Below are 72,089 nucleotides of genomic sequence, written 5' to 3'. Positions count from 1 at the left end.
AATTTTTTTAGAAAAATATACTTTCATGAATCCTGTATTTCAAATCCTCTTTTTTTTTTTTTTAATTTATATTTATTTGGATTTTTTCTTCCATGTACATTCATTCAGTTAAAATATTATTGAGTGTCCAATCACAATCGATGACTTTTCACCTCAATTTTAAATACAAGCAACTTTCATTTATTCATGAAATATTGTAGCTTTCGCTATTCAGTGATTTCAAATGTAGGAGGTCCTACATGTACAAAAGGGAAAAGGGATACCTTAAAACTAACCTATAAACTATATAAAGAGCGGATCAATGCAGCTGAAGACTGCAATGATTTTTGTCGAAATGCATCAATTATCTTATTGGACATAACATCCAAAGTGTCAACTTCGGCTAATTGATGAAGTTCACTGGTGCTGAACCAGGAGGAAGTTTCAGAATCATTTTCAGAATTTTGTTCTGAATCCTCTGAAGTTTTTCTTCCTGGTTAAGCAACAGCTTGTCCAGATCGGCACAGCATAAAGCATGGCAGGTCTGAAAATTTGTTTATAAATTAACAGTTTATTCTTGAGACAAAGTCTAGAATTCCTGTTTATAAGTGGATACAAACATTTAATATATTTGTTACATTTAACCTGGATACTTTCAATGTGATCCTTGTAAGTAAGGTTTTTGTCAAAAGCAAGTCCAAGATATTTCACTTTATCCTCCCACTTTAAATTTACCTCATTCATCTTTATAATGTGATGACTTTTTGGTTTAAGAAAATCAGCCCTTGGTTTGTGAGGGAAAATAATAAGTTGAGTTTTTGCAGCATTTGGAGTAATTTTCCATTCTTTCAAATAAGAATTGAAAATATCCAAGCTTTTTTGTAATCTTCTTGTGATGACACGAAGGTTTCTACCTTTGGCGGAGATGCTTGTATCATCAGCAAAAAGTGATTTCTGACATCCTGGGGGCAAATCAGGCAAGTCAGAAGTAAAAATATTGTATAAAATTGGACCCAAAATGCTTCCTTGAGGGACGCCGGCACGTACAGGTAGTTGATCAGATTTGCTATTCTGATAACATACCTGTAGAGTACGATCCGTCAAATAATTTTGAATAATTTTCACGATATAAATCGGAAAATTAAACCTTTTCAATTTCGCAATCAAACCTTTATGCCAAACACTGTCAAATGCTTTTTCTATGTCTAGAAGAGCAGCGCCAGTAGAATAGCCCTCAGATTTGTTGCTTCGAATTAAATTTGAAACTCTCAACAACTGATGAGTAGTTGAATGCCCAAGGCGAAATCCAAACTGCTCATCAGCGAAAATTGAATTTTAATTAATGTGCGTCATCATTCTATTAAGAATTATTCTTTCGAATAATTTACTAATAGATGAAAGCAAACTAATGGGCCGATAGCTTGAGGCTTCAGCAGGATTTTTATCCGGTTTCAAAATCGGAACTACTTTGGCATTTTTCCAACTACTGGGAAAGTATGCCAAATCAAAACATTTGTTGCAAATTTTGACCAAGCTACTTAAAGTTGCTTCAGGTAATTTTTTTAATTAAAATGTAAAAAAATGCCATCCTCACCAGGGGCTTTCATATTTTTAAATTTTTTGATAATAGATTTTATTTCATTCAGATCCGTATTAAAAACATCATCTGATGAAAACTCTTGTTCAACAATATTCTGAAATTCTATTGAAATTTGATTTTCAATAGGACTCAGAACATTTAAGTTGAAATTATGAGCACTCTCAAACTGCTGAGCAAGTTTTTGAGCTTTCTCCCCATTAGTTAATAGAATATTATCACCATCTTTTAAAGAAGGGATTGGTTTTGAGGTTTCTTAAGAACCTTTGAAAGTTTCCAAAAGGTTTGGAATAAGGTTTAATTTGTTCGACATCTCTTGCGAACTTTTCATTTCGCAGGAGAGTGAATCTGTGGTCAATAACCTTTTGCAAATCTTTTGAATTCGCTTCAGTGCAGGATCACGAGAACGTTGATACTGTCTTCGGCGAACATTTTCAGACGAATCAGAAGCTGAAGATCGTCATCAATAATGGGAGAATCAAATTTGACTTGGACTTTAGGAATAGCAATATTCCTAGCATCCAAAATTGCATTAGTTAAAGATTCCAAGGCTGAATCAATATCAGCTTTGGTTTCTAAAACAAAATCATGATTTAAATTATTCTCAATATGATGCTGATACCTGTCCCAATTAGCTTTGTGATAATTAAACACAGAACTATTGGGTCTGGTAACTGCTTCATGAGAAAGTGAAAAAGTTACTGGAAGATGATCAGAATCAAAATCAGCATGAGTCACTAAAGGACCACAATACTGACTTTGATTTGTCAAAACCAAATCAATTGTTGATGGATTTCTAACAGAAGAAAAGCAAGTTGGCCCATTCGGGTATAAAACCGAATAAAGACCAGAAGTGCAATCTCTGAATAGAATTTTACCATTGGAATTTACTTTTGAATTATTCCAAGATTGGTGTTTGGCATTAAAATCACCGATGATCAAAAATCGAGATCTATGCCGAGTAAGTTTATTCAAATCCCCTTTGAAATAATTTTTATTTTCACCAGTGCATTGGAAAGGCAAATATGCAGCTGCAATCATAATTTTTCCAAAAGAAGTTTCAAGTTCAATGCCCAAACTTTCAATAACTTTTAACTTAAAGTCACGTAACGTACTATAAGTCATACTACGGTGGATAACTATTGCAACTCCACCGCCATTTCGATTCATTCTGTTATTGGTTATAACTTTATAATCTGGATCACTTTTCAAATAAGTGCCAGTTTTTAAAAATGTTTCGGTTATAACAGCAACATGCACGTTATGAACTCGTAAAAAGTTGAAAAATTCATTTTCTTTCGCTTTTAAAGAGCGAGCATTAAAATTCATAATATTGATGGAATTACTTAGATCCATGATTAAACTTCAGGGTAAGAACAACATCATTCGCAAATTTTAATCCAATCTGGATGGCTTCCATCATGGATGTAGCATTACTCATTGTTTGAATCAAACCAAACAGTGAGTTTTGCAAAAAAGTCATTTTTTCAAACGTAACATCGCCGAGATCAGAAGATCCCAAAGCGTTGCCAGCAGAAAAATTTCCAAATGAAATTTGAGGTACCTGCCCAATTTGAAGATTGGTAGAGGATTTAAAATTCGTGGATGAACCCGAACCCGAAACGACGTTGGCATAAGAAATACCATTGCTGTTACCTAACTTTTCCATGGTAGGGGTATTGTTCGAGTGAGACAGCACGAACGTTTGATTTAAAGATGCAGGTACAACCTGACTTTGAGAAAATTTCGGTTTGGTTTTCGGCTGATGCTTAGCACGAGAATCCAAAACCTTTTTTCTGATGGGGCAATCCCAGAAATTTGATTTGTGATTTCCACCACAATTTGCACATTTAAATTGGGTGACTTCTTTCACGGGACAATTGTCCTTGTCGTGAGAAGAATCCCCGCAAACCATGCACTTTGGAACCATGGCGCAATGATCAGTACCGTGACCGAATGCCTGGCAACGCCGGCACTGGGTCAGATTCTTGCCATTACCGCCATGTTTCTTAAAATGCTCCCACTTTACCCGTACATGGAACAAAAACTGTACTTTGTCCAAAAGTTTCAAATTGTTGATTTCATTTCTGTTGAAATGAATCAGATAAAATTGTGAAGTCAAACCAATGCGAGAAATATTCCCGTTTGATTTTTTCTTCATTGGTATTACTTGGGATGGGGCAAAGCCAAGCAACACCTTAAGTTCGTTTTTGATCTCATCCACCGACAAGTCGTTGGAGAGACCTTTCAGGACCGCCTTGAATGGACGAGCATTCTTGGTCTCATACGTGTAGAAATTGTGTTTGTGGTTTTCAAATAACCAACAAAAGTTTGGTGATCTTGTAAAGATTCCGTCAACAAGCGACATTCTCCTCTTCGACCAAGCTGGAACGAAACCTTCAAATTGCAAGTTTCCTTGCAATTCTTCAGTTGCGTTCGAAAGCTGGCCAAATCGGAGACGGAAGTCACTACAATTGGCGGAGCCTTTACTCGTTTCTCGACGGCAGAAGGCTCAGTACGAGGAGAAGGATCCTTGTCAACAGTTTCGGATAAAACACCGAAACCGTTTGCCAATGGAATTGGAGGATTGACCTCACTTTCAGAATCAGAATCAGACCTCGGATGAGGCTGTTTTCTTTTTCTGTTTCCGTTAGCCGATTTAGCGTTCAAACGCTTCACCGACGTAACGACCAAATCTTCAGAAGATTTGCGTTTACCTTTGTTTTGACGCATTTTGCAATCAAAGTTCTCTTAAAAAGATGGCTTCGTTTGTAAAATACAACAAAATTTCAGGTGGGGTTAGTCTTGAAAAGACTGTTTAGAATTTTGGAATGTAACTCAGGTAGTCTTTAAAAAGACTGTGAATTTTGTTTGAAATAACGCTGAGCTTAGGTAGTAAAAAATACCGCAGCTCTAGTGTCCGTTCACCTCGAAGGTTCGCAAGACACTGAATTTCAAATCCTCAGAAATTGTGAATCTATGTCAATGTCTTTCTATATAATGCATCATTTACCAATTTACCTTATTTTTTACGAATTGGTTTTTGAATCAATCCAATATTTCAATTATTCTTTTTATTCCCATATTGTTTGGGTCACCGAGAAATTATGGTAATTCAATTATAATCGGACTATTTCGGTGAAAACTGACACAAATTTTAAACTTAGTTTTCCGTCGTTTATAACTTCTTCTATGAATCTTAGTCGACCTTTCCACCTAAAATTTTATCTTCTTTCTTCTAAAATTTGTGTTAGTTTTCACCGAAATAGTCCGATTAAAATTGAATTAACAATTCGTCGCCATCGTGCTAACTTGTCGTACGTGCATTTTGGGCCAAATTGAGTTAAGAACGCCATTTTGTGCAGCTCACAATGCCTCACCTTTTGACCTTCACAGATCCCCAAAATTCGATTTCAATCCTGAGATATTCAACAAAAACCGAAAAAACTCCGTGCATTTTTGTCACTTTACATATGAAAGTAGTTTCAATCTTGTCGTGCTATCTTGTCACTCCATGAAAATTGATGTAAGTGCGACAAAAAGCCAAAGGGATTTCAGGCCAGGAAAGTCAGGATGCGTTTGTCGCACGTACAAGCTAGACTACCGTAAACATTAGTAATTATAACTCGGGACTCCAGCAACCAACTTCAACCAAACTTTAGGACAATGCACAGAATGGTGAGCCAAACAAAACGTGTTTGTTATTGTTTACATTGCGTGCTCTCGTTTTTGAATATTCAAGGTCAAACATTAAAACGCGTTTTTCTCGGAACGTCAAAATGGCGGGTGCGACAAGATAGCACGTCGAAGTCGAATTATTCTTTTTGCAATTCCGTTGTGAAACTGTCATTTTTTCCTGTCCTTCTGGAGAAACGAAACGGCCTAGTTTTCCCTACCAAAAATAACAGAATGGAAAATTAATGCCTTTCAATACCAGTGCTGAAAAGTTCTACTTTCCAGCACTGTAATGGGTGCTGAAAAGTTGAACTTTTCATCACTAGTATCGAAAAGTAACATTTTTCAATATTTTTTGTTAGTTTTGTAAGCAACTCGTTGCTAAATTTGATTTTTTGACACTCGTCGTATTTACGCAACTCTTTTTTTATAAAATATAGTTTTATTAGTCGTGAAAAAATCAAATAGATGAATTAATCGCGTGATCTTCTACCAGTCGTCATATAGATGATTCCAGTGAGGATCCCAGGGCTTTTTTCTTCGCGATCTTCTCTTGGGTTTCACCGTTTTTGCTGTTTCGTTGTCGTCGTCGTCCTCTGGAGAAATATCCATTGTCTGAACTGATGGTGTTGTCTGGTTATTTTTGACCGAGGTCGATTGCAAGACTGTTGTTGTTGTTGGTGGTGCTTTTTCAGGCAGTGTTTTTTTCTGGTGCTATTTCTTTTTCTATTGCTGTTGTGCAGTTACAATTTGATCGTGAAGGACGGAGGGCGATTCTGAACACGGTAAGCAAAAAGTAGTCGGTGGGTAGGTCAAGACTGACACCATCTTGCAAGATTGGTTTTAGATCAAGTCGTAAAGATGGTTGCAGTGGTGACATGGCTTTTTTTAATCCTTCGGCAGTGTCGTACGTGTACATTCGTTGTATTGTTAATTTGAAAATCCACCGCGGTTAACCAAAATAAGATTAACAACTATTGTGTAAGGACACTTGTAGAAAACAAAAAAAAACACTTGACTGCCGGAGAATTGAAAAAACAAAATGTTGGATGATAGGTTCTTTCTAATGGAATACCCGATTCGAGTAGAGAGCCTGAAGCTTATTAGAGAACGGCCATCTCAAACCAAAAGTACCAATCGATGCAAGCTCCATGCTCTCTAGATTCGAGTGGTAGTTTGACAGTTCGCTCCATAAGAAATACATTGGTCACTACCAATCGCGTCGGGTACTCCATTGCAAATGTAGCTTACAAGTAAAAGCTGGAGCAACATTTGTAGGAGGCGGTAGGACATTGCTTTTAAGTCTTTCATTTCATGTATTTTTGTGGTAAGAAATACCGTAAGAGCAATCTTGAACCGTCTCTCTCAAATGTTGCTCCAAATGCCGTGTTTTTGATTAATTTGACCAAAACCACATTGGGGGAAGTAAAATTTAAAAGTGATTAAAATCGTGAATCGTGCATAAATCATGGGGTTTCAAATGTCTGAACCAATAAATGAAAAAGACGGATAAGCATTTTGATGACTGGAACTAATTTGCAAGTTCAGAGACAAAGAGCAATGTCGTACTGTCCCTTTCAAATGTTGCTCCAGAATGGTAACATTTTCACAAAACTTGAAATGTTGAACAATAGAGTTATCTATGTGCGCATGTATTGCGTGTACGTACACGAAAAAAAGTTAGGTTAAATTTTGTACCAGCCAGCAAAACAAATGGTGTGCTAGTGTGTGTGAGATCCGGCTTAGATAGCTCTATGGTAGTTGTACCGTTCGCTCCATAGAAAGTACATTTTCACTGTCAATCGTGCCGGGTAGGGGCAGGGGGGGCAGAATGGCCCGCCTAAGTAAAATGCGCCAAAAACCATAGAAAAACATGAAAACTTATGAATTCAGTGTAGTAGGCTTATGCTTTGGGATGTTCCCTTCAATGTTATATACTTGGTTGATGATTTTTTTAGCTTAAAACTGTTTTTGAGCCACCTTAAAAAAAAAGTTTTTTCGACTTTTTTCCAGGGTGCGGGGCAGAATGGGCCACCCTGTGGGGCAGAATGGGCCACCTTAGAAAATAAGCCATTTTGTCTAATACAACGTTGAAGGGAGATAAGAAATGACTTAAGGTACCTTTCTAACATAGTTTCCATGAAGTTAGACCACTTTAATAAAAATAATCACTTACCAAAACAAAGATTTTTGAAAATAGTGTTAATATGTTGAAAAAAGACACTATTTTTACAAATAATCATCAAAACAACTAAAAAATCAACTGATGTTGCATTAAACGTGATTTGTGAAGCTACCAGGAGTGAAATAATCCATTTAATCCAAATTTCATAACTTTTGATTGTTTTTATAAGGTAGGATAAGGGTGGTCCATTCTGCCCCCAAGTGGATTTTAATTTAACACTTCCACCACCAAGCCTCTAAATGATTTTAAGGTTCCGTTGTTGTGTGTATACCTTGGTAGTAACCTCTAGTAACGTTATAAGCATTGAGCAAACTTGTTCAAACAATCCAACTTTTCAGAAAGCTTATTTAAAAACCTCGAAATAAACAGCATTTGCGTGGTTTTGTCAATAAATTTACATTTTTGCTCATAATTCGAAAAATACAATGAATTCAAACGTCGATTTCGGTATGGGGATGCTATTTGACGTCCTTTATAAGACCCTTGCCTTACAATTGGTCTAAATCCATTCTAAAGCCCAAAACCAAGAGTGGCCCATTCTGCCCCCCCTGGTCCATTCTGCCCCCCTGCCCCTACTCCATTGTTAGTCTCCATAGTTTCCTTTTACCACTGCGGGTTTAATAAAATAATTACCTGTTGCCTTGGGTTTTCATAAATAGTGCAAGGCTTTCAAAATGCTTATGCGCCCACCTTAAATGTTGCTCCTGAGTTTAATTATCTACTTTTTCGGCACACAAAATTGTACAGAATTTGAACGGTGCGCGTCGCGGTCATCACGCAGGATTTTCGTTGCCGTTTCCGCCTTTGTTGTCACCCCGATTGTGTGTGTTTTTCGGTCCGGGCGGTTTCGCGTTTTCGCATTTTATTTGGTTTTATCTTTGCACAGCCGGCTGTCTAAGATTGAATCATTTATGCTAAACTCAACACCAAATAACCGGGGATAGTCTCATCCGGATACTCCGACTGTTTGCCTTGAGAATGCATAATAAATCACACCATTAAACAAAAAAATTGTTGATGATTGGGTCGCATCATCATCCTCTATGTTGAATCCTGGCCATTACCCTTACCCACTAACAAAATCCCAAGTAGAAGTAGTTTTCCGGCACACGTGGGGGTGTGGATATCGTATAGAACCCACCCTTTGTAGCAACCTGTGCTAACTAACATTCCCGTCCCAATCTCCCGAGATCTACAAACTGACATGGCGGGCGCCGTTGGTGGCCAACGACTGTTACCTATTTGCTCCAGATCTAGTTTTAATAATCTTGATGTTTTATCTTTTCAGCGCACACAGAAAAAAATAATGTAAATTTGGAAGCTGTAATTTTGGAAGGTTGAATATTACCTCTTTTATGATGTAATTTTACCTCAATTTAGACTGAAAAAGTGACATTACAACAGAAAAGTGGTAAAATTACACATTTCCAGAGGTAAAATTACACCTTTTTTCTGACATAAAAGATGTACCCCTTCCCAGATGTAATATTACCATGATTTTTTTTTCTGTGCATTCATACATGCTGTTGATAAGGGAAACACCATTAGATCGTTGAAGCGTATGACCGGTTGTATTGATAGGATATTACGGTCCTGTTCAGCAACGGAGAAGGACAACCATGGGTGGTCTCTCATGCTCATTTCTTTTTCTATTGCTGTTGCTGATGGTGTTGATGCTGGTGGTGATAATGCTGGTAGTGTTGGTGCTAGTAGTTGTGCTGCTGGTGGTGTTGTCGTTGTTGTTGTTGGGGTTAACGCTGAATTTTCGTCACATTTCTTCCCGTGGTGAAGTGGTTTCGCACAATGGCGGCAAGTTTTAACTTGCTGGTTGTACAAAATGTAGCAAACTTCTTCCTCTACCTTTATAAAGGAAGGAATTGGCTTCTCCAGAACCATCCGGACAACTCGAACTCTGTTCTGAATGCCTGGAAAATATTCTCGCCAGACTTCTCTCCTAATGGAGTTGACTTCCCCGTAGGCCTCGAGATGGGTGGCGATTATTTCGTTCGGCATGTGCGGTGGCAAATCGTGGACGCGGACTTGGATGGAATTGTCCTGCAGGAAAATAGGTATCCGGAACAATTTGCCTCTGCATCCTACCTTGTGTTTGACGTTATGGCGTTCGGCTAGGTCCGAAGCTTCCTCCGGCGATCACAGCTCGATGATGACGTGGTTTCGGGAATTGTTGAGTTGTAGGTTTTTAACTCGTTTCAAATCCAGTTGAAGGTCGTTGGAGATGAACTTCGAAACGGATTCGATGTCCGGTCTTACCGGCAAGACATTATAGTCGATTACGACCGCGTTCCGGCGATCGACATTTCGAACGGCATGGCCCCGACAGGGGAGAAAAAGAACAAAGGAGATAAGCACAGGCTAGTGTTTACGTCCGACCGCTGCAAGAGCAAGTTGTCATCTGACTCGGTAAACCTCGTTTGGATAAATGTACGACTCTTGCTGAAAAAATCTTCTTTTTGCATCTTGTTGCATAAACCACTATTTTGCAATTCCGCCGTGAAAATACCTACTTTTCCTGTCATTTTCGAATGACGAGAGAGCCTGCTATTCAAAACAAAAAAAAAAAAACTAGGGTGCGGAAAAGTACACTAGATTTATAGGCGTCAGTTTTTAGGTTTTGTTTTTAGAACGTAAAAACCGACGCCTTTTTTCAACGTTTTTTTGTGACCTGAAATTAAGACGCATCAAAAACTTGTGACAGGAAAGAGTAGTTTATGCAACAAGTTGCAAAAAAGGGCTTTTTTCAGCACGAGTCGTACATTTATCCAACGAGGTTCACCGAGTTGGATAATTCAGACGAGTGATGAAAAAATCAACGGCAACGAGTTCCATACAACGTTTTTAGCAATTCCGAAAAACACCCTTTGAACAGAATTATAGGACAAATGTAATGAATAATGACAAATGCATTGTGTCAATGAATCGTTTAAATTTTTAAAAAAATGTTGAAAATTATAACTTTTCCAAACAATTGCTGAAAAGTTCAACTTTTCAGCATCCTGAAAAGTAGAATTTTTCAGCATTTGTTTTGAAAAGGATTACTATTCGATTCTGATATTTTTGGTACAGAAAAATAGGCCGTTTCGTCGTTCAAGAAAGGAAAAGTAAGTAGTTTCACGACGGAATTGCAAAAACATTATTGCAATATTCAGTGACTACTAGGTTGGAACACAGTCGTTGAATAGACTATACGCATGGAAAACAAACATATTTCTTTCACTTTAAAACCAATTCAAAGGGTGATTTCGGGATTGCAAAAAATGTTGTATGAAGCTCGGTGCAAAATTTGATTTCTTCAGCACTCGTCGCGTTTATCCAACTCGGCAGAGCATCGTGTACGACTCGTGCTGTATAAATTTACTTTTTGCCCCTTATTGCATAAACTACTATTTGCGTTTCTTTTTGTTCCCGCCATGATCAACAACGATAAACTTTTTCAAAACTTTTTTTTTCGTAGAATCGCAATAACTCGTGATGATTACATGCAAACCCCTACCCCTAACTACATTAACATTTTTGTAATTGCCTGCTCTACAACTTTGTTGAAAACTGTTACAATCTTTTTTTTATTTTTCTAAAATATTATTGCAGATTCCAAAAGTACATTAAATTTCCCAAAAAATATTTTTTTTTAACAGTTCAGTAATGAAAAAATGCAGAATTTTAAAACTAGTTTTTTGCATTTTGTAAAGTAGCACTAGATCCCCGATGAAATATTTCAATTAACCCCGCAAAAGACGGAAAAGTATGTTTCGTTCACGGTTCGAAATATTATACCTGCCCACCTGATTTTTGCTTGATCTTAGGACGAAACACGAGGGCCTCGTGGCGCGGTGGTTAGCGGCTTCGGCTGCCGATCCCTAAGTTGCTATGGGGCGCGGGTTCGATTCCCGCCTTATCCTCCTGGCCTTCTATCGGATGGGGAAGTAAAACGTCGGTCCATTTGCGTAAAAGAGGTTTTGAGTGACTCACCACACATAACTTTCGGACGCCTAGAAATGAGTAGAAACTTGCAACAGAGACCACAAAAGACCCGAGGGTCGTTAAAGTGGATTGCTTTGCTTTTTTTAGGACGAAACACAACGTACTACACTCTAAAGGTTACTTGCAAAGTTACAAATAAAAAATCAATTAACTTTTTGCCTTCCTCACTGAGGAAAGGCTATAAAATCACTCGAAAATTGAACTTCTTAAATACACCTCCTAGATATACCTTCAAGTGTACATATCGACTCAGAATCATTTTCTGAGCAAATGTCTGTGGGGATGTGTATAGACATGATTTTTTTCCCGCACGATTATTTCAGAACTGGCTGCATTGATTTTAACCGGGTTAGGCTTGTTCAGTCCGTTTTGGGTTCCAAAAAACGAAACTATTGGCACTACGCCCCCCGGGGCATGGCCTTCCTCTAACGTGGGATTTCTGCTCCAGCGCCTCTGACGAGACAGGAGAAACCGGGACCGACGTTTTACTTCACCATCCGATAGAAGCTCAGTGGATAAGGCGGGAATCGAACCCGCGTCTCATAGCATCATCGGGATCGGCAGCCGAAGCCGCTACCCCTGCGCCACGAGACCCACTTTTTGGGCACTTTTGGGTTTTGGGTTCCAATAAGACCCTATTAAAATTTATCAAATTTAGTGAAGTATTTTAAAAGTTTTGCTATGAAAAAGATTTTTGTAGATACAAAAAATGGTGAAAATTGCAAAAGTTCCGGCTGATGACGTAGGGCGGATGTTTCATCGCAGTGCTTTTTGAGATGATTCTTCAAATTTCAAAAAAAAAAAAAAAAATCAAACCATTCACTTTGACGACCCCCGGGTCTTTTCTGGTCTCTATTGCAAGTTTCTGCTCGAACCTAGAAGTCCGAAGGCTTGAATGGGGAGAGCATCCAAACCTCTTTCTACTCCAAGGAACCTTCCACCCCAGTGTTTGAACTGACGACCTTTGGATTGCGAGTCCAACCGCCGCCAGCGATTCCACCGGAGTAGGCTTGGTTTGGTGTGTTGTTTGTACTTATGGCATGGAGACGACTCCTACCCCTGGAATGACTTAACGGCCTAACAATCAAGGCCGGGACCGACATTTTACTTCCTCATCCGATGGAAGGTTGCAGCAGATGGGAATCGAACCCAGAATCATCCACTTACTAAGCGGACAGCGTAACCATTCGGCCACGCACTGCCTGCCAAATTAACAATAGGTGACAGCAAAAAGGTCGTTATCATTATCTTTTTTATGGCAGCAACGTAAGTAAGCTTTTATAGCATTTAGCTTGCATGTATTCATGCGCAAGGAGGAAAGCGCCAATTACTGAGGTGATTTAAGTAACGTTTGAATTGAAAATAACCTTTCCGGGGCATTGCAGATTCAAAATAGTAGTAGTACATTTATTCAACGATGCTCTGCTAAGTTGGTTAATTAAGTCGGGTGCTAAAAAAACGAGTTTTGCTACAAGTTGCATACAACATTGTTTGTTATTCCAAAACACACCAATTTTGTTTTCGGTGAAAAGTTTTTTTCTCAAAAACCAAAACACTGTCGCTAAATATTACTTTTTCAATACAAGTGCTGAAAAGTTTAAATGAGTGCAATAATAAGTTTCTTATATTTTATTGGTTTTACATCTAAAAACGCCTGCACCTTCATTAAGTTATTTTATAAGTGTTTTTAAAATATTTGTTTAGCACCAACACATTTGATATTTGTATCTTGGGTTTGTTTATTTATCAATGATAACAAAATTGTTAAAAAAAGAAGGACTTCAAAAGGAATTGCAAAAAATGCATTAAAATTATTTAAAAATGACAAGTTGAATGATTTTTTATAGATCAGTTCTAAATTGATAAGTAAGCGTTGAAACAATCATAAACTTTGGTCAACAAAAAAACTATGATATTTTTTAAATTGTGTACGCCATCAAATCAGGCGTGCAATTTAACATAACAGTTTCTTTGACATCAAAATTCTATCACAACATAGTTCCAAGTTAGAAATCATTAAAATCACCAAAAATTGTGAGGTCGTACAGCCCAACCATTCTTAGATACCGTAAAACGGGGTGACTTTGATAGCCGGGGTGACTTTGATAGGTTTGCGATGTTTCCGCAAAATGAAGAGTACAATTAAAAAATATACGGAATGGTTTAGATTCATACTGACCGTGGTAGAGAAGTGTTCAAAGTACCTCAAGAAGAACTTTTCATAAAATTTGGAAAGTTTAAAAAGTTAGTTAACTATAGTTAAGAAAATGTTGATGAAAGTCATTATTTTAAACTTCTCAAAGTGTCATGATTTTCTCAATGAACATGATTTTTAATTGGAAATCGAAATACATTTTCGGATTCTTTGGTCAATTTTCCACTAGGAGAAGGTTAAAAAAGTTTGTAAATAATAAATAATATGTGTTTTTGAACACAATTAAAAAAAATCTCCAAATTTATTGTCAATTTCAGTTGAACAAATTTCATGTAAAATGTAAAAACTTGTGATTTGTGCTTTGAATTCAGTATAAAATGCAATATAAAACGATAATTTTATAAATAAAACAGATTTTAACAATTTTCAGGCAAAATTCCGACTTTTTAGCTTTTTTACCTAAAATGTATATGTATTTTTTTGAAAAACTTATAAACTTAGTTCACTAAATATAAACATTGATTTTTTTTCTTAAAAACTATATCAGCTACTTTAGTGATGGTACATTTAACGTACAAATAAAGTTTGAACATATTAAATATGATTTTAACAAGAAAAACTATGTTGATAGTCAACCCCGGAATTTAAACTAAGAATTTTTAACGTAATTTTTTTTTTCTAAACACTATTGAAAAACGTTTTTTCCAAAATAGTGCATGGACTTTGTGTGGCATACCCCAGTACATGTTTAAAAAAAATATTTTTGAGTAAAACCTTACCCGTTGGAAAATATTCTAAAAACAAATTGAAATCCTATCAAAGTCACCCCGGTTTACGGTATTGAAAAATGGACTTTAGATTCATGATCAGGGACCAAAGCGAAGTTCCATAAAAATATAAGACATACACTGCCCCTGATCGCATAAATGTCCCATATGCATTTTCATCGATTTCGAGTTATTGATGCAGTTTGGTTCAAAATCTTGTGCTCTTTCAAAAGAGCCTATAACATCCAGTACTTTGTTCTAGAAATCAGGAGAAAATCCAGTTTTTTTGCGAAAACTTAACACGTAACCTTATGCGTGGGACAAACTTTAAATGCGTTTTTCTCAGCTTGCTGTTTTTGCTCTCATTTATGCGAACATGGGCAGTACAGTTAAATAAACTGTGTAAAATCGCATGCAAAAGCATGCACAACACCTTTGTGAGAACAATCATGTAATATTGTATGAGAAAACGAAAAAGCACGCACGGAAGAGAAACAAATTCACACCCCAAAAATAACATCAATCTGGTGAAAGTTATATTCAGATTACCAAGTCTGCGCCCTGGAGTTTTCCACATCGTCATCGTAACTTGACCACGTTGAAGAGCAATAGACGCAATAAAGATTGGACGTTAAATTGAACTAAAAAGTTTCTGATTTTTTTTATTAACAGTTGGAGGAAAATGTAAATGTGCATAGTAGAATTCCTTTGAAAGAAATAGTAATTATTCAAATTGATGCTAAAAAATAAAAGCATTTAGTAAATGGCTTTAAAATACAATATATCAAACGAAACAAAAATTGTCACAGCTTGATTCAATGAAAATTTAACTAACCCAACAAACATTCGAATCAATTGAGTCTCGTTAAACTCATCATCTCTGCTGCTGTTGCTGCAACCCCTGCCCTGTGAAAGCCTTCCAACAAATATCAATTTCTGACATAAATATTAATTTTCCAATTTGGATCCATCATAATATCTCGCACATTTTCACGATGTTTTCTTCCGCTCTCTGCTCTGCCGGGGGTGGATTCACCCTCTGACGACGATGACGAGGGCACAACATTAGATTAAATTGAATCTCATAACTGCCGACGAGTGCTGCTCTACACTACACTATGCTGCTGCCGCTGATGCTTCGTTGGCTGTCATTGCGAAGAAAATCAAATTTACATTTTTCGTCCCACAATGATGTTCGCCACCCCCTGCCACCCACCCACCACCATTCTTTGCTGACTGATGCTTTTGGGATGTTTGGGACAGAGAGAGAGAGAGTGTGCGATTGATGAAAAAATTCTATAAAAAAATCCAACAGCAACGAGAAAAAAAAAAGTTCGCTCAGACAAGAGAGACAACGAAATAAAAAAAATGAGAAAAATATGCGCTGTCGAAATCACTGTTGAGGCGAATATTTCATCTAACGAGTGTTTTTCACTCGTTGTCAACTGATTTTCGCATGTTTGAAATATTTGCACAAATGAGCTGACGATGGGGTGTGGGCGATCCCGCGTTCAAATTCTGCGGGGGTTGGGGGGAGGTGCAGCAGGACGAAAGGGAAATGATTTATTCACAATACAATATAATAACAAGGACGATGCGCGCCAGTGATGTCTTGATCAAGCTCGGCATACGGCCAGGAGTATGTTGGGGAGTGATTTTTTGTTCACTTTCAACTAGGATGTTGAAAAAAATCAAACATAATTGTGTCTCATGCATTATTCAATCCTTTAACGCGGTGTTGTTGAATCGTTGCATAATGGAAATAAAGGTCCATGCTGATGCAGCTTGAAGTTTGCTTTGAAGTTTTAAAAATATTTCCAGCTTTTAGTGTCCTTAATTTTTGATCATCAGGATTCAAAGAAATATTTTTGCTTGCCTTAAAAAAACTAAAAGTAATAATATTTTGTCCAAAATATCAAAATCACATAATTTGTTAAACACTCTGCAAAGTCCTAATATTAGAACTGGCTAAAGCGTTATTGTGTAATATTACTTGAATTTTCATCTTCATCTTCCAGTTAAGATAAATGTTTTTATTTCCGTCTGAATAATGTGTTGCAATCTTCACAAGAAATCCTATAGCTTCGATAATCATTCACATCCTTCACCCATCATTATTTCTATCACAAGAAAGGATGGTAAAGCTAAAAAAAAAAAATCTTTCAAAAACTGTTCAACCTCAATCATCTACACTGGGGAGAGAACAAGGGCGGTAAAAACCTGCACGGAATAGAAATATATCAAAACTCACCACCACGCTTTACGAGTTGCACTTTTACCCTTCAACACTCTCACCCATGCAAGAAACCAACCTGAAAGTCCTGTGAGAGGAAGGCTAAACCTGTCAGGCACAATAGAAGAAGAAAAAAATCGCCAAGCTGGAAGCTTTTCCCACCGGGGAGGAAAAGAACGAAAAATCTTTCGCCCGAAGAACAAACATAAAGCGAACCGGAAAAGGTATTGAATCCATTAAAATTGATTGGCTTTTCCCTTGGATGATGCCTGCTGCTGCTTCCGACTTCGGACTTTGGGAAAGGAAAACCTGCGTGCGTTTTATCTCTCTTTGCCACTGCCACTGCCATATAAAGCGATTTCGATTTGGGCAACGTCCTGCTGTTTCCTGTCCCGCTGCTTCCGCGATAACCGTCGACTGGGGTGAAGTTGGATGAAGATGAAACCACATCCTAGTTTAAGATGGAGAATATAAATAAGAATGACTTTTAAGGATAAATTTGCACATGTTTGGCGGGTCATAGGTTAAATGTAGAGCGTCTAATTTCCCGTCCCGGGAAAAAAATCCGGGAATTTCCGAAAAACTATATTTCCTGTTTCCCGGGAAATTTGTAAATTTCCCGGGATTTTCTTAACTTTTTGGAATTAACATTTTGAAAATGCTCTGAAAAAATATTAAATGAAAAAGCTCAATATTATCTTGTTCAATTATATTCATTGTTTAATTCGTTTATCAGATTATCAGAAATTTTAATACCAACATTTATTTCTGATGATATTTATTTCTGAAGCAACTAGAAAAATGATTTACTGCACTGTAGGTATGCTATTTTATAGAATTACTTTGTTATTTTGTTTGAAAAATAAATTAAACCCTTACTGCCAAAGTAATATATAGAGTTTGTTTTACATTTTTGTTTACCATGAAAAAACGTCATTAAAAAAACAACTTAATTTGGATTAAAAATAAAAATAAAATCAAGACCTAAAGTTAAACAAACACGAGAGCTATGGTTTTAAGGAAACAATAAAAAGCTGTATCATTTTGTTCAAGAGCTGAAACCAGTATGACTTGTTTTAGAAAAGATATTTGTCATGAAAAACATAATTCTGCATGTTTTTTTTTTCTTTCATTTCAAATGCATGAATCAAACCACAGTCACTCAAACTGGTCACAGAGGAACCTTTAAAGTCGCTTTCCTATACAATTTTATTGCATAATATTAATCAGAACCAAGTTCAGAACAATGTTCAATTTATTTGAAATTTCCCGGGAAATTGGTTGAAAATTACCCGTTTCCCGGGAAATTTGAAACACCCCGGGAAATTGGACGGAAATGAATTATTTAGTAAAACTTTTGACAGAACCATGCTTGCTCCCTTACTACTGTCATTTATAACTTGATTTAAGTTGAACCCACCCGAGCGGATCAATTGGCCGCGCACTGGACTCACAATCCAGAGGTCGTGGGTTCAAATCCCGCGGTGGGCGTTTGAGGAAATTTGAGGAAATTTTAAGTATTCTAATCGTCTTAATGTTGAGGTAGGTTTTGGACCAAAAAAGGACCTAACGAAAAATCCTCCTTTTAACCCTCTACTGCCCAATTATTTGTTCAGGAGGACATTTTGAGCAACTTTTGTTCTATGAAAAACTTTAATTCTCTTGTTTTATGTTTTTCTTGTTTAATTTTTAGTATTTTGATAAGCATTTATCTTGTTAAGTTTATGTTTGTTTTCGGTAGTATTTGGCCTATTCTACCACCTTCTATCATTACATTTTGCCTTTTAATTTTTTTCAAGTTTTTATAGCCACTTTTTCAATTTTTTTGCTTGTTGTTCACATTGTCTGCTATAAAATGGCACCATTATCATTTAAATTGCAAATAAATGCGTAGAGGGATAGTCTGGGACACTAGAAAAATTACTGCATACTTTTTTTACTTAAAATAAAGGAATGTTAGTAAAAAACACAGCCAAAGTTAACATCTAGAAAAAATACATTTTTGAAAACATTGGCACAGTCATATAAAACAAGAAAAACTTCCAACCCATAAATTTTCAAAAATTTTAAGAGATCTTCTTACCAATGCTTTTTTAAAATAAAAAATTGGTTGAAAAATGGATTTTTGGCGATTTTTTAAATCGAAGCCCGTCTGAAGGCGGGGTTGGATTGTTGAGGGTTAATATTTTTTTCTAAATTGCTCGAAGAGTACCTAAATATTTAAAAGTTTCAAAAAATTAAGCATGTCAATACGATTCTCTCAATCAAGTAACACTGGTGGAAGACTTGTGTTGACCTTATTTTGCATTTGAGCCTTATTTTTTACCCATAGCCACCCCGCTGACGATGATGATTAAGAATTTTGTTCAGAAAATACGGTGTACGGAAAAATCGAGATTTGTTTTACTTTTTATCATTAAAAGTTAAATTAAAAAATACGCATTTTTAAATTTTCGAAATATGTTTATATGATTTAGAGGACTGAAAAAGACTTCACATGCCCTAGAATTGAGGATTGTTCAAAATCTGGAATGAAAATCGAATTTTTGAAAAATATAAACATGATCTTTGGAAAAAAAAATAAAATATTTATAAAATTTTGAAAATCAATTGAAATTCAAATTTACAATCGTATCAAGGCATTTTAAGGTTAAATTTTTGAAAAATGTTTCAGAAACGGAAAAGGGTATGTTCATTTAAAATAAGAGCAGAAAATTTAACAAATGTTTCAAATTTAATATTGAACATCGAACCAACAGCTTCCGAGTTATCGCCAGTTTTAGATGAGGGCAAATAAGATGACACTACAATTTTGTCGAAGACACCAGATCGATCCGAAACCCCTTACTTAAGATACATGATGATTGTATGATCAATTTAAATTTTATTTAAAAAAAATCAAATAAGAAATGCGCAATTTCTTACCGTAATCTGGGGTGAATCGGGACAACAGTCTGAATAGGGACAGCCCTTTTTAGAGCACTTAAAGCTTTTAAATTTGGAAATGGATGTACACATTTTGTTGGCCTGAGTCTGTTCTAACCGGAACCAACCAGAAAAATCAAAATATTGTGCTCCAACTGCTGTCCCAATTCGCCCCATGTGTCCCGATTGACCCAAGGGTTTCCAGAAGCGTTTATTACTTGCCAGTCTGCCAATTAATTACTCAAATTTCTGGTCCAAAATGATTAATTACATAAATTACCTAATTACTTTTCATTGCGTAAAAAACATTTAATTTAAATTTAAGTATTCATTTCTAAGGTACTAAACTAAATTATTTATAAATAGCTCATTCGATAGCTCTTTCAAAAATTATGCTGTTTATTTTTTTGTACCAATCTGGATATTGTGAATTTTGCGTAATTTTTTTATTGAAAATAACTATAGGCGATCAAACGTCAAATATACCCCCACTAGAGGGCGCTGAAACTATGGGTTAATTGGTTTGAAATAAGGAATTGTTTTATTTTATTATAAAATTGACATTAGTATTTAATTATACCATTTTCATGTGAAAAATAAGTAGCTCAATTGATATGAACAGTAATATTTGCTTTAAGGCCAATTTAACCTTTTCATTATCTGATTCGAAATTCCATTATATTTCACGTTTCAGTCATCCGAACCCTTATCAATCAAGTTCAAAAGAAGATTATTTAAGTTGACTTACGTTTTTTGAAGTTGTGTTTGTCTTAAAAGCTCAAAAACTACTGTATTGTTTTATTTCAATATATGAATTTTAATATAATTAATTAATAATTTAAAATTGCTTTCAGTTTATTGCAATTCAAATGCCATTAAAATATAAAAGTTGTTTAAAAAAGGCCCCCCTGATTTTTCGTTCCAAACATAAACTTTGACAAATATTTGAAGCGGCTCTTCATGAAAATTGTGAAATTCATCAAAATAACGTTAAGCGGTTACATACATGTAGAACATCACAAAATTTCATATTACAGAAAATTGATTAAATCCTCTTGAAAGATGTATTTCAATAACTCCTGAAAGTTTAGTGAAGATATTTCATGATTTAACTGAGTTAGAGACGATATAAGCTCAGAATTTTGCCATGCGCATAGCAAACTGTTAAACTTTGTAAGCGTTTTTCTCTAAACACTCCCAAGACATATCCCGTGTGCATGACGAAGCCCGATTTTGAAATTTTGAATATTCAAAAAATACAAAAATCAAAACTGGTGTTTTTTTATATGACAATATAAAAAAAGAAAAAAAGATATATTTATCTCTTTTTAAAATAAACTATTTGAAAATCGGCCTTCGTCATGCACACGGCACCGGTTGAACGAATCCTCACAAAAATTTTGAGCCGATTTGGTCGAAGCAATGTTGAGATATCGTGGCACCTCACCAAGTACAACAAATTAATTTAATCCAATGATTACTGATAATGCTGTAGCTGCAAGGATCTCCATAACTCTACACTAGTTTATAAGTTAAAATAAAATGTATTATGCTTAGTACAAGAAATAAACATGAATTGAATTGAATTGAATTAATAAAAATGAATAGATTTCGGATTCACAAAACATTTTTCACTGGGTAATATATAATGGCGTTGCCTTTTGTTGTTAATCAGCTTCGATAAACAACATGATAAAAATAAATTTTAGGAAAGAACTATGGTGAATAAGGCCTTCTACATACAAAACCAGTATTTTTTAATCTTTTTGTTTCACTCTTATTTGAAATTAATAAAATAATTTTCTAATATTTTTTGTTAAATAAAAATCAATTGCTTTAATTACTCAAAAATTACTTTAATTACCAATTAATTACCTTAAATTACTCTAATTACCATGAATTACTAAGTAATTAAAAAATTACCTAATTACCAGTTAAAAATCAAAGTAATTATTAATTACTTGCCAGTCTGAGGCCTTGCTGGAAACCCTTGGATTGACCCCAGTTTACGGTATTTAACAACAATTCCTAAATTTAATCTCCCGCACACTGTTAAGTATTAGCAGTAAAAAACAAAACAAAAAATCGGATTCGAAATTTAAAAAAAATGTTTTCCAATGATTTGCAGTCTGAAACGGTGATAAGATAGAATTTTGGTGTCAAAGGGACTTAGGTCATCCTTGTGGCCCTGTTGGTTATCACATCAAATCAAATCAATCAAATCAAAGGGACTTTTATGTAAAATTGGACGCTCGATTTGATGGCGTACTCAAAATTATGAAAAAAACGTATTTTTCATCGAAAAAACGCTAAAAAAGTGTTAAAACCCTGCCATTTTTCGTTACTTAAGGGTGCACAGCAACCAAGGAAGTTGTTGTCTTCTTATACCAAAATTGCCAAACTTACGGACCCAATCCTGCAAGAATCTGATTGTAAAAATAGTTAAACTTTGTGGTAAATAACTACGAAGACAGTAATTTAGGGGATGAATAAAAAATTATATCGAAAGTTCTCGTAGTATTAAAAATACTAAAATGTCTGTAACAGAAATCTGGGTGCAAAAGCTATGGTTGATGTGTACCGTTAACTGTAAACAAATTTAAAACATGTCATTTTAAGGGAAATCTTATGTACTTTTTGAATCTACATTAACCCAGAAGGGTCATTTTTTCATTTAGATTTTTTTTTTAATTTCGTATTTTTTGTAACTTTGCAGAGTTATTTTTAAGAGTGTAACAATATTCTACAAAGTTGTACAGCAGATAATAACAAATACAAAAATTAATATATAAACATCAGGGGTTTGCTTGTAACCATCACGAGTTATCACGATTTTGCGAAAAAAAAAGTTTTGAAACTTGATGTATACTTCGAATCCCGAACACTTAAAGAAGCTGATTCGAAATCCGGGCACTTTTGCTTCGAATTCCGGACACTCGTTTTTTCTTACGAATCGCACAAATTTGGATAGAAATTTTAGTGATTGGCATTCTTTAGGTCTCAAATAAGCTGTAAACATCTAAACAATCGAAAATTTACTTGAGTTCAAAAAAATCAGAACCATAATTTTCTGCTTTGCCTTCCCGGTGCTTTGCACGCCTCTGAAATATTTCAGTAAAATGCTTCTCATTTCTTTAAAAATTTTTTTAATTGTTTTTCCATTGACTACAGCCTTTAAATCAATTTGAAATGAAAGTTATTGTTAGAATTGACCAAATAATACAGTTTTGACAATCATTATGCAAACTTATATTCAAATAATTGATAAAACAAGATGAGGTATCCGGGTTTCGAAGCGTCCGGGTTTCAAAGCGTCCGGGAATTCGAATCATGACGTTACATGGATAAAAATCCAGATTTTGTTTTATACTTTTTGTCATTAAAAGTTAAGTTAAAATATATGTATTTATAAATTTTCTATGTTTTTTTTAGATGTTTTAGGGGACTGAAAAAGACATCACATGCGCTAGAGTTGAGGATGGTTAAAAATCTGGAATAAAAATCGAAGTTTTAGGAAAAATAAATCAAAAATATTGATAAGGGACCATCCATAAACACCGTGGACATTTTATTTTAATCAAATTTTATTTTTGGTTTACTAACAAACATTTAATAAAACAATGCAAAAACTATACCAAATTTGATCCAAATTGGAGAACTTTTGATTCGAAAACTGGTTTTTGATGGACTCACTGTTACTATTGATTTTTTTCGATGTTGATTAAATTCATGTAATAGAAGAATTATAATTTTTCAATCAAAAGATTCCAAATTCTACAGGGCTAACATATTTCATGTGACAAATATTAAAAAAAAGTTTGTGGGACCAATTTAAAATATATTTTTCAATATTTCCAAATTTGTAAACTGCCTTAATTAATTTAAAAAAAAACTAGTAAAAGATATTGAAAACGATAGAAAAGCCCTCTATCGAAAAATCGATTATTTTGTCGTCTTTTATGCTAGTTTTGAAAACAACGAAATCGAAAAAAAATAATGTGTCCGAGAACATACAGTTATCGGATATGCTTACAAGATTTCTATCAGTGCAAAAAGTCATTATGAGCAACTTCTGATTTAAGCTAAACTTATCTTCTCTCATTTTAGTTTTTATTTTTCATAAATTTTCATCTTTATTTTTTGTCTCCATTGGTACTGTAAAGCCTTCTCTAAAGCCTCCATAAATAATGTTTTACCTATTCAATGTTTTTCATTAATTTTCAGCTACTTTTGCCTTTTTGTAATTCTTTTTTTACATTTTTTTAGTCTGCTCAAAATAATAACATCTCACGGTACCCATCGCGGCAAATTTAGCAGAAATTGAACTCTAGGAAACCAGGAAAAATCGCTTCCCCTTAGACCGCTTTCCGGCCAAAGAACCCGGATGAGGACTTCTTTGGTCGTCGTCGCCGTCGTCGTCGCAGTGTAGCAATTTCGGCAACTTTGGCGGCGATTTTCCAAACGCCGGAGAGAGATTGTGTGCTTTCGATTTTCATCCGCAACTGCCGCAGCAGATTTTCGATTCTCGGCCTGGTTTGGGCAATCGAATTAGGATCATATCACTCTCTGCCAAGGTACTGCTGGCTTCAGGTAAGGAAACGGACATCCTCGGCTAAAGATGCTGCCGCTTCTTGTCGGTGATTGAATCAATTTACTCAATCAAGATAATTTGATGACTTTTTGGGAAAGTGGGAGTGGGGGAGGTGCGGAAATTTGGGGCTGAATCAAGCAGCGGAGATCATTTGTGGTTTTTGGCCAGGTGCGAACTGATTTAGTTTGATTAAGGGGAAAAGGGGAGACGGAAGAGGTGGTGGTGTATAAAACAGCAAAAAATAAAAATGAAAAGAGTGTTTGTCAAACCGCAAAACCAGACTGAAAAAATAAAAATATCCTCTATGGCTGCAAAACTTGCAATCGATCGCTGCAACAGCTACATAGGATGGGAGCATGTTATCAGCAAAAATGCAAATCACTCGCTGTTGGATTCAAGTTTAAACGGCCACAAAAACCACGTTAGTTGTTTGAGCATTGATGCAGGAAATATAAAAAAAAGTATAAGCCTGGTGGATCGGAAAATATTTTATAAAAGGTATTTTCCCATGGAACATAAGTTTCAATATACCGTCAGCAGGGGAGGCATTGGATCTAGGGGTGAAATTGTGCAACACAAATTTAAGTAAATTTTGTAATGAATCTTGAGAAATCACGAATTCGTTTCTAACCCATATAATACTCATAAATAGAACCAAAGTTAATGACCATTAGGGACCATCCACAAACCACGTGGACACTTTATTGAATTCTCAAACCTCTCCACCTCTTTCGTGGACAATGGTCCATACATAAAAAATATTGTTTGTATGGAGCGCGGACAATCACTAACCCCTCCCCACGGAGCGACGGCGCCGAATACCCATATTTACACAAAGAATTTTAGTTTTAGCGCCCGCCGCGGGATTCGAACCGGCGACCTCTGGATTGGAGTCCAGTGCGCGGTCCGATTGATCCACACGGGCGGGATATATTATTCTATTGTTTTTAAATGCTTAACTTAAAAAGAATGCTACTACTCTCAATGTTTTGTTTTTTTTTTCTTTAAGGGTACACAGTAACCAAGGAAGTTGTTGTTTTCTTATTCAAAAATTGTTGAACTTACGGACCCAATCCTGAAATAATTTGATTATAAAAATTTTTAAACTTTGTTGTAAATTTTTATAGAAATAGTAGCTTAGGGGATGAATAAAAAATTATATCGATAGCTCCCGTTTTTTTGAAGATACTAAAATGTCTGTAACAAAAATCTCGGTGCAAAAACTCTGGTTGATGTCCCACCAGTACAAAAATTCAAAAAACTTTTTCAGATAAAATAAAAACTCAACAGTTTTATTTTGAAATCCCTTTCTATGTCCTTAATTTAAAAAGTTTAAAAAAAATGCAAAAACTCAACGATTTTTATCTGAAATTTATTTAAATCTGATTCCAAGGATCTACCCACATTTGAAACAAATTTAACCTCTCAGTGTAAATTAATATAATAATTTACAAAATCTAGAATCTATAGTGAAGCATAGAATGCAAAAGAAATTGATTTTTGATTAATATTCTATCTTTTTTATTGTCAAAGAACAGGTTATGTTGAAACAAATAAAATCAAAAGCTCACAGATAATACTGTTTTGAAACAGAAGCAATTAGTTCACAATTTGAATTCGATTTCGGAAAAATGCGAAAAAAAAAACACAGAACTAAAATCATCATTTTAATTGATTCAATGAGCAGTTCAGTGTTCGAATGAACGCAAAAGATCATGCATGCTATTTTCAGGAAGGCTTGTACAAATTCTATTTAAAGTTTTTGTCACCCCCTCTTCAAAGTTGGCCCAGGGGGCAAAACAAATGTTTTCAAAAAACAACAAAAAAATCAATGGAAATGTAAGATTAATCAGCTTAAATCAATTTAAAATGCATTCCCCTGCGTTTAGAATCTTATTTAGCATGTTTAGGTTGAAGTAAACATTTTTTGATTTTTTTTAAATTTTCGATGTTCAGTATCACAAAAAGATTTTTTTGCTAAAATTTTTGTTTTCGTCAAATCTTACATTTTTTGAAAACTGATGCTTGCAAAACAACTGAACTAGTGTAAAATGCATTTTAAAACACTTTTTGCATGCACAGCCCCCAGCTAATTTCTCGGATTTAAATAATATCCTTTTTGGGAAATTTTCTGCAGGCTTTTTTTTAATAATTTAGGAATTTTAAAATCAAGCATAACTTTTGAAAAAGCATACAATTATTTTTTATTTTATATTTTGGACCAAATTATTTAATTTCAAAATTACTTTTACTGAAAAAATTAGACTATTTCACAAAAGCTTTATTTTGATCAAACAATTTTAACTTAAAAGTTACCAAAACTCTATGAAGGTGCACTTTTTTCGGTGGAGATTTTTCAATTGCAATTTTGATTTAGCATTCAATTTTTTTTCAATGTCATATTTGTTAAAAGATCACATTTCTGGAACCAGATTTTGCACCATCATTAGGGTGCCCAGAAAAAATGACCGTATGCTCCACAAGAGAAAAATGGTTCATTGGGTTATTTTAAGCATCTGTGCAAATTTTGAGCGAAATTGGTTGAGATTAACCCATTGATACCCGAGCCTAAAGTTGGCAAAAAAAAATTTTTTCATACAAAAATGAACTTTTTGAATCGCTAATAATTTTTAAGGATCGAGTTTTACAGCTTTGGTATGTTCTACAAAGTTGTAGAGCTTTAAATTTTCAATAAGATTCTCACTTTTGGGAATATTTGGATGGAAGTGGCGCACCCTGCAGAACAAAGCGTAAGAAAATTGGGTTTTCCATACATTTTTTCGATTTTTCCCATACAAACTTCACCTTCGAATATCAATGAGTAAATGTTGACTGATTTTGCTTATATTTGGCCCAGAGTCCTATAATAGCTCAATAAACAATATTAAGCGAGAGTTTGAGAAAAAGTCCCATATTTTGGGCACCCTAACCATCATTCAATATGTAAAAAAAAAAAATTCAATATGGCTCAAAAATTATTTGTTAATCCCCTAAAGCATATCTATAAATTTCGAAAATTAAAAACTAACACGTATTCAGAGTGACAATAATGCTGAAAATTGTATGAGATTGGGTCATACACATTTCAGAATTTTTGTATGACCCAATCTCATCCCAGACCCAGTGTCACCTCTAACTCTAATGATGGTACTTAAAGTATAAAATTAGTGAAAAATTATTTTTTTTCTCAGTGTCACCAAATAAACCGTATTTTTTGCACAATATTTAAATATTTTCAATGTTTCAATAGTTTCTAAAAATCTATAGGTGAAAAATGTGGGGTTATGGGGAGAAAAAAAAACTCATTTTTCACTTATTTTATACTAAAAATACCGTCATTAGGGAAACCTTTTAGGAATTTCTGCTGTTCTTGTTTTTTCATTCAAGCCTGACATTTTTTACATTTTCTTTGTTCTTGAATTTCAAAATTAAGCAATTCCAGCCTAAGAACTTTGTCAGGTACTTAACCTCTCCAATATGAATGAAACTGAGTAGACATGTTATCCTTGGGCCTTGGGTTATATAAGCTATTTTTATTGTATGGGGTTAAAGTAGTAGAGGGTTAAAATGGATGAAAATAAACATTTTTATGCATGTTTCTATTGTGAAATTGTCTCAGGAACACGAATATGATAAAATTATCACCGGAAAATTTGATCTAAGGGGTCCCCCGAGCAAAAATGTACAACAAAAAAAATCACTAAAAGTAAAAGTGTCTATTTAATACGTTAAACTGCCTTACCCAAAGCGTTCTCAGTCTCGGATGGTAGTCCCAGATGTCCCCTACAAGCTGCAGGTCGAACCGACTTGATATCTGGATGGAACACTTTTTTATTTGAGTTTGAAAATTATGCTATTTTTTCACTAAAATGCCAATAACTCCCTTCAGCTTCAACCAATTGGGATGCTTCTCCCTGCATTTTGTTGCATTTTTAAAGCCCTTTCAGATGCATTTTGAATTTTAGAAATTAATTGAATTTTGCCTAAGTTACAGCCTTTTTAAGATTTTTGACGTTTTTAAACCTTCAAAATTTGTGTCCCGATTTGCCCCACTTCCCGTTGACCTAGAGTGCTCATATTTTGGCCAGATGCTAGTTTTATATGTACAAACAACCCCTGAAAATTTCAGGCAGATGGCTGAGGTCGATGCGAGATGGGTATGCTTTGCTCGTGGACTCGCTCTTAAGGACATTCTGTTATTCTTATAATTTAAAAAGATTGTCAGTCAAATGTTTCACGATTCTAATTAAATTAATCTTAAACTTTCCTCAAATGGTCCTAAATTTCTAATACTTTACCACTATAACCAATATTCAATGCACGTAAAACTGCAACCACTCCAGTAGTGGCCGTTCGTCTGTCATGGCCCGGCTCTGAATATTGAAAATCGACTACGTTCGCGTTCGCCACGGCGATTGTACACTTCCGCTTCAAATAACTTTCTATGATCACTAGCGGCGGCCAACAACACTTTCAGCAACATACTCGCCGTGGACCAGCAGCGGGGCCGATACTCTCCAATGGAGAGTGAAGGAAGCGTTTTCATGAATAAAATATTATAAATTTTCCGCTTCTGTGCGGAAAACGGCCCCAGTCGGGAGGACTTTTGCTGCCGCTCGGCCATTCTTCACGGTGGAGTTGGCAGCTGAGAGTTGAGAGGCAGGGTTGCTGTTGCTGGTTCGTTGGCTCAACTTCTGCTCATTTGAATTTCCACCTCGATGACCATTCGAATTGTTTGTATTTCACCACCACCCACTTTCCCCCAATTCAACCCACACACAACCGAACAGGTCACCTCTCTCGCCAGGTAGGAACACAGATTGTTATTCCTGCAAAATTGTTGGCGGCCAGGACTCAAATTCCGTCGAGGCCGCACTATAGTTGGTCTTTATCGGCAGAGCAGAGAGTATTAAATTTTAATTGGGTTTTCGAGGGGCATTTATGACCTCTCAATCCAGGTAGGGGCAACCCCTCGGGTGATGATTTAAGTCATGCGTGCAAATTCGTGTTTGCAGAGCCCAGTTGAGCTTGTCGCGGGGAGTTCCAGTGTATTAGAAGGTTGGATTTCCAGCTGATTAGTTAATGAGACGAGAAGTCAAACTTGCTACTTTTTTTTGGGTTTGGCCAGGAGGCATTATTTTAGATGAAAATAGAGTTGAGTGTAGATGCTGAAATGGGAGTTAATTTTAACATACTTGCTGACATTAAGGGATCACTGAGTTTGATTCAATGTACAGTAAAATCTCCCAAATCTCGTACGCTTAATATCAAATAATGTCAAAATTTTCCACAACTAACAGTTAAGCGATTCCACAACATCAAATAATCATTTTTAGCGAGCGCACAGGTCAGCCAACATCAAAGCTTCATAATCATGATGCCACAAAATTAATTATGCCAGAGCTCCGACATTTTGTCTCTTCGTTTATGCTGCGAGATGACTTTCAAAACTGACCCCAAAATTTGTTTTCGTTAGGTTCCGTCCAAACTTTTGCTGCATTATGCTATTTTCCGCGCTCCACCCACGCAAAATTATGCCCCACGCGTTCAACCGTTGCGGGGGGAAAATGCCAAAATTTAATAAAATATATTACACTTTTCAAAAGTTGTCGGTCCTCGTCGAACAAGAGAGACCAAACTAATGGGCGCGTCCTCTCCCTTTGCTGCCCGCTAATCCTCGATATTTCAACGGGCTAAACGGTGTCTGTTGTCTGTTTGATATAAAATCGAGCATAAAATTACGAAACTTTCGGTTTGACAGGAGTAGGAGGAGAGGGAAGGCTGGTCCAGTCATTCGTAACAAGGTTTTTAACGCGTAATTGGCTCCAATTGAGAGAAAGTTTTAAGCCAAAGCTTCCTTCCCTTTTTGGGAAAGTTCTCTGGAATTTAGGCAAAACTAAATTCTTTCTGAAAGAAGTAAGATGTAAGAAGTAAGAAGTAAGAAGTAAGAAGTAAGAAGTAAGAAGTAAGAAGTAAGAAGTAAGAAGTAAGAAGTAAGAAGTAAGAAGTAAGAAGTAAGAAGTAAGAAGTAAGAAGTAAGAAGTAAGAAGTAAGAAGTAAGAAGTAAGAAGTAAGAAGTAAGAAGTAAGAAGTAAGAAGTAAGAAGTAAGAAGAGATCGGAAGAAGTAAGAAGTAAGTAAGAAGTAAGAAGTAAGAAGTAAGAAGTAAGAAGTAAGAAGTAAGAAGTAAGAAGTAAGAAGTAAGAAGTAAGAAGTAAGAAGTAAGAAGTAAGAAGTAAGAAGTAAGAAGTAAGAAGTAAGAAGTAAAAAGTGGAAAAAGAGGTTGAAATTCATTAAACAATTTGTAACTGAGTCAAATTACGAGGGCGTATTTAAGAATTGCCTCATAATTAAACTTGAACCAATCATAGATTACTTCCCAGAGAACTCATTGAAAGATGAAGCCTTTGGAGGGGACCCGGCAAGGGACAGCCCAGCAAAAGGCGGCTTGTCGACGCAAAGTTTTGACCAAAGAATAGAAATATATTTTACTTTCGGTTTCCTTCTTGGGTGAAGATCTCCTGATTCCTTTCCCGAATCCTGAAGATGTGATGTGGCCAAACCAGTCCGGGATAGGCTCCGGGATCAAAGTCGACTTAAAGGTACTTTAAAATTTGAATAGCGTTTGCCGGGAACTGGCCAAGCTTGGGTGGAGCACTGGAGTTTTCGGGAAAATTGGAAAAGGAAAATGGGCCAACTTTTGGTAGAGTTGGCTGAGATAGATGTGGTTTTGGAAAGCATTAAGTTAGCGGCGGTTGTCGAAAATTCGTTTAAGACACACACAGAAACCAATTAACGGGATAATTGGGGTGAGCTGGGTCGTGATTATCGAGGGGCGGGTTGGGATCACATACGAGTTGATTGAAGTTGGAGAAAAGTTTGTTTTAAGGGGGATGGCTATTTGGCACAACATATTTGGGGAATGTTAGCTCACCCCTAGTGGTGCGTGTCTAGACTGGGTTTTTGTGCTTTCTAGCATTCCGAAAAAAGGTTTGTGTCTCAGATATTTTTTTATGCTGTAATTGTAGGCTGTGGGAGAACTTGGATAGCTTTACATTTTTACAAACAAATCTAGCAAGTAATTACTATTTCAAAAGCGTTAGTGAATCCACCTTAGGGTGGTTGGAGACTTCCTTACGTTGAATTAGTAATTTTTTTCTCATAAAACTTTAGCCTAAATCGTTTTTTAGCATATTTTTTAAATACTTTCAAAATCTTGACAGCCTTAAGCCTGGATAAACATTTAAAAATGGCGCATAAATTGAAATATGTTACTCCAGGAATTTCACCACGTCACACAATCAAAGCAGGCTTTGAGAATTAGCACACAACCCTTAATTTGTCGTACAGTTACCTAGCGATCATTTCTGCAAGTTTTGCTCATTCCCGCACGTCAATCATAACAACAACATCAGAAAAGCAGGATCAGAAGGACAAATAGCTCGTACGAAGCAAATCTTTCACGAGGCGTATGGAAGAAAAAGATTCCGCACCTTTCCGGCAGAAATTTACGGTTCCAGATTTCCACCGCGAGTAACGAGTTATGTTTTTAGAAACAACTTTTCTATCACGAAAAAGTTAACTCGATCATATTTACTCGTCGCATCTTTGGTGAGAATTAAAAAAGTAATGTTTTTAAAATTAATTTACATAAAATCGCTCGTTGCAGTAGCAGATAAGCGCTTTTGAATGATTTTTGATGAGCATTTTGATTTGATGAGCATTTTTTGCTTTCAAAACAAATTGAAACTGCTAAAATCTGAATTTAATTACGAAACAGTCCAGCTGTCAAAATGGTTTCTGCCTTTCCATTTCTAAGTCCAAAAATCTCGCAACGTCATACGATCAAAGATGGCTTTGAAAGTTGGCACACAACCAACAAACAATGCAATTTCGGCGCCGGTGTGCGTGAGGGCGAAGTCTCGATTGACTTGGACGGTTCATACATCCTCAATTTGCGCGCTTATATATGGTTGCCAAACACAAGGTAACATTCAGTCAGTGTAAAACATCCAAAGTCTACTGGTGTCAATTTGACCGAGTTGTTTTCGGATAGAAACCTTAGCGAAAATATATTACAATATTTGTGAAACAGTCCTGATTTACAGAACCGTTACATGCCGTACCAAGTACGATGTTATCGAGAAGATACATACATACTTACTTGACAGTGGCTGTCAAACACCGGTGTCGTACCCTTCTCAGCTCCTTTGGGTACAAAAAAAAAACATTGGACAACCGACGATTGTGCAATCAACCAACACATGTTATGGTTCAGGCAAATTTGATATCCGCAATGTATGTGGCACAGTCCCGATGAAGTTTATTAGTTTTATCCCGCAGCAGTCAGTACCAAGCATGATTGCATATTACTGGCCAAATTTCGTCTCCGATTCAAATTATTTTACAGACTTCTACTACCGCATCGTCAGCAAACACTATTCTTGGATCTACATTATACAGTACAATTGCTACGTCCGCAACAGTAGTCACTGACTACTGGTCTGGATTGGGTCTGGCTGCGTAGTCTCAACCGCCAAGATCTCCGCAGCAACCACCATTGTAGCCATGATCTCCTTCCCCAGGATATGGAAGATCTTACGCCCAGGTTTAGGAAAGACATTCCCAACAACAACCACAGCAACAGCTTTGATTCCAGTATACAAAACTTGGAAGTCCATACTGCCCAAATTCATATGGTTCTATAATTGTCTCTCCATCGGAACTTTCCCTGAAGACACTGCACGGAGAGACCGTGCCCAGAAATTTTAACAATTAAAATTGTTGATTTTACTTTCGTAAATTTTAACAACAACGTACTTGTCACTGCCAATTTTCAGTTAAATTAACCAAAATTTAGTAATAATTTAATAACCTGTTTGTTGAAAATGCTAAAGGCAAAAAGCTAACAGATTTCCCGAACTCGAATGAACGTGCTCGACTGTTAGCTTTGGTTTTAGGAAAATCAAAAATTTTGTTGGTTGAATATAATTTACATTTGGTTGAATATTTAAAAGATGAACTTGGGTTTGTTTACGTCTGTCATTTGAAGTCAGGATTCGAACGGGAGCGGTCGAATTGTTGAGTTTGTGTTGTTAATTATGAATTGAGATGGTGTGAATGGTGAAAATAACACTATTTGGCTAATGTTGAAGTGGCAAATCAAAGTGTTGCAACTGGGGAGGTGGAATTGGTGAGTTGGTTTGTTGATGATTTCTTTGCAGGTGATAAACTATGACGAGCAAGAGGATGACCTTCGCCATGAGGACCTCTAATGCGAGTGAGTTGAACACGCTATAAGAATGTTTGATGGAACGAGAGGGAAATAGAAGGGAAAGGCGGGCCGACTCTTCACGGATAAAGCAGCCCGGGCAAATTTAACAAAATGTTGGTTAATCCAAGTAAGTATGGGTTTATTTTTCCACAATAATTTATCTAATGTGATTCTTATTAGAAAACTGAATCATTAAAAAGCTTTGTGCTTACGACGGATAAAATCTTAATGAACCATTATTTTTTTCAGAATCATCAATAATAAAATACATAGAAATGCGTACACATGACAACATAAAAAATGGAGATGAAGTAAAATATAAAAAAATAAAAATATATAAAATATATAAAATTTATAAAAGAAGATAATTACTGCTCAATAAACTGGTAAGTAAAACTCAAAATATTTTTTTCAGGAATCGGATTACGTTGAATAAATTTAATCAAATGCAATGAAAGTTTGCTGCCAAAAGTAATTGTTAAATTAATGCAACCTTGGTAAGTAGCATTATTGATATTTCTTCTTTCCTCAATATAATTACATTTATTTACGTTCCTTTTTTTCAGTTTATAGCCGAAATTAAGAATTTTGTATTAAATTACTTATACATTTCACATGTCTATTTGCAGCAAAAGGATCACTTTAGTGAAAATTCTGTGTCCAACCACAAGGAAAATAACTAAACCTGAGACCATTGTAGGTGATGATGACTTATCGGATGATTTCACAGTGATGGTAAGTGGATACAACACTTAATTTTATACAACATAATAAAAATATAAGCTTAAAACTTGGTGAAAATTTTGCTCGGTTTATATTTTTAAGGAATTCACGAGAAATTAAACATCTTTTTTAAATATGTTTAACAAAATTTGTAAAATGTTTTTAATTATTTTTTAAGATTTATGCAACGTAATTTTTTTTAAACATTAATCAAACTTTACATATTTTATAATAACAGTTAGTAAAAAGTTTTGTTTTTATGCTTTTTAACAGTAATTTAATAACTTCATGCTAAAAAAACAAATTAGTACAAAACGTTAAATTTTTAGGCAGAATAAATGCGAAAATAAAAACACTCAGCATTAATTTGTGAGGCATTATTACAAAATTTACCGCAAATTCAATAAAAATATTGCTAACAACAGCTAATTATTAACTACATGTACGAATATTTTTCTGTTTTCAAGTAAGACAATAGTTAAAATATAGCTAGAAATTCGGCCCAGCCCAGATAATTAAAAAAAATATATATCAACACTTACATAAATATTGTCAAATTAAGAAATGTTTTGTTATAAACCACTAATAATTTGCTGCATGCAAAAATATTTCGGTTGATACAACGAAAAAAAATTGTTGAAAAATAGTTGAAAAGTATGGTCCAGCCTGTTTTTAACAGAATATTCCACAATATTTCAGTTGAAAACAAGAAATTTTTAGTTAATTTTCTGAAAAAAATATTCTAGCAGTCGACTGCTAGAATTTTTTTCAGCCATTTAACCAAAAAAAATTGCAATTCCAAGTATTTTTTTAGTTAATTTTAATTACCGGTGGTCAGCAATTTCGGGTTAACAAAATCAACAATCGATTGTTGAAAAAAAGCTGTGTAAAAAATTAACCCATACTTTTAGTTAAATTAACCAAGATTTTCTTAGATTTGCCCCTGCCGGTCTCTCCGTGTGGCCACTCCAGGTTGGGACCAATTGCTGTGGTTGGAATATCTCAAGGGGTCCTAGTAATTATGTCTGGCTTGTCTCGATGTTGACTGCTACCAGGCCATCTGCGATCAACTTATTATTGAAAATCTTAGCATTGTTTACTAAAGGATCTGGAAGCATTTCATATTGTTTTTCAAAGTTATTTATTTAAAAATTACTTCCACTCCTGGCGTAAGCATATATTTACAGATATTTGAAATGAACTAATGAATCTATTGAACTATAAAAGTTTAAAAGTAAATGTAAAAAGAACCGTAAGCGGCAGATCAAAAGGAAAACCCCTCACTCAAAACTTGTATGTCCTTAACCTGGTGGCTCATCCTGTGGTGCTATAACTGAATGGAAATTAGAGAGTACAGGAACAAATCCCCCCTCTTTTTTTGTAGCAATGCACTAACGAAGTCATTTAGCACAAATGCTGCTGCGGCAAACGAAAACAGTCAGACTGGAAGAAATTCATTTTATTCACCGTGGGTGTCATCGTTTCGTATTCTGCGGGGCGAAAAACTTGCTCATCCTTTTTTTTTTGTTTTTCGGATTTTTCCCCCCAAAAGCCAGACGACGACGACGGATGAGGCACGGGTTATGGAAAGGCCTCCTCGGCCAGAATTAAGCTGGATAGTGGGATAACAGAGGGGCATTTTATTGTTCGTAGAAGCTTTTGAATCTTTAAATCCTACTGAAACCTTTTAAATTGTTGGAAAGATTAACCGATAAGTTACTTGATGTAAAAGGCGCATCATGCTCTTCGACCCTGCAAATAATATTGTGGATTTCGGAGATTTTACAACAACCTTGGAAGCTATAAAAAGCTCTTTCACAAACTTAAAAGCATTAACTACTTTAGAAATAAAAACTATCTAAGAAACACACTCTTATTTGAACCCTTTTTTCTCTAAAAAAAAAAAACAAAATAAAACATGAAATCATTTGACGTTTTCGTAATGCAATTCGCAGCATTATTTAACATGAAAACAGATTCTCGAAGAGCTACCTAAAACTGTACACATCAGACATCACAGCAGCAGAATAGAAATTATCTAAGACACATTAAAAAGCTTTGCATCGAATCTTACAAAAGCTTCAGTCGAAAGCACACATACTCATTTTATATTATTGAACTTATGAAGGCAATTGAATTTTTTAAATATAATAAAGACTGTGAATAACTAAAACTAGTTAACTTACTCTACGGAAGCTATCGATTACTTAAATTTTTAATCTGTTTTGAATTTATTTATTATTTTTTTCTTATTACCCATTAACCTTTCGTTTTTTTTTTTGCGAAGCTTCACCGCTTTAGAACAATCTAAACTTTTTAAATCCATCATTTATTTTGAACTTCTTTATGCAATGACTAACATTTTTAAACTGTTTTTCATATAAATTTTGAAAACGCCATCTCTCCCACTATTCCCTGTCCCGTCCAGCCTCCAGTAGCTTCGGTTTGTTTCTCGTAAATAACCGGGACCATAGAGCGAGCAGAAAAGCTCGGGAGCTTTTTCGGGACCTGCATGGGACCAACTTTGACACTCGAGCACGGAAGCAGCAGTAATATGAAAATCTAATTTCAAGTCGCTCTCTCTTTCTGAGTGTGTGTTTTTAGCCACTACCACTGCAAATGTTGTACTACAGCTGGGGGGAAAAATCCACCCGGCTTGCATGCGGAATAAAAACTTCCCCAGACGGTGGCGGCGAAAACAAACTCGAAAGTTTTGAAATTAAATTTCACTTTCAACTCTCGTATCTCCGAGCAAGTCTGCGAGTGCAACTGGGAGGGTTATTCGATTGGTTGTCTACTTTCAGGGGTTTCTTTTCAGGGCGATAGATATGACACATTTTAGTGGCACTGAGGAAAGTATGATTATAGATTAATTTCTATGTGCTCAATTATGAGTTTTAGGGGTCGTTTAGAGCATACGTAGAATCATGAGGGGAGTAGGGAAAGGGTCAAGAATAGAAGAAAATAGCTGATCGTTATTTTGTCAGAGATATAATGTATCTCTGACTCCGCAAAATGTGTCATCATTTCCAAAACAGACATCATCTTGAAATTAGGTGCAACGAACACGGATTATAGTGTCTACAAATTGGAAGACATCGTCACTTGCTAAATGCTTCAATACACTAATTTTTGTGGAATGTTGTAAATCGGTTTACGGTTTTCCATGGTACTTTTGCAAACTATTTTGGAATTACTTGATAATCTTTGTGGAATTGATTTGTCAAGTTGTAAATTTTTTGTGGTACAGAAGAAGGTTGTAGAGCATTGCCTCTTGTTTCCATATTTCGTCACATTTTCCACCTACTACAGGCAAGTCATACTTTAGAATGACATGTTTTCCATATTTGTTTACTCAATCAATATGAACGAATGTTAGTTCCCCTGTTGCACCATTTACTAGCTGATGTCTCTTCCTGATGATTGATTGCAACACATTTAATTTCTTTTTCGTAAGAAGCTGAAATTCTGTTGAATCGTTCCACGTCTGCATTCGTATAATACAGTCGAACTGCTGGATCAATATTTTCTTCTGTTCCATCGAGCAGCGATGCAAAAAAAGCTTTAGCAATGTCCAAAGCTTCTATTTCTACAGTTCTTGAAGATAATAATCATTCGAAGATTGGGAAAAACCTTTCAAACAGAGCCTAAACTAGGTGAAATGGGCAAGATTTTTAAATGGTTGTAAGCAAAAATCTTGTTCTTGAAGATCTTCGACTGGCCCGGCTTCGCGTGTCCACTTTACGTTGTTTCACATCAATGTTCAACAAATAATTTTGGTAGGATTTTTTACACTTGCCAGACAGCTCCCCAAGTTTCCCAACAATTTGGCATATCCGTTGTTTGTTGCCATAATATTTTCGATTGTTAGCACATGCCACTCCTTGCGCACAGCTAACTCAAGTTCTATTTTCATAATGTTGTCCTCCCGATCATCAATCTAGAGTAAGGCAGTTCTTATACCAATTCGCGTAATCTGTTGTAGCCAGAGATAATCTCTGCTTGAGATAACAGCTTCCTTGACGTTGACCTCCTGCAAGAATGCCAAATGAACGTACTTTTCCTTCAGTTCATCGTTTATGAGATCCCGCATTTCTTTAGCGCAGCATCCTCGAACGTTCCAGATGCATATAACTGGTCGATCTTGGCTATCATCATCGAAGAACAGCTTAAGCTTATTTCTCTTCATGAAGGCCGACTCTGATAAACTAACTGGACGATGCTATGATATGTACGAACGGCTTCCACGTTTGGCATATTTACGCAGATATTGAGCGTTTGGCCAAATCATTCGTCGGACGTAACAACTGCTTTACTTTACAGACGTTTGAGACACTTTACAGAATGCTCAGATCGCTCCCTCCGAGTTGAAGCGCGCTTTCTCCATCGCGTGGAATGTAACGGTCGGTTCATCCGGACCTTGCTTGAGGCTTTGGAACGCAACGTGTTCAGCATCTAGGTCGACCATTGAATGTAGATAGCGTTCCACGTTGTGCACAAACCGGTCATACGCGTTGGGGTCCTGGAAGCTGGGACGAAGTCTTCGAGCTGTAATTATTCCCTGCAGTTTTGGTCCCATTGCCAGGATCAACATCTGAGCGCCAACCTTCTGTGGCCGAATGGTTACGGGTTTCGCCTCATAAGCGGAAAGTCATGGGTTCTTCTCAGGGTGGCAGCCTTAGGTTTAAGTTCAGAGGTAGCAGCAACCGTATGAGTATAAAACGGTTGCTTCGCGTGCTCTTCTAGCATGTGATCAATCTTGGGATATTCCTTTGCGCCTCTTCCCAAAATACTTTCCTCGTGTCTTCGCATGTAAATAATGCCCAGCCGATCGGTATTGCACTGCAGTCCAGTCGCATTGTCCAGATCAGAGCAAAGGGAACACCGCAAAAATAGCACCGCAAAAGACAATTGTCTTTACAAGACCCCGCGCGGCAAATAATAGCTGCTGGGAAGAGCTTGAAAAATGACACGAAAAAATTGTCACCGCGGTTCTAGCGATACATAGCGCACAAGGCACAAGGAATGGAGTTTACAGCATCTGGATGGAACAGCACTTTCCCTCTCAATAGGGACTGTGTTATAGATCTGGAAATGCTTAATAACAGTAAAAATGGGTAACACGATACAATAGTCCTTGTAATCAGGATTCCGTGTCTTAATACTCAAACAGAAAAAAAAAACATCTGAGCGCGCTTAACCTGGTCATCAACGTCTGCCACCGAGACCGAGATCAATGAATTTGTTCCACTCGGCCCACATCTGGTTTCCGGGAACGTCTTCAGGGAAAGGCTGAATGTTCCCAAAACGCAGGTTGATCCCCGAAGCCATGGATTGTCCTCGCGCGTTGTTGCTCCAAGATTTTTCGCGAGGTGGCAGGTCATAATGACCAAGTTGGTAGTTGGCAGCAAACATGTCTTGCATCTGACTGAGTGCCCCTTCGTCATTCGCCTCTGGTTTCACAGCGAATTTCAACACAGGATTCCCTTTCTACAAGTGTACTAAAACCAGCCTTTTTACAATCATTCACCAAAAAAGTTTTTCTGCATAGCTTTTAAAGTGCCAAACTAAACTTGATAATCAATAGGGACTTATGGGACTTCAAGACGGATTGAAGACAACCAACCAAAATCGGTCCAGTCAGTGTCGAGGTTATTGTGACATACATTTGAAAAGAGTTTGTAACTAAGAAGCTCGTTTTCCGAGTGATTTTATAGACTTTCCTTGATGTCAAAAACGAGCTGAAAGGTAGCTTCACTTTGACTTCGCGAAACGTCATTTCCAAAATAGACTTCAACCTCAAATCAACAAACATAGTGCAACAACGAAAATCCAAGAAACTCCACCCGTAACTTATCATGGAGGATCGATGGTAAATGACCGACATTGCTGTCGGTCAGAAATTGTATTATTGCTTTTCATTTTTCCGGAAATGTTCAAAATATGACTCTAAATTGCTAGTTAACATTTCAAATTTAAAAGGTGTACAAAGGCACAAATGGAAACTGATCTTGACTTGCTTGGTAATTTTTATGAAATTGATTTGTTAAATTGTAAATTTTACGTGGCACAGGAAAAAGAATGTCGAATAAGCGGCTAGGTAAGTTCTCCTGTTGCACCATTTACTAGTCCATCAGAGACATCAAGCTTTGCTGTTGCCATCATTTAATCTCACTTTTCAAAGGAGCGACTATGGGTACACCCTTATTGTTTTATCAAAGCTTTTTTTTGAATGCCGTGTTGTGTTGTGTTTGTTTCCTTTCTTCGTGAGTTGCTGATGTTGTTTTGTTATTAAATCGTTCCTCATCTGCGTTTCTAACGTACAGTTGAATTTCTTGATCAATATCTTCTTCTTCTTTACCGGATCATAACAGGTTCTGTTATATTGCTTAAGTACTTTCGCAAAGTTAAAAGCATTTATTAGCTGCATGATTTCTGTCAGTTGTAAAAGGTAAAATACATTTCAATATGGGAAAAAATCACAAATATGAAAAATGATTTTTTGGATTAGAGAAATTTCAATCAAAATGGAGCCATTTTTGCACAACTTAAAATTCATCTTTTTTTATAACTTGTTCAGCACAGCAAGACCACAGACACCAACGAGCCGCTTGAGTCTGAAGAAAGGAACGAAAGAGCATCGCGCTGGAATTGATTTATTTACCGTTCGTGTTTAGCATCAATTGTGCCAAATCCCAAGGACAATCTGGCGCAATTCCAGCACGCACGAGTCACGTGGTTTTGCGAGAGTCGTCAGCAGTAATTCCTTCTTGCCAGTGTGCGCTGACATTCAAGTGGTTTTTCGGGAAAAAGAAGAGAGCAAGGACACAACGCTTCAAGTTTGAAACAATTTGTCAACGGGTCCTCCACCAACCTCCCACGACGGTTTTGAAGCTCTCAGTTGTTGGACAGCCCAAAAATGTTGCTTTGCTCCTTGACAGTCGACGCCGTGCGGAACATGAAATGGGACGTTGCTGAAATTTTGAACAGTTGGGAGGACAAAAAAACAAGAATCAACGCATCACTGTCATCTATTCTGCGAGAAAAAAAGAAAAAAACGAAGAAGAAGAAAAAAATTTGCAGAGTAGGACAGTAAAAATCCATTTAGGATTCCAAAGTGGCACTCAGTGGGCAGATTTGGGCCTCTATTGTGGGAGGTGGGAGGGGCACCCTAGAGTAATGATGAGGAAAATCATGATGACAATGATTATGCCAACATGGCCGGGCTGAGCCTTGTAGGGGGAAGGGGGCGGTGCCGGGAGTTGTGTTTCCGCGAGAGATAACACGCACCGGGGAATGTGATCAGCCAGGAATGAAGCAAACAAGCAAGCAAAAAAAAAGTTCGCAACAGGAAATGACAAATTCGTTTCCGTTTGGGAAAATTTATGTGCGCGAATTTTTGAGTGGGAATCTGGCGGGAGAAGGAAGAGGTGCTTTGTGACGGATGAAGTCGCGATTTTTATGCGTTCCGTTTCATAAATTATGTTCGGGGAGGTGACATTTTGGACAGATATTTTATCATTAGCTTAAACTTTAATAATTCTGGTTATCGCTACAGACTGGCATTATCTCGAAACAATCCAAGGAGCATAAATATTAGCTTTAACCATTCCTAATTTCGATTTGATTAAAAGAATAAATCATCCAGACTTGTTGTTTGTACAAGTTACACATAAGTGCTCAAAATAGTTGATAGGGTTGTCAAATCTTCAATCTTCTAGACTCATCGGAATGATCTATTTATTGAACATCCAACAATTGTCTAAAATGTGTGATCCGGCATCAGAAGTGCTCAAGTGCTTCTAATTTTTGATACGTTTGTCAATTTTTTTTATCTTTTGATAATTGAGCAGGATTTGTGTTGACCTTTCTTAAAATAGAAAAGTTTGAGGTTTGCTTTTGAAAAACGCCTCAGAAATCTTTGAAAATTCATGCAAGCTTAGATACACGCTATCGGCCTCTCTTTGACAATACTCGGAGCCTTGTTGTGGATTTGTACAGGCACTTCGTGTTGGTCTGTTATTGCGAAGATCGATTCGCCGCTTGATACAGCAACACACCACACCGGAAAAGGGTGGTTGATGTTCGGAATGATGGGAGGGAATCGGTTTTAAAGCGCGCTGCTGGTGTTTGTCCTAAGACTTGGGCGTCGCAGTTGCTGCTCGGAAGATTGCTTCGCCGTTTGATACAGCAACACACCGCACCGGAACGCTGGAAGATTTCCGGAACACTTTCTGGGATCGGATTGAAAATCGTTTCAACATACTTTAGTCAAATTGTCTTCAAAGTAAACGTCAACAACACCTACCGTCGTTTCCTGTAAAACGGTACTGATTAATATTTTCAAAAAGTTATGTTATTTTGCTGTATTTATTATTTTTTGAGTACAGGACATGTTGAAAAGACATACTTTAATTAAATTTTGTATTTTTCTATTTGAAAAATATATTTTGAGTTAAAAATAAATCATTTTAAATCATGCAAATCCAGAGATAGCTCTCGATACCGTAAGGCTTTACCTAAAACTGGTGACATCTGTTGGTTTTTAATTAGTTCATGCAATAGACCACCAGAGGGATGTGGCGCAGAACAAAGGCGAACCTGGCGGCAATTTCGGGAAACACCCCGTCGGGCTATTGCGGGTGTCGATTTTATAGCCTTTCCTCAGTAAGGCGGGGAAGGCAAAAATCCAATATCTAAATTCTGAATCCCTCAACATTGCTGTCGGTCAGTAATTGTATTATTACTTTGTATGTTTCAGGAAAGGTTCAGAATATGACAAGTCTTTTAATTGATAGTTAATGTTTCGAATTTGAAAGATTTTCTAAGCACAAATGGAAACTGATCTTGGCTTGCTTGATAACCTTTGTGACTTGTTAAGTTGCAATTTTTTCGTGGTACAGTAGAAAGATGCTTGTGAAAACGGCGGAATTTCCAACCGAAGAGGGGGAAGAAATGCCAAGGCTTCGTATTTATCGAACGTCGCCTTTAATATCTTGAAAAGATGAAGTCGTTTTTTTTAAAGAAAAATATTAAAGATTATATCGGTCAGAATTATCTTCGCAATGGAAAAAATGGACTCGCTGGAAGATTAAACCACGGGATTTCCAAAAAAGTGTCCACGTGGTTTATGGATGGTCCCCATCGTGCGTTCGTCATTACTTGGTTTGTCTTTGATCAGCGGCGCTGTCGTCGGCGTGTCCGAGCTTGCGGTGTGGGCCGCAAAGAAACGCTTGCCGGTAACCTAGAGATCGTTAAGTTTATCAAAGTAGTCTACGCCATGTGGCATCTTGGACTATGTAAATAACTACACAATTTTATATTTATTCTCATACCAAATGGGAGCCAACAACTCCATCTTTATTGCCACAACTCAGTTCCATCCAACTACACTCTAAACCGGAATCCCACACTTTAGCTCGATCAAACTACACTCTCAACTGGAATGCCACATCCTCCCCTTCAATAAATACGAAACTGTTACTTAACTTTATATTATTGGTTCAGCCTCTTGCCAAATCAATCCACGCAAAGATTCGTTAACTAACGTACATTATTCAAATATCTTTCAGGGCGTTTGATCTCCCTAGTGTTACGACGCTTCGCCAAAGGTTGCTCGTCCTTGGAATCGTTTCCCTTCGAAACATTCGATGCTCCCTCACCGCCGCTCAGCTGCTCCTCATCCGATTCTCCTCCTTCCTCAAGCTCAGCTGAAAATAAAATAAAACAAAACAAAAATATATAACTAAAATAATAAAAAAAAATCCAATCATCTTGTCACAAAATAACAATACAATGAACTTACTGCTTTGCCGTCTCACAAACTTCTTAAGACATTTAGAGCTGCGATCAAAAGATCTCCCAGTAGCTAAGTCAGTGACTGTTACTCGACCAGCTCCAGTTATAGCCACCACCTTGTGCAGAGCGTTCTTGTAGTGCGTGTCCGTCTTATCTCGCTTTGTTTGAGCCACCAACACCGTATCACCAACTGCAAACTCTAACCCTGATGCCTTACGTCTGATGTCCTCCTGGAATTCCGGTCAAACTTGGCCGTCCTGTCACGGTCCCGCAGCTCTTCATCCATCACCTGGCGGCGTTCAGTTCTCACGTCCGGCAGAAGACCCCTGACCACGCGACCGAACATCAACTCCGCCGGTGGTACCTTCGTCACATGGTGCGGCCACGTGTTATACGCAGCTACATACTCCACCAGCGCTTCCTTCCAACTCTTCTTCCCTAGCTTCGCAATCGCCGAGATCTTATTTATTCCCTTCATACTTCGTTCCACCAACCCATTTTCGGTTGGGTTCAGCGGTGTGCTGTGGATCAACTTTACTCCCCACGCACTCTGAAGCCAAGCTTTCAGCTCAGTGCTGTTAAAAGGTGGTCCATTGTCAGCCTTGAGTGTTCTTGGGATGTGGTACGTGTAGAACACTTTCTTGAGTGCACTTTTAACGGCTTCTGTGTCTGTCTTCTCCATTGGCAACGCTACCAAGAACCGCGAATAGTTGTCCGTTAGAACGAGAGCTTTCCAACAGTTAATATCCGACGCCGATGAAAAATCCATCGATACATAATCCCAAGGGTTCTCCGGAAGCTCAGTCAGCGCAATTGGAAGCGTGTTGTTTGACTTAGTAACTAATTGACACTCAGGACAACCGCGCACAAATTCTTCCACCTCACGGTCCATTCTCGGCCACCACAGTCCTTGCCTTAAAAGTTCTTCATTGTCGACATTCCAGGATGGCCCAGGTGAGCCACACGTATTGCACGGCACCTCAAAACAGCTGGTAGCACGATCTTCTCCTGCTTCATCAATAATCCATCTTGCATGTACAACTCACGCTGAAAGGCCTGATATTTCACGATCGTATTTGGCCACCTTTCTTCCTTCTCCAACCACTCGATCACCGTCTGAAGCTCGCTGTCCTCAATGAATCTTTCCTTAACCTCCGAAGTCGTCATCGCAAGTAGATGCTCATTGATCACCGCCGGATCTGCCGTAACCGAGCATAACTCCTGTGGTTCCTTGCCAACACCGAACTGCGGATCGTCACGTTTGGTGCTGATCCGGGATGCAGCGTCCGCAATATTGTCCAAGCCAGACACGTGCTCGAATTCATAACGATAATGATCCATACGCAGCAGCCAACCTTCGGCTCTTGACAAAATCCGTTTCCCACATCCTTGCTCTTTCCTTTCGTCATAAACATCAAAGCTTCGCTATCACACCTCAGTGTAAACGACCTACCAAGGAGGTAGTAGGCAAATCTTTCCATTGCCCAGATTATCGCTAGTGCTTCACGGTGCAGCTGCGGATAGCGACACTCAGCTACTGTGAGGCTTTTCGATGCACATGCAATAATCCGCCTCTCTCCTCCAACCTTCGCTTCTTGAGCCAGAACTCCAGCGATTCCCCACGGTGATGCATCCGTGTACAATATAGTGTTGTCGTCCTCGTCAAAGAACCCCCTCTTCACCAGATCGTCTTCCGCCGCAAACTTCAAGAACTCAAACGCGGCTTGGCGCTCCTCGCTCCATTCAAACTTCGTTTCTGCGGCCAGCAGCTCCCGGAGTGGCTTCGTCTTGTGTGCAAAATTTGGGATAAACGGACTAATAAAAGTCATCATTCCCAAAAAACTTCGCACCTCTGCGGATTTCTGCGGCTGCACAGTGGTCGGAAACGCAAATTTAACAGGAATAATTTATTTCCGCTTCAGGGATGCATTTTCGAGCTTCGGTGTCTAAGAAGCATTTGTTAAGAATAAAATTCTACATCTTTTGGTCAAAACGATATTAGGGTGGTCCAACAATTTCTAATATTTTCAAAAACTATCTTCGCTTCTAGATGAGATACACAGTAAAAAAAATCATGGTAAAATTTCATCTAAAACGGAGTACATCTTTTATGTCAGAAAAAAGCTTTAATTTTACCTCTAATAATGTGTAAATTTACATCTGGCAGACGCTAGGAAAAAATATCTGTAATCCTAAAAAAATATCAAACCGGCGCCTCAACCCGCACGGCCAACTCGCCGCTGTGAAAACTGGACGATCAAAGCCAATGTAGCTCTATGTACCGTATATGCAGTAAATACAGCATACAATGTACGGAGCACATAGAGCTACATTGGCTTTGATCGTACAGTTTTCACAGCGGTGAGATGGCCGTGCGAGTTGGGGCGCGGACTTAGTAAGCTGGATATAACAATCGCCGGTTTGATATTTTTTTGGGATTACATATATTTTTTCCTAGCGTCTACCAGATGTAAATTTACACATTATTAGAGGTAAAATTAAAGCTTTTTTCTGACATAAAAGATGTACTCCTTTTTAGATGTAATTTTACCATGATTTTTTTTACTGTGTAGAGGTATACTTTCTTCAACAGTATTGTAGTACTAGCCATTTCAAACAACTTTGTCGAAGACACCAAATCTCTATCTCTTAATCTGATCATTCTACAGCATTTTATATTAAAAGCAGTAGGGTGGCCCATCAAAAAAGTGTTTTTATTACGTATCTTTTTTGTATTATTTTTGGCAATTTTGGTGTCTTCGAGACATATTTAGAGCATAAAAATACGCGTCTTTTGGAATGTCAACGAAGTCACTAGGTCATTTTGGTAAAAAGTTACAGCGTTTTTAAAGTTTTTAATAGGCCTTTTTCAAATGTTTGTATCTTTTCGAGGGGGACACAAAAAAATACGCTCTGCGGTGCATCTGAAAGCTCAAAACTTCTTTCTTAATATGAATATAACATCTCAAAAGGGTTTTTCTTAAACCCAAGTTACAGCGATTTAAAAATGGTCATTTTATGAGATTTTGTACCATGCTCTATGAGAAAATTTACATGAATGTCGCATTAATCAGTATCAAAACTGAGCATTGTGAGCTCAAATGCAGGAAAAATTCGTTTGTGGACAAACGTGGTCGAACCTGGTTGTTATGGCAACTAGGGTGGTCTTAGATGACCTAGGGTGGTTCATATTCGTTCACTCTTATAAGATATGATTTTTTTAATTTCGCATAGAAAGAAAGATAAATATGATATGATATCTGATTAGGGTGGCTCAAATTAATTAGAAAATAAAAAGATTAAAGATTAGAGATTTTATAATTTCTCTACGTTTTTGTAAATCGACTTTTATTTGTATTTTTTTAAGGCCGTTGCAAATATTTTTCAAAGTTTATGTCGCCCCCCCCCCCCTTCAAAATTGGTCTGAAAAATCAGGGGGCAAAAAAAAATATTTTTCCAAAAAACTTCAAAATTTCAATGAAAATAGAAGTCTAATCAACTGAAAACAATCTAAAATGCATTTTTCTGCATTGATAGTCATATTTAGCATGTTTGGGTTTGTTTAAAAATGTTTTGAATTTTGATGAAATTGTGCTGTACAGCACCGCAAAAAAAAAATTTCCGCAGAAAAAATTTTTTCGTCAATACTTAGATATTTTCGAAACTAATGATGGCAAAACAATTGGACAGGTGTATAATGCATTTAAAAACACTTTTTTCATTAAAATTTTGAAACCATGGCTCGTAATTTCAATTTTTATACTTTTTTATTTTTTGCCCCCTCGACTTTGGTCAGAGTCGAGGGACATAAACTTCAAAAATATTTGCAACGGCCTAATAGGATAAAACTTTCCATGCATTTTCTTTGACAAAAGGAGTCACTTTGTATAATTAGGATGCCAATACGAGGATCCTTTTCCAATTTATATGTTTTTACCTACAAATGCAAATAATGATAACGGTGCATTTAATCAAAAAAAAAAATAGTACCAGGTTTTACATCAAAACCTGAACACTAGCCTAAAAGATGTTTCCTAACAAATTTAACAAATTTTCAGAAATAAAATAAGAGTATTGGAAAATCAACTTCGAATATCAATTTCTAAATTGTGCATTTTTCCCTGAAACTATTTTGAAGGGTTCAAATCATAACCTACAACTTTTTCAAGACGCTAAATCGATAAGAAAATAATACAAATAAAAGTCGATTTACGAAAACGTAGAGAAATAATAATATGTTAAAATACATTTTCTAACAAATAAAATCTTTAATCTTTAATCTTTTTATTTTCTAATAAATTTGAGCCACCCTAATCAGATATCATACCCTCAGCTGCTTTACTATTTAAAACAGGTTATGTATTTTAATTATTTTTTTATTTTTCTTTCTATTCGAATAAAAAAAAATCATTCTTATAAGAGTGAACGAATATGAACCACCCTAGGTCATCTAAGACCACCCTAGTTGCCATAACAACCAGGTTCGACCACGTTTGTCCACAAACCAATTTTTCCTGCATTTGAGCTCACAATGCTCAGTTTTGATACTGATTAATGCGACATTCATGTAAATTTTCTCATAGAGCATGGTACAAAATCTCATAAAATGACCATTTTTAAATCGCTGTAACTTGGGTTTAAGAAAAACCCTTTTGAGATGTTATATTCATATTAAGAAAGAAGTTTTGAGCTTTCAGATGCACCGCAGAGCGTATTTTTTTGTGTCCCCCTCGAAAAGATACAAACATTTGAAAAAGGCCTATTAAAAACTTTAAAAACGCTGTAACTTTTTACCAAAATGACCTAGTGACTTCGTTGACATTCCAAAAGACGCGTATTTTTATGCTCTAAATATGTCTCGAAGACACCAAAATTGCCAAAAATAATACAAAAAAGATACGTAATAAAAACACTTTTTTGATGGGCCACCCTACTGCTTTTAATATAAAATGCTGTAGAATGATCAGATTAAGAGATAGAGATTTGGTGTCTTCGACAAAGTTGTTTGAAATGGCTAGTACTACAATACTGTTGAAGAAAGTATACCTCTATCTCATCTAGAAGCGAAGATAGTTTTTGAAAATATTAGAAATTGTTGGACCACCCTAATATCGTTTTGACCAAAAGATGTAGAATTTTATTCTTAACAAATGCTTCTTAGACACCGAAGCTCGAAAATGCATCCCTGAAGCGGAAATAAATTATTCCTGCTAAATTTGCGTTTCCGACCACTGTGGGCTGGTGGAACTGCTTGATATCGGAAATCTTCTTACAGGCGGGCGTAATTCCGCTTCCGTCAATTGTGAAGCCCAAGAAATCAACCGATCTCTGATCGTAAACAGACTTTTCCTCGTTTATGGTTAGATTGTTTTCCTGCAACGTTTTCCTGACCATATCAACGTACTCCCGCAACTCTTCGAGCGTCCTCCCATACACTAAAATGTCGTCAAGGTAAACGATTATATTCTTGCACTTGACCATCAGTTTCTCCATCGACCGCTGAAAAGGCTCCGGGGCATTCGCTAGCCCGAAAGGTAATCTCGTAAAGCGCATAAGGCCGTTCGCGGTCATGAATGTCGTGAAATGACGTACACTCTCGTCCAGCTCGATGTGGAAATAGGCATCTCTAAGATTTAGTTTGGTGAAGAACAGTGTTCCGTTAGGAATCTCCGCCCAGATCTTATCCAGTGATGGCATAGGGTAGGGCTCCCTCACGATCGCTTTGTTCACAGCTCTGTAGTCCACAACTATCCGGAAATCGTTCGTACCCTTTGGCACCAAGACCAGCGGAGACACATGCGTGATAATGTCGTTCTCTTTATCCGCTCGTTCAATTATACCGCTGTTCTCCATCGTTCGTATGAACAGCGTCTCTCATTGGTGGCGTTCTCGAATGCTTTTGGGATGTTATAACGAATAATCTGTCGCGGTGTAACGGTGTCGTCCACCTTAAACTTCACCGGGGCCAACTTAACTTTTGGGAATTCCGAGCTTTCAGCCTGTACGCTACATACAGCATCACCACCCAACGGATCCAGAACTGCGTTGCTTGTTGGTCCCAATCGGATCAGCCCTAGTTTTAGCGACGTCTCAAAACCCAGCAGGGACAACTCGGTGCCTCTGACTACGAAGAATTTAGCCAATTGCAGTGGTCGACTGTTCCCCCTAACGCCAACATAAGCTCTGAACGAACATTCAACTTCGAGTGGACTCTGTTTGGCGTAAGATCTCAATACTTCTTGAGGAACCAACTCAACATCGTGCAAGACTGATTTGCAGCATGCTTTGAGGGATTCCCAGACGCCAACCGTGACCGTATTCACCGTTGCACCAGAATCGACTAGGAACTGCACACACTCCGTACCGATTATACAGTTCACCAACCGCGGATCAATCGCCGCGTGCGGGGTATCGTACTCTTGATTCCGAGCGAGCAACTGAATAACAAGAAAAGAAACCAAAAACAATAGAAATACGCTTTACTGTGCGAACTGTTTATGAATTCAAGTACGTTGTATGCGAAGGAATGATGTACTTTTAAACGAAACATTTACGACTTTTCAGTATCTACCTGATTAATCCTTCCAGCTTCTTCTTTGACGGATTCCGGTCGGTAACGTCGGTCGCGCGAACCCCCCTCCATGGCTTTGGGATTCTTGCAACACTCGGCAAAGTGACCCCAGACGCCACAGTTCCAGCACTTCACGCGGAAAGCTGCGCACTGTCCTGGCCCATGCACCCGACCGCACTTTGTGCAGTTAGCCACGGACATCTTCTCCCACGCATCCCGCTTCAGAGGCCAGTCGCGATACCTCTTCTGTGGCACCGCGAAGCCCTTGGTTGATCCGCCCGAAAAATAATGACCGCGTTCCGCCTTCGGCTTGAATTGACGCACCACGTTCACTGCTTTGAACCCCTCTTCTTCGTGGCGTTGGCCTCCGCTTGCGCCAGCTCTCTCGTCCAGCTGCTTAGCGGCATCTGCCGCTTCCCGCCTGATGTCATCCAGATGCTTGCCGTGATTAATGATCTTTTGCAGATCGCGCCCCAGCATGTCCGATGCCTCGTACAGCTTGCCAGCGATGTCCGGGATGGAGCGTCTCGTCAGAGCCTGCAAAAACTCCTCTTTCCTCTGTTTCAGCTCGAAATCACAGTACTTCGCCTGCGCCTCTAGGCGCAGGACCCAGTCGTCGAACGGTTCGCCCTCGCTCATTTTCATTTCACGAAACTTTAGCCTCTCCTTTGCCGAATCACAGATTTGGTTGAAGTACCTGTGAGATTGATCAACACGATTCAATTCGTCTCTACTTACTTTGGAACCACCCACATTTTTCATTATTTTTACCTGTTGAGCGCCTCTACCGTGTCCGAATAAACATCAATTGACTCCGAATCAACCAGTTTCTCCTGCATTTCAATAATGTTGAGCAGGAAATCGCCCGCGAAGATCTTCAAACCAGTCAGTTTTGTGGACGGTCCCACCGGTGCCTTGCAGGAAACAATGCGGTTAAACTGATCTCGGAACCGGATCCACTCTGACTTCCGGTTGTTTGGCATCAGCGTACCATCGAACGGCGTCAACGGCCACGTGCCAGACAGCCATTCTGCCTCTTGGGATTTTCCGGACCCCTGTGTCGCCTCTTGCGCCTCGACGTACCTAACCTCCAAAAGCGATTTGTCAGACGGCGTTACGTCAGAGATCTCCCACGTGCCACTCATGACCTAAAAAATTTGACAAGAAAAACGGTTCTACTAACACGGTACCCGAAAACTGAAGAAAACAATTGAATTCTAACGGATTTTCATACCTTGAAATCCAAAATTCACTTCCACTTTTTTTTAAAACAAAGAAAAACGCGACTCGCCGCGGAGGAATCACTCTGTACCACCGTTTTCAGCGACGAGTAACAAAAGAATACACTTTCCTTTGTGCTGTCCTCCAAACCGAAATGTTCAAAATACCGCCTTCTCACTCACACTTTCAGAACTCGCACAGCCTAATCTATTTCTATCTCCTTCTAACAGAGAGAATGCGACCAACTCAGTAGGCTCTGCTCAAGCAAAAATAAAGTCGATGAAAAAGCTCTCTCTTCTCCGTGACAGTTACAACGGCTGATTCGACTAAACTGCCGTTCTACGCATAATTGTCCCATGTTCAAAAAAGTGCAACTGAGAAAAACGCGATTGAAATTTTTCGACCGATTTCAGTGTTTCTACGCATAATTGTCCCGTGGGTTCCTATTCGCCCTATGTGTCCCTAATCGCCCCAGTTAGCAGTTTAACACCCTTATTTGTGATTCTCTTGCTATACAACAGGTAAACAAGACATAATGCTTCGTAAAACTAATGATTTCGTGAATGAAAATACTTGGTGGGACAATTATGCGTAGAAGTTTAACGATGGGACAAACAGACTTGATGTTGATTTGAATGAGTTTCCGAACAAAGTACCAGATTTTATGTGTTTTTCTTAAAGTACACATCAAACTAAACTTAAAAATGTAATAAAGTCAAAATCGTCCAAAACTGACATGGGACAATTATGCGTAGAACGGCAGTAAAGTTCACCCAACAGTGCGACCAGTTATTTTAATTGTTGACTTTTTTTTCGTTTCTTTTTTTTTATCATCAATTTTGTTTTTTTTTTTTTTTTTTGCAAGGTAAGTTCTAATCGTAAACAACGGCATCTTATTTCGATCTGGCAATGGACTTAATCCTGCTCAGTCACAATAGCTAACTGGCAATGGGCTCTACCCTGCTCAGTCGGGAACAACTGCTGGCATAGGTCTAAAACTGCTCAGCAAACCATTTAACCGGCCAGGCATCCTCTATCCAGCTCGGTAATTACCATATCCTGCTGGTTTTGGTCTTCTCCAACTCAGCATACACATCTCGATACACACTGACGCTGGCAATGGACGTTATCCTGCTCAGCGGCTAAATAACTGTATGTTCGTTTGGCCATGGACTGCTCTAATATCGATTAAATTCACCGGTTTTGTATGGCCTGAGGCTTACCCGACTCAACTGACCGCTTTTTTTTCTTGTTCTGTGATTAATTCAATTTTCCTTAATTGTTTGGCCAAGGGCTTTCCCGACTCAAACCATACTCATTTTTAAAACTCATTTTTCTGTTTTCCTGGCAACACTTCTGAAAGCTCCTTAACTCTGGGGTTTGTTGGCTCCCGCGATTATCATCATTGTTCTTCTTACTTACTTTTTTTTTTCGACTCAAACCACACAATATTCTATCACCAATTACTATACTTAAAACCGTAAAAAACTGCCATTTAACACATAATTCACATTTAACATGGCAGGATCGCCAATGTGGCATCTTGGACTATGTAAATAACTACACAATTTTATATTTATTCTCATACCAAATGGGAGCCAACAACTCCATCTTTATTGCCACAACTCAGTTCCATTCAACTACACTCTAAACCGGAATCCCACACTTTAGCTCGATCAAACTACACTCTCAACTGGAATGCCACACGCTACACACTGAAGCTATGCGGGTATGATCAGTGGTAAACCAAAATCACTGAACTCTTGTTTGTTACGGTGGCAGCTCACCGTTCTCAACTCCAAGGAGTTCTTGGATGACCCAGAACATCTTAATAAGTTGTTACAAAAATGTACTGTAGCCTTCCATACTCCCTGAAGCAGTCTGGGTAGGGTCCGCTTTCAAAATCTTGAAGATTCGACTTGTTTCTATGGTAAGCCTCTTGCACAAACGGTTCAAAACGAAAGAAGTAATCCAACTTTTCAAGCGAAAATGGCGTTTGAATGGTGAACGCCCGAAATGTCAAAATCACGCAGTGGTACCAACATTACGATAAAAGTGTGCCATGGCATGACAGCCACATTTTTTTCTAATGTTGGTGCTACTGCGCGATTTTGACATATCGGACGTTCAACATTCGAACGCCATTTTCGCTTAAAAAGCTGGATATTTTAACTATGCTAAGACGTATCAGAACGGATAGTTTTCGCTGAAACGCGTCCAAGGTGATCGAAATTCATAATAAAATATTGTACATTTTCACCCATGATGCTCACACTTCAACTGTTTGTGATTTTTGTCCCCCGGGGTTTAGAGAGTTGGTCCAGAAAACTTTTTTTCCTGTATTGGCGAGATTTAGCATGAGCATGAGCATGAGAGACCACCCATGGTTGTCCTTCTCCGTTGCTGAACAGGACCGTAATATCCTATCAACACAACCGGTCATACGCTTCAACGATCAAATAATGTTTCCCTTATCAACAGCATGCATGAATGCGCTGAAAAGATAAAACATCACGATCATCAAAACTAGAGCCGTTGCTAATAGGTAACAGTCATTGGCCACCAACGGCGCCCGCCATGTCAGTTTGTAGATCTCGAGGGAACGGAACGGGAATGTTAGTTAGCACAGGCTGCTACCAAGGGTGGGTTCTATACGATATCCACACCCCCGCGTGTGCCGGAAAACTACTTCTACTTGGGATTTTGTTAGTGGGAAAGGGTAATGGCCAGGATTCATCATAAAGGATGATGATGTGGCCCAATAATCAATAAATTTCGTTTAATAGGGTGATGTATTATTCTCAAGGCAAACAATCGGATGCTGCGGATGAGACTATTCCCGTTTATTTGCTGTTGAGTTTAGCTTAAATGATTCAATCTTAGACAGCCGGCTGTGGAAAGATATGATCAAAATAATATGTAATTAAATGGTAAAATATTATACTCAGCGTAACATTTTTATAAGGAGTTTAACTTAGATGATTTATACTTTCAAATAATTATAAAATGTGTGGCTAATCAATGGCTGATGAATTACGATGTTTTAAGCAAGACTGGAATAATCGCGTTGAAATAATATTTGTCGCGTGTTTTTCGAGCTACAGTGCTAAGAAGAGGTATTTTCACGGTGACCCGACGGAAAGACGCTTTAAATTGGACTAGCATAGTTGTCATCGCAGCCTCCAGAGCCAGCCGCATTCTTTAACACACGCACGCACACGCCCGAAAACAACAAAAACATACCGGCGACGAACGCGAATAAACAAGCGATCGGATGGATTGGCGCTACAAGTCGAACAAAAAATAAACTGTCTGACACAATTTTCAATAAATTCAAGAAAACGCGTTATTGGACCTTGCGTAAATTTCGACCGTTGAAATGCGTACATCTTCTATTCTCCCTGGCAGTAGGCAAAGATAAAGATTTCATAAAGAAAGAAAATTAAGAAAATAGAAGAGCATCAAAGACTCGATTCTACAAGAGATAGTTTCTTAAAATACAACTTTGTGAAAGATTATAATCAGAAGAAAAGAAGAGATTTTTTAGCGGAGAAATTTTTGTTAAATAGAAATTAAAGAGAGACGTAATAAATTGGGATGATTAGCCAAGTATGAGCAAGCATGACCGGCGTTCTTTTATTACGTAACGCAAAATTTAGTATTGTTGACCCCTATCCCCCCCTACGTAACAAATCGTAACAGATGAGCGACCCCCCCCCCCCATAACTGCGTTACGTAAAAAAAGAACGCTCCCTAACTTCGTATTAGTATGAAATGCAATTAAAAGTTTATAGTAATAAGAAAAGAAGAAAATTAAGAAAAAGAACATTAACATTAGGATTTAGATAACCACAACAGTTCCATTTTGCTCTCTTTTCTCACACTTCCATACACACATACAGTCATTCACATCCACACACACACTGAGCTTTAAATGGAACAAACTCACCAGGAATAATGTTAATACAGCTGAGTCTGCAAAAACGGCTTCCAAGGCATTTGCAGACTTTTTCCTCATTGATGCAGATTCTCACATCAATGATTTGGCATCCACGAACACGCCGCAAAGCTCGCTCGAGAGAGCAAAAACTTCTCTCTCCAACCTCAGCAAGTCATGCTCCCGTCGACCGGAACCACGCCAGTTCCGCCGCCTACAGCTCTCGGTTGCTCCTCCTTACACCAATGCGAAAGCACTGATGAAGCGTAGCATCAAAACTTGAACCAACGTATACAAAAAAAAAAAAAAAATCTTCACCTATTTTCAGTACCCCCGGTAGTGCGAAACTTTCTTTTCTTCTTCTTTATCACTCCATATTTTGAAATAAAAAAAAACATTTAAGAAATAAACAAAACAAAACCTAACGAAAAATTCTCATTATTTTTTGTTAAACCTATAGCCTCTAAATTCAAACAGATGTACAGAAAAATAAACCTTAGCTATATGAACATGCAGCTAAGCATTTTAAAAAAGTTCTAAGTTGAAACAAACTCACCGGGAATTTTTATAGCGTCCGTTAACGATCGATTAACATAATTTTGGTAGCAATGCGATTAATCTTCAAATTAATTAAATTTTTAATACAGTTTAATAATGGAAAGTTCTCACCGAGATTTCTCCTACCCTTCAGCTTCTCAAAAACGTTTCGACTTTTTCGTGTTCGAACAGAAACGCCAAACCTCTACTCCAGTGCACTTGACATTTTCTTTCCTTTTTCTGTTGTTGCCTTTTGAGGCTCGTTGAGTGACCTATATTTATCTCCCTCACTCTATACTGAACCACCTTTCTAAACTGGCAGCACTGATCACAAGCCGCACTCACATATACACAAACCCTTCGCCACACGTTTATTGATGCAAGCGCACCACCACCAATGTGCTGGCATGGCAATTGTTGAGCAGCTTCACGGCCTTGAAAAAAATTAATCTGCCTTCTCGCATATCACTACCCCCCCTCACACATCTTTTCACACAGGAGACACACCGCTCTCTCGCGCTTTCCCTTTCTCTTTTTTAAGATTCTACATTTCTGCACAAATAATATTTTTCTTCTCTCTTCCTCGTAAGACGGCAGGATTAAAACATCGTTGTCTTTTTCACTCTTATCTGATGCTGGTACGCACACTTATCACTTTACTTGAACTCTCCGTCTCTTCCCTGCATTTCGTCGAGCTGTTTTTTCGCGGCCTCGTCGCCATATTACATTTTTTCAACATTTCACAAAAATTACAACAATTCCATTTTTAAATTTTCACTTAACCCACTGAAACATTCTTCACCGGTCGATCGGTAAAGTTAACATGCACGCTCTATACAAGGCAATAACCAAAAAAATGATCGGCCGCCATGACACTACCGCGGCAAACTCTTCCGCGGTACCCCGAACAAAACCTCGTCAAAAGCATAATAAATATTAACTAAACACTAAACCTCCACAATCCCCCGTTAGGTCACGATAAAACCGACCAATCAACACCAGATTTGTAATTTTTACACTTAAAAACACGACAAAAAATTACGAAAAACACGGAGCGCGACGAAACAACACCCGTACCCGCTGGCAGTGTTGCCAGTTCTCCTTTTTTTCCTGTATTGGCGAGATTTATTGATAAAAGTTGGTCTCGTTCGTGTACATTTTTAGACCAAATCCGCCCATTCTTTAGGTTAGTATTTTTAAACAAGACAATTAAAAAATATATATAAAACGTTACTTAATCCACCCTTAGGTGGTTGGTGCCTTCCTCTCATTTAAAGGGTAATGCTATCCAAACACGCTTGTGGGAAGGTCTTTTAATTACCTATCCAAAGATAGGTCGCATGATATTTTTGGACAAAGTTTTCATCAAAATATCTGAGATCCGGCCTTCAAAAAGTGCATAAATAACACTTGAGTGCTCATAACTTTTGATAGGGTTGTTAGATCTTCAATGTCTTGGACACGTTGGAAAGGTCTTTCAAATCCCTTTCTGAAAATGTATAACATGCCGGGTTTTCTTACAAAAACCACCCTTTTTACAATCTTCCGGACTTTTGTTAAAATCGTTTTTTTAGCATAACTTTTGAAGTACTAAACTAAACTGCATAATTTTTAATAGCGACTTATGGGACCCCAAAACGGATCGAATGACGACAAAACGGACAAAATCGGTTCACCCAATGTCAAGATAATCGAGTGACAATTTTTTGATCAACATCCCACCACACACACAGAAATTTGCTCAGAATTCGATTCTGAGTCGATAGGTATACATTAGCGTGGTTCACGTTTCTATGAAAAAGACAAAAGTTGTTATTTTGTCTTGCATCAACCGGAATTTCGTTCTTCTATGTCCCCAGAAGCACTCCTGAAAATTTGAGCCCATTTGGTAAGGTCTAGGAGCTCCAGTTTCAATTTGAAATTTATATGGGATTTTGATTTATTTTCCATGGGGAAACTATCTTTTTTTACATTGTATTAGGATTTTTTTTTATAAATCGATGATATGACTTGATTCTTATAGTAGGAGATAGGTTTTGAACTGGGGAACAACTTTGTAGAACATACCAACATGCTAGGAAGTGACCCTTTAACGATACAGATACTTTTAGATTGTGGCTTTTGAAGGGGCCAGCCACCATCTAAAAGTATCTGTATCTTTAACGGGTCACTTCCTAGCATGTTGGTATGTTCTACAAAGTTGTTCCCCAGTTCAAAACCTATCTCCTACTATAAGAATCAAGTCATATCATCGATTTATAAAAAAAAATCCTAATACAATGTAAAAAAAGATAGTTTCCCATGGAAAATAAATCAAAATCCCATATAAATTTCAAATTGAAACTGGAGCTCCTAGACCTTACCAAATGGGCTCAAATTTTCAGGAGTGCTTCTGGGGACATAGAAGAACGAAATTCCGGTTGATGCAAGACAAAATAACAACTTTTGTCTTTTTCATAGAAACGTGAACCACGCTAGTATACATGAATGTGGGTCTAGGAGGTCTAATTGAGAAGTTCAGTTTTCGAGTGATTTTATAGCCTTTCCTCAGTAAGGTGAGGAAGGCTATAAAAACCACACTCCAACTGAAGTCCAGAGAAGCAAAACTGGCGAATAAACGGCACTTATAATGGACGAAATTGCAATCAGAAGGCAGATGGAATGGAACATAGTGACAAACACTTAGATGGTTCAGTTGAGTTTTCTGACTTGCACAAAAATGGATCTGTCGTTTTATCGGTGGCTAAAGAGGTGATCGTGTTCAGGGCCACTGGATTCGATAAATGGTGGAAAATTCCGGTGACGTATTTTTTTATTTACTCAATGAAAACGACTCAAAAGCAAGACCAAAAGACAACTGTAATTCAAAGTTTTCAATGCTTTCAATCGAGGATATGTTTGGAAAAAACAGAAATTGACGTAGTTGCAGAAATAAACTTCAGTACGGCAAGATATCCAAGCACTCTTCAACAAAAGAGCCTGTTTATGTAATATTAGAAGGCTTTAATATTGATCGGGAGTCGACACCGACTGAGAAAGCCATATCCCAATCAAAACAAACATACCAGTCGAAAATCAATTCTTTGTTTAATTACCAATGATCAACAAATCCTTTTGTTTCTAATGTTGTTGCTTGATTTCTACGTCTTTGATTGAGATGTGCATGTTTTGTATTTACTTTCGCTAGTTTTTATTTTTATTTTGCTCATCACATTGTGGAATTGTAGCATTGAAACATTACAAATAGAAAAAGATGACATAAATCAAATTTTTTATTTATCAATTTAGGAACTTATTCCACATTACATCAGATCAAACGAAATCTGCAGCAAAAATTGGTCCCAGGACAACAGCTGCCACGTCTCGCAATGAATCTGGCCTAATTTAAATCTCCCCTTCCAATCGACCTCCTTTCCTCCAGTCCGTCAGGACAATTCTCCCTGTGAAGTAACCCAAGTCAAGTCAAAATTATTTCTTATTTCTCGTTTCCAGCGCAAGTTGTTATTATTCCGGCGGTGCGTTTACTGAGCATAATTTCCTTGTGACAGGCGTGATTTACAATGAACTCACTTTGGCCCGCCACTTGGCACTGCCTGGAGGCCCCCCGAAGCGATTTGAATCGTGGCGGCCCGATCTGTCCACTTGGCGCCAAAAGTTAAATGTTTCGCAACAAGCAGCATCGTTTGGTCAAACTAACAAGTGTGCTGGAAACGGACTAGGGTTTTTGAAGGTAACACGAAAGTGTGTTTGCTTGGTTTGTGTCTCTGCAAGGTAAATCTGATTGGTTGGTTTGAGTCCTTGCTTACTCATCAGTCAAAGATGTTTCAAATCAAAGTTTAGCAGAGACACAAACCAAACATAACTAGCTCAAATTCCGAGTTTGGTCCATTTCCAGCATCCAAATTCGTCCCATCAGAGAGAGAACCAAGCCGGAGGGATTTGCGTCAAAAATTCCAACTCCAAACTCGTCATCCTCGGGCCCTGTCCTAGAAAACGGACTCCCTCAGCAGAGATAGAGAGCCCCAGCGAGTAATTGCAAAGTCATATTTTGCGTCCGACTTGACAGGGAAGCGAATCAAATCTAATGGTGTCTCTGGGGACAGTTGGCTTGCCTCGGAAAACTCCCGGTGATGGATGATGATTTGCGGCGGGGCTTTTATTTCTTTCGACTGCTGCTGTTTCTGTTTTTCGGAGTCCCATCACACAGGGAATAACAGATGACTGCTAATCAGGGCGGATCGTGGATTTGTTGAATTAGAATGATTAGCATCTCCGGGGCGAGTCAGCTTGCTGGAATGGTTTGGTTTGGACGGAACAAGGGGATGTCGGGAGATTTGGACTTTGATTAAACAATATTAGAAATTCAATTAACGTTGAGTTTTAGCAATAACAAGATAGACCAGTGCTTTTTGTAGCTTTGACTTTTGTCTGTATCACTAAGGAAAGTAATCCTGCTCTAAAAAGGATCATTTTAGTGGTCAGTAAAACAAGCCGGTTGTCGTTGACAATAAAACCAGAAAAGGTTAAGCACCACAATGCGGAGGCATTGGTTTCGACTGAGAAAAAGTCAGAAAACGGGCCACCATTGAAGAAGCGACGCATGAACGAACCCCTTGTCGCCACTGAAAACATATGCTCAAAAAATCGTAAGCAACAACTTGAAAAACAGGGCAAATCACTGCGACTTGGTTTGCTGCCAAAACGTGCACAAAAGGAGAAGGTGACAGTTACTAAACAAAACAACTCGATAGCGGTGTGCTCTCTTATACTAACTGACATTTTGGTAGTTGCGAGAAAATCGATTTTTAAACTTTGAATTACTGTTTCTGGAAAACTATTCGACAAACAATTGTTCTAACAATTTTAAAGTATGCACCTGACATTACTTAAAGACATTGTGAAATATAAAAACTTTTGAAATGCTAGAAAAATTTTGGCAGAGAAAATACGAAAAAAAATCATGCTTGCAATTGGCACAAGTGTGTTTTGGGAGGTAATTTGTATGAGTTAGCACAAACGTGCACAGGGCTTTGGTACAAAAGCGTGCAAAGTAAATTTATTGTTAAAATAGTTCAAATTAGTTGTTTCAATGTTATTTTTTCACGAGTTGGTTAATTTAAGCGTAAGAAAAACATTTCATATCAAAACTTTTTTCAAACACTTATTTTAGTTTGAATTTGTTAGGAAAATTAACCTTTTGGAAAAATTAGCATTTAAATCAAAATTTTTGTATGAAAAAATTAGTGAAATTATATTTTTTATGAATATAATTGTAAAACCATCCATAATACATCAACTATGACGAATACTAGGTTGATGTATTCCTAACAACATAAGAAAATGATGTTGTAAAAACTTTTAGCTAATTTATTTTATTTCAATTATATCATACGACCTTTCAAAAACGAATGGTATCCAAGGCACAAACCGTTATTTAGATTTATGGTGAAATGCAGTTGGAACAAGTGTGTCTCATGCAATGGAATCGATGAATGTATTGAATAGAACAAATGTGCCTCAAAAAAATTAAATACGTAATATTTTTAAGTATGGACGACCCATACAGTTGTTTTTTTTTTATTATTATTATAGAGACTTTACACCATTGTGCATTCATCTCTTCAAGGTGGATAGTGAAAGAGGAAAGATTACAGAGTTTAAAATCACTTCAATAATTATTACCATGCCTTTTTTCTAACGATTTCTGTCTATGTTTCAAATATTTAGCGGAATATTTAAAGAATGAATTATCAAGTTCTTCAAGTTTTTCTTCGTCCTCTTCTTCCAGGGATTTAGAAGTTATCTCACAACATTTTTCTTATAATATTTTGCCTTTATGACATCTTCATCTTCTTCATCTGTTTCTTCTGCAGCCATCTCTCTTCGTTTTTTGTTAGCTCGTCTTCCGCGTCCAAATATGCCTGTAAGCGCTTTCGGCGGCGGGTGTGCTTAGAAAGCACGGTCTCGAATCCATCGTTGTCTTCTTCGTCAATTTCACTTGTTTCCATTGTATTTTGTTCTGGTTTACTGTTGTTGCTTTTACTGCTGCTGCTGCTTGGCTCGGGTTCAATCGGTTGTGTACTGCTTTTTGGCCCACCTTTTACTCGAATCCGCACATTTTTGTTCTTTGCTTTGAGTTTGCAAAGCGATTTTTTGCCTATAATCGTCACTGTTGCAGCAGCATTGTTTACAGTGATTGATTTCGGCGTTGGCTGTTTCAGCAACATCCGCAGGGTCCGAACTCCATTTGGGATTCCTGGGAAGAAGTTAATCCAGCGGTCGTTGGTGATGGTCAAAACTTCGCCGTATTTACTCATCACTTTGACTACGTCATCATTGCTTATGCCTAGAGGTAGGTCAAGCACACGAACTTCCGTTGCGTTGTTGTCCAGGTAAATCGGGATTTTGCAACCCTGATAAACCAGAGGTTTGTCGATGATGGACGAGGCCATTGCTGAGTCGGCGAACTGCAACACGGCTATTTTTCTTCTATTGCATAATTGCAATGCTCGCAAGTTTTCTTGGTTTACTTGAAGGTCTGCGAGAAATTTTTTTACAAGCTTTGGGCTTGGTTGGTTTTGGAGTTGACAAAAATCCAGAACCACACTGTTTTTGTCTACGGTGCACATTTTAAAAAAAGCGGCGACGCGCACACAAACTGCGGACTGGCGTTGAGAATGCGACTTGTAAGGTCGGCGGTTACTTTGCAACTGAGCCATACAGTTGTGCCAAGTGTGCAAATCAACTATGAAAGATATTGTTACGTAGTTTTTTGCATGGACGACCCCTGCAGTTGAGCTAAGAGTGCACAACGACTTGAAGAATGTTAAAATTTGACTTTTAGGTTGGGCTAAGTGGGTTGGGGAAAATTGTTGTTACGTCGTTTTTTTTCATGGACGACCCCTGCAGTTGTGCTAGAGGTGCACAACGACTTGAAGAATATTAAATTTGACTTTTGGGTTGGGCTAAGTGGGTAATGGGTTGGGGAAAAATGTTGTTACGTCGTTTTTTTTTGCATGGATGACCCCTGCAGTTGAGCTAGGAGTGCACAACGACTTGAAGAATATTAAATTGGACTTTTGGGTTGGGCTAAGTGGGTAATGGGTTGGGGAAAAATGTTGTTACGTCGTTTTTTTTGCATGGATGACCCCTGCAGTTGAGCTAGGAGTGCACAACGACTTGAAGAATTTTAAATTGGACTTTTGGGTTGGGCTAAGTGGGTAATGGGTAGGGGAAAAATGTTGTTACGTCGTTATTTTTTTGCATGGATGACCCCTGCAGTTGAGCTAGGAGTGCACAACGACTTGAAGAATATTAAATTGGACTTTTGGATTGGGCTAAGTGGGTAATGGGTTGGGGAAAAATGTTGTTACGTCGTTTTTTTGCATGGACAACCCCTGCAGTTGTGCTAGGGGTGCACAACGACTTGAAGAATGTTAAAATTTGACTTTTAGGTTTGGCTAAGTGGGTTGGGGAAAAATGTTGTTACGTCGTTTTTTTTTGCCTGGACGACCCCTACAGTTGAGCTAAGAGTGCACAACGACTTGAAGAATATTAAACTTGACTTTTGGGTTGGGTTCAGTGGGTAATGGGTTGGGGAAAAATGTTGTTACGTCTTTTTTTTCATGGACGACCCCTGCAGTTGAGCTAGAAGTGCACAACGACTTGAAGAATGTTAAAATTTGACTTTTAGGTTGGGCTAAGTGAGTAATGGGTTGGGGAAAATTGTTGTTACGTTGTTTTTTTTTTTTGCATGGACGACCCCTTCTGTTGAGCTATGAGTGCACAACGACTTGAAGAATATTAAATTGGATTTTGGGTTGGGCTAAGTGGGTCGTGAGTTTTTTTAAATCTTTTTAAGTACTCTGTATGGGATTTTGTATGAGCTTTATTGTGCAGGAAACATGTAAGCAAAGTTTCAGCTACGTAACAACATTTCACAAGTGGGTTCCAACCCAAAAGACCAAATTGAAAACATTCTTTAAGTCGTTGTCCACTCTCAGCTTAACTGCAGGGTTCGTTTATGCAAAAAATACTACGTACCGTTAGTGGGGGTGACACTGGGTCTGGGGGGTGAGATTGAGTAAAAGTATTTTTTTACGGATTTTACCATTTCTCAGGTGCGTCTCTATGACTCTAAATTCTGTTAAAATGGTATAATATTGTATAGTAGCCCAACTCAAAAGTCCAATTTGAAACATTATTCATGTCGTTGTGCACGCTTAGCACAACTGTAGGGGTCGTCCATGTAAAAAAACGACGTAACAACAATTTTCCCCAATCCATTACCCACTTAGCCCAACTCAAAAGTCAAATTTGAAACATTATTCATGTCGTTGTGCACGCTTAGCTCAACTGCAGGGGTCGTCCATGCAAAGAAAACTACGTAACAACATTTTAAACTAACCTACAGAACCTAAATACACTAATCCTAATCAATGGGTCGTCCAAACAAAAAAAAACTACTCCACTAAACCATTTTAACACACTACACCTAACTGATAATTTCTTCTCGCTTCCAAATGTGTACACTTGTGCTATTTGCCTTCCAAAATAGTGCTCCATAATATTGCTCAAACTAGTAAGGACACCTGGCAATTTACCATAATATTATAGTGTAATCGTATTTTTATGGATTTGCGTGTTTTCAAAAGGTCAAGCCATGATGGAAAATAAGAGAGCACATCCATGATGCGTTCGAAAATGTCAGTTAGTACAAATGGTTGCAAGGCGATATCTCCGCGTAGGAAACGAATTTTTCAGATCTGTTAGAAGCGTTTTGTAGGGAATTTAATTAGCTAAAAGATGGCATCATTAACTCATTTTGGCCCAATTTTCAGTTAGAACATTAGAGCACACCGCTATCGAACTGTAGATCCTCCTCACTCTTTGATCGATCCATGGCACTGCTTAACTCGGCAAAGCTGGACTGGGGGTGTGCATTTGGCTTGGCACCGCTGTGCCACTGCACGAATTGTATGGTGCGGATCGGTAGTGAACGGCAATTAAAAACTTGTTGCCACAATAGAAATCCAAGATTGACGCCTAATACTGGTATAAGTGGAAACGGTTCGATCAGCTCATAACAGAATCACCCGGGAAATTGATGCGCACCAGTAAACTGCGTTTTATTTTTTCATAGAGTACATTTTTTGCGATTCTTTTTTTTATGCCAAAACGAATAATGAGCCAAAATTTAAAAACAAAATAGTGTCAATCCTAAAATTTTGAAAATATCGCGCGTGACATTCTAGGTACTTTAATCTTACGTCCTGAGCAGAGATGACGCAACAGTTCTCTCAATATGCCGTACAAAACTATACACTAGGCCAAAAATTTTCAATTTTTCGTGTTACCCTAGTGACTAGGGTAACACGAAAAATTGAAAATTTTGGAGAAACTCAAGAGATACCCCTTGGCTCGATTCTTTAGGCAATAATAAGTAACTGTGCCAATTTTGAGCCATATCGGTTAAGGATTAGGGATCGCTCAATTCCCTACAACTTTGTCGAAGGGTGGAAGAAGATCCGAGTTGATCCTGATGAGTTATTAGCAATGCGATGAAATAAAAATCGGCTTATATACTTGAAAGTATATAAGGGGTATATAGCGAGTATGTAAGAAAATACTTTTTACTAAAAAAATTACCAAAAATCAGAATCAACTCGGATCGCTTTGCACCCTTAGGCAAAGTTATAGGGAATTAAATTTCCTACAAGAATCTCACACTTGGAAAATTTTAAGCGACCAGCGCCACCCTGCAGAAAAAATACTGAAACAATGTTTTTCTGCATACATTTTTGCGATTTTCTCCAAATAAATTTCAACGAAGAAAACCGACCCTTAAACCATAAACAATTTGGCTCAAAATTGGACAAGATACTTATTTTTGCCAAAGGAATCGAGTCAGAGGGTATCCCTGATGTCGTTTTTTGCCTTCCTCACCTCACTGCACAGTGGTCCGAAACCGAAATCTAGCGTGACAAAATTGATTGCGGCCACACGTTAAGATTTAGAGCTTTGGTGTCTTCGGGACAAATGATCAGGGTCAATAGGGGCATCTTTTGGTATGGTGGACATTAGGGTAATCCAAATTTTAGGGTGGTTCAGAATTTTTATTTTGGCGGGATGACGAGATAGCGCTTTGGTGTCTTCAGAAAAGTTGTAAGGAACACCATTCTGAGCAACTTTGCTGAAGGGCACAAAGCTCTATCTTCAAACGGGAAGTTTCTAGAGCCATTTTTGTAATTTAGGTTTAGGTGTTTATGAAAAAATGAGTTTTTTGAATTTATCAACTCAGGCTTATGTCGTAGCGAGTTGGTGTCTTCTAGACATTTGAAGAGCTTATCAAAACACACATTTATCTTCCAAGAGAGCGAAAATCGGACCTTTTAAACGAAAGTTATAGCCAAAATATGACGAAAAAGACGCCATTTTGAAATGTGAATAACTCGAAAAGGTGGTGGAGTTTGACCTCGCTCTTAGAAGCATCTGAAATAGAATTGATAGAATTGACCAAAATTCGTTTTTCAAGAACGAAAATGTTCATTTTGACAAGCTCTACAATTGTCTAGAAGGGCTCAAAAATGTACAAAATGATCTAGTGGTTGTAAAAGAAGAAACAAGTTTTTACTGAAATATTTCAGGAATCAACAAAATAATTAAATTTATTCCTGAAATATTTCAGTAAAAACTTGTTTCTTCTTTTACAACCACTAGATCATTTTGTACATTTTTGAGCCCTTCTAGACAATTGTAGAGCTTGTCAAAATGAACATTTTCGTTCTTGAAAAACGAATTTTGGCCAATTCTATCAAAAGTTATGGGCAAAAAACGATTTAAAAATGCTCATTTTCAAATTAAGATTAAATGAGTTGAACAAAAAAAAACCTCCGAGATATTTTCAGCAAATGTACTCTAGAATGTGTACTTTCAGATGCTTCTAAGAGCGAGGTCAAACTCCACCACCTTTTCGAGTTATTCACATTTCAAAATGGCGTCTTTTTCGTCGTATTTTGGCGATAACTTTCGTTTAAAAGGTCCGATTTTCGCTCTCTTGGAAGATAAATGTGTGTTTTGATAAGCTCTTCAAATGTCTAGAAGACACCAACTCGCTACGACATAAGCCTGAGTTGATAAATTCAAAAAACTCATTTTTTCATAAACACCTAAACCTAAATTACAAAAATGGCTCTAGAAACTTCCCGTTTGAAGATAGAGCTTTGTGCCCTTCAGCAAAGTTGCTCAGAATGGTGTTCTCTACAACTTTTCTGAAGACACCAAAGCGCTATCTCGTCATCCCGCCAAAATAAAAATTCTGAACCACCCTAAAATTTGGATTACCCTAATGACCACCATACCAAAAGATGCCCCTATTGACCCTGATCATTTGTCCCGAAGACACCAGAGGGCTTTTGTTAATTTGATTTGGTTAACCGCGGTGGATTTTCTTGAAATAATTCGAACTGTCAAAAATCCACCAAAGCATCTACCGGTGGATACTTTTCTACCACAGATTTTTGTGCGATCAATGTGGTAGATGCTTTGGTGGATTTTTGACAGTTCGAATTATTTCAAGAAAATCCACCGCGGTTAACCAAATCAAATTAACAAAAGCCCTCAAAGCTCTAAATCTTAACGTGTGGCCGCTATCAATTTTGTCACGCTAGATTTCGGTTTTGGACCACTGTGCACTGAGGCAAGGCTATAAAATCACTCGAAAATTGAACTTCTTAAATATACCTTCTAGATATACCTTCACGTATACATATCGACTCAGAATCAAATTCTGAGCAAATGTCTGTGTGGATGTTTGTAGGTGGGTGGACAAAAAAGTTGTCACTCGATTATCTCCGGACTGGATGAATGGATTTTGACCGTATTAGTCTCATACGATCCGTCTTGGGGTTCCATAGGTCTCTATTTATAATCAGCAAGTTTAGTTAAGTAATTCAAAAATTATGCTAAAAAAAACGATTTTGGCGTATGTCCGGAAGATTGTAAAAAGGGTGTTTTTTGGTATCAAGGTATCAAAAGTTAAGAAGTGTTATTTATACACTTTTTGGAGGCCGGATCTCAGATATTTCAGATATATGTCCGGGTCCCTTATGCAACCCATCGTAAGCTAGATAATTGAAATACCTTTCAAATGAGTTTAAATCATCGAAGATCGAAGATCTAACAACCCTATCAAATGTTACCAGCACTTAAGTGTTATTTATACACTTTTTGGAGGCCGGATTTCAGATATTGTGATAGAAATATTGTCTGAATCTTCCATGCGAACTATCGTTGAATAGGTTTTTTATCAGACCGTGTCGATGAGCCAGAAATATTGAAGATCTGCGAACCCTATCAAAAGAAATGAGTAATAAAATTGATTTGTTAAACATGTTAAGGGGGAATGTTGCTATGTTTACTGAATGTATCGACTTTATGAACGTGAGGAAGGCACCAACCACCTAAAGGTGGATTAAGTAACGTTTTTTTTACTGTCACCCTACTCACCTTGCAACAAAGACCACAAAAGACCCGAGGTCGTCAAAGTGGATTGCTTTGCTTTGCTTTTTTAAGTCACATTTATCAAATACATTGTTAGTTTAATAATGAAATTTCAATTACTTTGTGGAATATGTACTATCTAGGTAATTCTCCGCCAACTCACACAGCAGTTGCCCCGACCCCTCTTCGATTTGCGTGGAACTTTGTCCTAAGGGGTAACTTTTGTTCTTGATCACGAATCCGAGGTCCGTTTTTTGATATCTCGTGACGGAGGGGCGGTACGACCCCTTTCATTTTTGAGCATGCGAAAAAAGAGGTGTTTTTCAATAATTTGCAGCCAGAAACGGTGATGAGATAGAAACTTGGTGTCAAAGGGACTTTTGTGTAAAATTAGACGCCCGATTTGATGGCGTACTCGGGATTCCGAAAAAACGTAGTTTTCATCTTTAAAAAAACACTAAAAATGTTTTAAAAACTCTGCCATTTTCCGTTACTCAACTCTAAATTTTTTTGGAACATCTCATTTAAGGGAAATTTAATGTAGGTACTTTTCGAATCTACATTGCCCCAGGAGGGTCATTTTTTCATTTAGAACAAAATTTTTCATTTTAAAATTTCTTGTTTTTTCTAACTTTGAAGGGTTATTTTTTAGAGTGTTATAATGTTCTACAAAGTTGTTATTTGATTTGTGTTTCAAAACTTCACAATAGTCTAAATATCAATTCGCATGATCATGATTTTTGCTATCAGACAATAAGGTTTCCCAAGCTGTTAATTAGCAGTTAAGGAATATGTATAAGGAAAAAGTTATAAGGAAAACTGAACTCAATATATACAGTAGATTTTCCTGCACATTATAACAAAGCTGAGTTTTATTTAAATAATAATTGATTTTTGATGCCTTTTCGAAACTCAAATTTTCATGTCTCCAAATTGCTCAAAAACTTTGATGGAAGGAGGTCTACTCTTTTATTCTTATTAATTTGTGGGTGGTATCTGCTAGTGTTTAAAAGTTTAAAATTTACATTTCTTTTGTCGAAGATATACTAATTTTAATTTCATAAAAAATATTTCGAGTGCTTTGTGCAAAGTTCTTTGACATACTGGTCATGTGCAACATGCTGTTTGGACCCGCACATTTTTTGACGCCGGATCTAACTTGTCTGTATGAAAACTCATCAGACCCTTCATTGGATAGGTGATTAAAACACCTTTCAAACGAGTCTAAAACTTTGGAGATCTGGAAACCAAATCTCTAGTTATTAACACCTAAGTGATATGTATCGTCAACTGGGGCGAATTGGGACACATGGGGCGAATTGGGACAGCAGTATTAACCACGTTAGAACACAATATTTTGATGCGTCTAATTGGTTTCGGATAGAACAGACTCCGACCAACAAAATGTGCACATCCATTTCGAAATTTAAAACCTTTAAGTGCTCTAAACACTTCTGTCCCTATTCAGACAGTAGTCCCGATTCGCCCCAGATGACGGTATGTTCTTTGTTGAAGCCAGGTCTCACTTATCTGTGTGAAAACTATGTCTGGATTCATCTGTGTGTGTGGTGGGATGTTGATAGAAAAATTGTCACTCGATTATCTCTGCACTGGCTGAACCGATTTTGTCCATTTTGGACTCATTTGACCCGTCTTGGAGTCCCAAAATCAAACCATCCACATTAACGACCCCCGGGTCTTTTGTGGTCTCTATTGCAAGTTTATGCTCGAACCTAGGAGTCCGAAGGCTTGAATGGGGAGAGCACCCAAACCTCTTTCTACTCCTAGGAACCTTCCACACCAGGATTCGAACTGACGAACTTTGGATTGCGAGTCCAACAGCCGCCAGCGATGCCACCGGAGCAGGCTTGGTTTGGTGTGTTGTTTGTGCTTATGGCATGGAGACGACTTCTACACCTGGAATGACTTAACGGCCTAACAACAACCAAGGCCGGGACCGACATTTTACTTCCCCATCCGATGGAAGGTTGGAGCAGATGGGAATCGAACCCATGATCATCCGCTTACGAAGCGGACAGCGTAACCATTCGGCCACGCATTGCCACTGTCTTGGAGCCCCATAAGTTGTTATTAAAAATTATAAAGTTATGTAAAGTACTTCAAAAGTGATGCTAAAAATAACTATTTTTGGTAAATATCATATTATTTGTCAAAGCAGCACCTCCTGTCATTTTATGTCAAAGTTACAGACAAACTTGTCCGAAAATCTAGCTTCCACACACACAACTTTTTGTTGCTCCCAATCGTCAACCTAGGACATAAATCGTGACAAAATTGATACGGTTGTAACTTTTTCCCTTTATTTTGCATCCCTCCTCCCCGCAGGCCATTCTTTACGAGCAAAACAATAATAACTCTTGCAAAGTGCACGCAGTTTTCTTCCTTCTGTCACAAATGCTCGGCAAACGATAATTCATCGCCCAGCAGCAGCAGCAGGAGGAAAGGAAAGAAAATTACGACCATCCTCGGAAAAGCTGAAAGGAGGTTTCTTTTTGGCGATGCGCCCACCGTCTTTTGCAGAAAAGAAAACGCAGCTTTACACAAAAGCATTGTTATAAAGTGACTCAACCCAGCAAAAGTGAGGTAGCTTCTGAGTAAATTGTAGACCAAAATGTTTGGGAAAAAATGAATTCTCTAGGGTTTAGAAAATCACAATTTTTGAATCCATTTTAAGACTTGGAATAGACAATACAATTTAAAAAGAGTGACAACAAAATTTTAAAAGAGTGAATTTTGAGTTCCTAAAATAAATTACTTATGAATTGTTCAAAATTCTTAGCAGTGATTTTTTTAAAGCGAAATATTTTTTTAAATAAAAAAATCTATTTTCAACAAAAAAAAAGGTGATTTTCCACAGAATTCCTCAGAAAAGTCAAAAGCATTCATTTCCATTTGCGTTCTCCGGAATCGGGACGGGCACAAACACGGAATGCAGGGAGGGATTTCCCCCAGAAAAGGGCGTGGCCCTGGCTAAGAAGACTTAAGAATTGTTTAAAAAGCGTGCAACACGGAAAAGCGTCCATAAATCAGCGCGCCAGGATGACAAAGCGGGAAGAAGAAAAGCGCACAACTTTAGAGGCGGCATCCGAAGCTAAAAGGATGCGCAGCGGGATACTAGTTTAGTTAGTGCCGGAAATGTGTGCGTACGTGTTTGTGTGCCGGTGTGTGCGTTAGTGGGGGTAATCTTTTATGTTTGGTTACTTAGCGTGCGGTTCAGTTTCGAAGCACTAACAAATCACGTACAAGTTGCAAGGAACAAGGCTGCAAACGGGTTGTTTCAGAGAATTATGTCATCCTTTTTTCGTTCTTTTTTTTTGTGCCGCTGTACGCATTTTATGTATTCAATATTTACTCCGGATCTAGAACAGAACTAGGGAAAAATTTAGCAAACTTTCTTTTAT

The 72,089-nt window shown here is 37.6% G+C and overlaps 1 protein-coding gene across 1 annotated transcript; it reads right to left on the bottom strand.

The window, feature by feature from the left end:
* Positions 1-43,531: 43,531 nt before the first annotated feature.
* LOC119766102 lies at positions 43,532-51,616 on the bottom strand. The gene is made up of 4 exons (XM_038250495.1): positions 51,243-51,616; positions 50,472-51,168; positions 50,265-50,337; positions 43,532-43,812 (listed from the first exon to the last, which is right to left on the bottom strand). The coding sequence occupies exons 1-4, from the start codon at positions 51,614-51,616 to the stop codon at positions 43,646-43,648; spliced, it is 1,311 nt and encodes a 436-aa protein (XP_038106423.1). The 3' UTR covers positions 43,532-43,645.
* Positions 51,617-72,089: the final 20,473 nt, after the last annotated feature.

The sequence above is a fragment of the Culex quinquefasciatus genome, chromosome 2 (assembly GCF_015732765.1).
Source record: "Culex quinquefasciatus strain JHB chromosome 2, VPISU_Cqui_1.0_pri_paternal, whole genome shotgun sequence".
In the NCBI taxonomy this organism is placed as follows: Eukaryota; Metazoa; Arthropoda; class Insecta; order Diptera; family Culicidae; genus Culex; species Culex quinquefasciatus.
This window is presented reverse-complemented; position numbering and strand designations above follow the sequence as displayed.

Coding starts and splice junctions, on each gene's coding strand:
- LOC119766102 (XM_038250495.1), bottom strand. CDS start 51,616: ATGAGTGGCACGTGGGAGATCTCTGACGTAACGCCGTCTGACAAATCG. Junction 51,169..51,242: donor ACGGTAGAGGCGCTCAACAG/GTAAAAATAATG, acceptor TCAATCTCACAG/GTACTTCAACCAAATCTGTG. Junction 50,338..50,471: donor AAGCTGGAAGGATTAATCAG/GTAGATACTGAA, acceptor CTTGTTATTCAG/TTGCTCGCTCGGAATCAAGA.